Here is a 72,089-nt window from a genome sequence, read left to right as displayed (position 1 = left end):
GTATGCCCCTGAAACTTTATTACATGTATCAGTGAAGCTGTATTAAATAACAGTAAAAGCTTTGTACAAAGGTATGCTTTTGTTTCTGTGCATACAATAGTAATTAAAGGACTCAACAGTGATGGCAGTAGGCATCCCCATGCTCACAGCAATTTCCTTAGCAAAGAGGCAAACTACTGTCAAAAAGAGAACGGGAAAGTTCAGTTGAAAGAGACACACAGATACCATTGGGTCCAACTGCCTGACCACTCCTTTTGTCATGGGATCCTAAATATACACTGTGCGGGGACAGTGAGCTAGAGAAAGCATGCAGGTAACCAGAAGACTTGATTATCTCTAGCGAGCTGTGTATTCAGCACACAGCCATCCTGTCGCACACTTAGTCAGCAATTCTAATGCTTCCCAACTGTCGCTGTTTCTCACCAACCTCACATCTACTTTCTCAAACCATGTTGGTGGAAAACTTTGTCTGACAGCTCTTGCGGAAAAACTTCACAGGAAGTGAATGAAGTAGGCAGAATTATATCTTTCTCCAGACAAATCATTTTAAATCCTTTCCCTCCCACCTCTAGCTGGGTTCTCATGCTGATATGGTCTCTCAGTCATGTGCTGGTGTTCCTGCACACACAGAGCTGGCAGCAAGAAGCAGTCTGGCACATCACTGAGCACATCATCTGCCTGGCTTGCCCTGGGGACAAACTCAGCCTTGACACACGTGGGCGTTGCTTCCATTATAGCTGCTTTGCAGAGATGAGGGACAAAGAAGCTAAAGGAAGAGGTCTCTAGATCTTTCATCCTTCTGTAGTGTGGTTTTCCTGCTATGTGTTTTATTAACCTGGAAGGCTCATTCCTAATCAAAAGAGGTCATGCTAATTTGCCACTCACACCCAGTTTACTACAAAACATACCCAGCAAACAATTTACTCCCTCAGTTGTAATCACGGCTCAAATTATCACAGAGCCTTCATAGCTGTTCCTTCAGCTTTTTGCATACTCTTTGCTGGGCTGAGTTTGGCACAGCCAAAGAAAGACCCACACAGTAAGATGGAGGGCCACCACCATGATGTGCTACTCTGAACAGCCCCAACTCTGCTAACAGAGCAGAGCTTCAGTGCCTAAAATGTGCTTCCTAAACTGGAGTCTGACTATACCAGCTTTCCAAACACACAAAAAGTACCAAGGCACTGATGTCCTTATTAAAATTTAGATCCACTAATCTAAGCACCAGAAATCTACAACCCTAACAGGGCTGGACATAAGACTATTAAGTCATGTTGGATAATATTCACAGGACCACATACTTATTTCTTTTTTTTCCCCCCTCTCCTCCAAAAGAGAAACGTGCACTCTGATTCCTTCCATTTCAAGTTACCACAACAGTGAGGAAAGATATTGCTTGCTGAATGAAGGAGTGCCATAAAACACCCAGGACTGACAGCAGGAAAGTAACCCAAGCTCCAGAGAAGAGCAAAGGAAGGCTGACCAGGCCAGCACTGGGTTCTGCAGTAGGTACGGTGCTGCCTGATGTGCTCCCACAGCCACACCAGGAGCACTGTGCAAGTCTGGCTGGGGAAGGCAGGCTTTCAGGTGCAGTCTAGCGAGAATTAAACCAGTTTACTTTAAATATTTGCAGCAGGCAGATTTACATATAAATTGCCCGTGGCTGCTAATGTCATGACCTCTTACTCCAATCCCCATAAAGATTGCTGGCAGGTTATCGATACGTGCAATGGTTTCACAGCATCAGGTTTCTGCATCCACTGCCATCCTCCAGTAGAACCCAGTGATTGGCCTGTGCTCAGGTCAGGGGGCCAGGTCAAACTCATTTCTCTTTCTTCAGCCTACGTAAATTTCAGGTCAAGTTCTCACAGCTGATCAGAACAGGAACTAGTACAAGTTCCCACTATTTTTTAAACTGAAAGAGAGGAGATTTAGATCAGATGTTAGGAGGAAATTCTGTACTCAGATGGCAGTGAGGCCCTGGCACAGCTGCCCAGAGAAGCTGTGGTGCCCCATTCCCAGAAGCTCTCAAGGCTGGGTTGGATGGGGCCCTGGGCAGCCTGAGCTGGTGGGGGACAGCCCTGCCCATGGCTGGGGGTTGGGCCTGGGTGATCGTTAAGGTCCTTTCCAACCCAAGCTCTCTTGTGATTCTATGATCCCAAACAGCCAGTGGCTGACAGGTTCCAAGCAGCTGTCTGCAGGGCTTCCCACTGCCAAGTATCTAGTAAACAGAACGGTGACAGTAGCCCCAGTGATGACAGTGCAGTGACTCCCATGGGAAAACTGATTTAAATACCCTACACTCCTCCTTAAAATTGTTTATATTATAAACGTATCCCAAATGCACATAAAACGATCCAAGCCAAGGCCATGCTGCTGGGGAGGAGGAAAGACGAGGAGGCAGGGTGGGAAGACTGGAGATGCTTTGAATCAACAGCAAGCAAACAAAGCCTTTGGGAAGCCAGCCAGCAGGACTTTCAGATAATGCATCCTATAAACCTTACGGAGAAAAAAAAGTATTTATGCAAAAGAGTTACAAACTGTGAAACAGCAAATCTGCTTTAAATTTCGAAAAAGGTCTATTAGCTTGCAAATCTCTTGTCAGCTGTAGAAAAGATATCAGGAAAGGATAGGACTGAAAGTCAATTTCCTGGTAAATCCTACAGATAAAGATGGCACTGCAATACAATTGAAGAAATAACACGCACACCATTTCCCTCATTTTGTCATTTGGAGCTTATGACTTTTTTTTTTCCTGGAGCATATCAGCAATAGGGACAGTAAAAATCTGGACTGTGTTATGTTTATTTGAACAAAATTTAGACAGCAAGTTGTCTGCGCTTCAGCAAATTCACAGTTCTGTGGGAGTAAAAATAAACTGTTTAATTTTAGTTCCAAAATAAGAATGAAAGACAGTAAACTCCAACCACAGGAAACAAGAGCACTTACTGTTACTGCTCCTTTTGAAACATTGAGCTTGGCCTACGTTGGCTTATGCTCATAACTCAACAACAACCAGAAAGGTAGTGCTCTGTAATAGACAATTTTCCCCAAACTTCATTTTTTTTTTCTATTTTTCTTCCTGTATGCATTAATAAAATGTCACAGAAGAAGGGAAGTATTATCTTTGCTTTGCATATCATATGCCAAGTAGAGAATCGCATGTAAGAAGCGTCTGTATGCAAATTAGCTATTTTTAAAGAACACAGAAGATATAAATGCAAATTACACAGACATATTTCCATCAAGCATCCTAATGGAAAAGCGGTTCCAAGATTTAGATTAGCAGCACACACACCTCGTCCCTTTGTGCCTCACACAGGCTTTCCTGGAGCCTTCCTGGCACAGGGGTTCTGCACAGGGATTGCTCTTTTACTATGAGGTTATGGTCCATGGCAGCAGTGCCTACGTGGTCTGGTGCAATGAAACAATACAGCATCTGAACAAAAAGCTGTGTCAGGGTGAGAAGTAGGAAAAATAGGCTGCAATTCTTAGCAGAAAAGATGAGCAGCTGACCCACCATCAGCCTGGGATCCCAGCTGACCGTGTTCCACAAAAACCATGTGCAGCTGCAGTGGTTTACGCTCTGTTTGGTCCCCTCTTTGATGATGTGTGCTGCAGAATTATTTATACCTACATGCATGTTATCTGAAGGACAGGTTTACCCGCAGCCAGCAGCGGAGCATGAGGTGAGCTCTCCTGAGCATTCTCCACTAGCTCCAAACATCTTCCATGTCCATTTAAAGGCCTTGCTGGCCCATGCCTGGCTGGAACTTCCTATCCCCACTGGGGCTGGTCATGGAGCCAGCACAAACCCTGTTTACAAAGCGACTTGTCACACCTCCAGGTGGATGCATATGCCGCTGTGATGGAGTTACCCTAATCAAAAGGATGGACCTGCCTGCACAAAACCCAGGATTTTTCTTCTATAGTCTCCAGGAAATGGTCAACATGGACATGTTGGATTTTTGAAATATTAGTTTCCATGCTGCTAAACCAGCAAGGCATCCAACAACACACAAAGAGTGGGGATTGCCATTTGGACTGATAGTGCTTTGGTAAGCCATTCTCGTTGGTTGTAGAGCTGCACTTAGATGAACTTTAGCATTCTTGGCTCAGGGTGACAAAGTGTGAAGAATTGCTGCAGGATGAAAGCCCAAGAAAGGAAAGAATGAATCAGTCTTTCTGTGTGAAAGCACACACTCTAATTGCATATTTAAAAAGCATTCTAATTTTCACAGCTATTATGCTGATGAATGCAGCTTGAAGAGACTGTTGACTGCTTGTACATTTCTGCTTTCCAGCAGAAGAGTAAGAGTGTTACTGATGATAAATACAGCATTTTGCTTACTCTGCTGAAGCTAACATCAGTTCAAAGTTAATGTTTTTGAGAGGGACAGATAGGCAGGTAGGCCCCAGAATACTTTTTGCCTTCCGCAGTGGTAGTTTCACTCAAGTACATAGGAAAGATATTATTTTTTTCATTGATTGCACTCAGTTTCTTTTCTCAAGATCTTTTTCTCATAGTAAAATAGGCTAAGCCAAATTTGCAGGACTTCATGTTCACAGCTGATTAAGAACTATCTATCCTATTCTAGTAGTCAGCTCAGTAGATATCAGGACAAACAGTTTTGCATCCTGAAGAAGGGGAATCAACTAGGAGAAAGGAACAGATTTATGGCTCAGGCACTGGATTAAGATGCAAGAGAACTGAATTTAGTACCTAGCCATAGGCATTGCTTCTGCTTTGCAGCAGTTCCTTCACTATTGGTGCACTCCTGCTGCCTATCTATAGGAAGCTGCCCCAAAACATCTGAGTCACTGGGGCTCTGCAGAGAGAAATCCACCATATTTGAGAAGAAACGTAAGCATAACCAACTTCTGCAACTTCCACTTATTTGGGGGGTTACTATGTTACACTCAAGTGGACAGTTGTCTGTGGTGTAAGCTAGGTAGACAGTAGATTGGAGAAATATTTCTTGTTACCTACTTCTGAGGCAACAAAGTGTTTAAGCATCTTTCAAAATGCGGGATCCTAATCAGTGACAAATTCATACAAATGCAGGATTTGGGATCAAGATTTCCTAAAATGTAAGAGTGTTTGCATCTAAGATTGTATATTAAGCAGATGTAATCTGAAGCTGTTTTGTCACACAGCCTTAATCAGAGAGTGTCATATAAGGGCTAAGCACAACCAGATCACAAAAGAACAAAACATCCCCAGAATACTAACGAAAGCTTAGCTTTTCAATTCAGCCTCTGAATTTTCAGGAACCTGTGGTTTTGCTTTTAGGTTAAATTGAGGGCAGAATAAGCAGTAAAGCAGTGTCATGAGAAAACAGTAAATTCATTTCATTGCAATAAGAAATCTCATTTACATAAAATGAGAAATAATTAAATCAGAGCTGATCTGTGTGCCCTATGAGTTAAATTGAATTTGTGTTTCATGTCTCTGGTTGTTTTTAATCAGGACTGCCTCCTGGAAAGTGTTATTAGTCATTTTTGCAATAAAAAAAATATAAAAGTTAACGACCACTTCTTAAATGAGCAAGAGAAGGAAGTCTTGGAATAAACTGCTGAGCACCACAGATCAATAAAGACAACAGCAATTGCCAGCAGAGCTACCTAGAGCTTAGTCAATGGGGAATATAAAGCATTTGTAAAGAAAGCCTTCTGTGTAATTTTTTTTTTTCCCCAAAAACAACTGCGATAGCTATCTACTCTGACTCTTAACAACTCAAATCATATGATTTCACCACATAATTGATTTCTTTCTTAAGTACTTCCTTACTGTGTAAAGGAACAAGATCAAGCCCTTGGTAGAGTGCGTCTTTCAGGAACGATGCATTCCTGTTAAGGAGGTCCAGCCAGCCAACTTCTCTTCAATGACAATGCCACTGAAGATTGTGTTCCTTCCCCGTTTGCTTTTAATTTCAGTATTTGTTCATTGGATTACTCACTTTTTCCTGTTACATAAAAGCCCTCAGAAATTAGATGCATTGTTTGGAAGAACAAAGAACAACTTAGTTTTCTTAGAGAAGCCTAGTAGATTAAAAACCTTGCTCCCTCACTGTAAGGCACATATCCTGGATCTTTACATGTTTTACAGGTCTTTCTGAAATCCTCTGTATTAGCACCTTGACTACACAGTGCTTCCAGCTGTGACTTGGTCTCAGCTCTTTGCATGTGGGTCTCTTTCAAATTGCCTTAGCTTTAAGGCAACCTCTACACAGCGACAAAGTCCCTGACCCCCCCCCCCCAGCTACTTTTAGGAAGAGCTTTTCCATTTTTTTCTGAGCTGAGGAACTCTGCTTCTCCTTTCAGTATTCCCAACACCAACAAACTACACTTGGAGAAGCACCTTTTCCCTGTTTGACATGGAGACATTTTGTCAGCAAATGCTGAGGAAAAATACTCAGACTGTGAATTGGGTGTGATCTAGCCTTACCATCATCTGATCTACAGTCATTCATCTGGATTACGTTATTTTGTTTCAAAGCTATTATGAGACTGCAAGTTTGCAACTGACCAGACTAACAATTATAGCTCTGAATGCAGAGGATTTATCCTAAAAAGGATAAAATAAGTGAGCTCATGCTGTATTTCAGTGAACCTTGTCAGCTGTGAACACCACATTTGTTCTGATATTGTGCTGTGCTCCTTCTGACGTGTTTTTTGGAAATATCTACCTCAGCCTCCACACTGCAGACCTCTTCTGGCAGGTCAGGGCAAGAGCTGAGACTGGAAGAGCAGAGAGAAAACTGCACTACTCGCTGTGTGTTTGCTTGCCTAAGAAATTAGAGGATTTAAAGATTTACATATGATACTAAAGAAAGGTCAAGAGAGGCTTGTGACTTGCTCTCATCAGCAGAGAGAAGCAGCATCTTGCTCTCCTTGGAGATTCAGCTAATCTCCGTGAAGTCCTTGAAGTCCTAAGAGAAATACATAGCATACAGCTGCTAAGTACAACCAGAAGAAGCAATGCTGACAATTTGTCTTGATTCTACAAGAAATGTTTGAATGTCTCTCCTCAAAATTAAAAAAATAATAATTAAAAAATAATCATTTACACACTGGTAGAGTTCTTCTTTCAAATGCTCTTAACAAAATGGATTGTAGTTGCTGAACATGTGATCCCAGCTCCCACACTACCAGCTTTTCAGCACAGCTCAAACACATGTTTGGGACAAGGGAATGGAAAAACTGGTGGAATAATTACATCCACCTATTTAAGTATTTATACGGTTGCTATCACCACAGTACAATAAATGTCTTGTGAGGAGTAGCAAAAGCAAAATAAGTATTATGCGCGGTGCTGAAGCACTCTGAGTTGAGCAACTTGTTAAAACAACACAGGAAGTCTGAGCAGAGTGTGAAACAGCATAACCACACCCAGAACTAAAGCTCAACACTTGACCACAAGCGCAGTATTGCCTATCTTTAATGAGAGATCTCCGAATATTTACAAATGTTATTCAAAGTTAGTTGCATTTGTAATGTTATTGTACATTTTAATTTTAAGTCTGATTTTAAGTCTTAAGTTTTAAGACAGGAATTTTCAACTTGCTAAATAAATCTAGATAAACCTCCAGGGGTCTGCAAGTGACTACATGAAAGTAGCCTACCCAGCTCCACACGAAGTTTAGTGTCAGAAATAGGCTAGCACTCATGAGCTCACGGCTTCCAGTTTTATGATTAACTTGTCATCAAGAAAATATATCCAGATCTAAAGAACACCACTGGGAAAATGAACAATAGGTTCAGATGTGACCAAAGACTTTTTTTTTTTGTGACAAGAGCTTGGAGGAATTTCATTTTTTTTGCGTAGAGTTGTTTTTTGAAAACACAAGGTTAATAATTCTGCATGAACTTGAATTTTTGCTGAATTATTTACCAGAAAAATACATTCACATGCAAAAAGCAGATGTTTCAAGGAAAACATTTCCTTAATAAAAGATTCAGCAATTTCAAATTGAAATTGATTAATAAAAGGAAAGCTCCCTTCCTTTTTATTCACTACATGTATAAATATATATTTAAAGTTTGTGTATATATATAAAGCTCATGTACATGACATATGGCCTTTTCAAAATTTATTATTTGATGATTCTCCAGTCTCTGACTTCCTGACATTACCAAGAAACCATGAGACCCAAAAACCAGCTCAGCCTAGTTCCTGTGCTCATTTCACTGTTGTCACCTCCATCAGTAACAGTATTGGCAAATCTGGTAATCTGTTGTGGTTTAACCCAGCAGGCAGCGAAACACCACATTTGCTCTCTCCCCAGTAAGCGGGATGAAGGAGAAAACTAGAAACAAAATAGAAATTGCAGACTGAGATAAAACTATTTATTAAGACAGAAGAGGAAAACAGAAGCAAATATACAATGATATCAACACATATTTAGCTGCAATGCAATTACTCGCCAACCAGTGCTCAACTAACAATACAGCTGCCCACCAACCAACGCTGTGCTATCAAGGCAACATCCCACCCCCCACCAAACACCACCCTGCCGATCCTTGAGCAGCATCTGCCCTATGGCCAGCTCCCCACAGCTTATAGCTTTGAGTGATGGTATGTAGTATGGAATGACCCCCTCCCTGATTCAGGCCAGCTGTCCTGGCTCCACCTGCCTCCCTGCGAGAAACAATATAGATCATGGTTTTACAAGATATGAATTTTTGATGTTGACAGGCCAATTGCGTACCGTGTGCAAAATGGCAAAGTATCTAATGATTGATTTTTCTTCATTAGTTGTTCCCCAGATTTCATTTCTCATGAAGCTTACTGTATTTGGATAAGTGTATTTGTGACATCTATCTTTTTAATCAAATGTAGTTGATACTAAACACTGACTCAGAGGTAACTGTTCAAAGACAAGGAGAACTGGTAGACAACATTCTTCAGCCTCATTTCCTATGCTGTCATCTTTTGTAAAAGTTCACTCAAGAGAAAGGACAAGGAAATCTGTGGTTGAAAGGAGCAAATGGGAAAATGGACAGGGAAAGAAAATAGCGTGGTAAAAGACATGGATTGAAGGCTGTAACTTTCCCGTATTTCCTGGCAGGAGAGTTCCTCAAAAAAACGTTAGTTTACTGGACTAAGCTTAATGTAGTGGAAGATAACCTTTTCTGTTTATTGCAGGGAAGATGACTTTTCACAAAGCTGACACATGATGGATGAAGCACACTTGCAATTTCTCTACCTGATCTAATTCTGAGCCAATCACAGCCATGAGAGAAAAGCTTTCTTTGACTATCACTTGATTTGATGCTCTCCCTCACCTGAAACACCCCTTTCATATAGGAGATCTGCTTCTGCTTTGACTATGGGGAAACATGACAATTCCTGCTCCTTCTATGCATTACTCCATAGGTTTTGCATGTAGGATGACTCTAGCACTCTTCTTCTGTTCATCTTACACACTAGAGCTGCATAAGAGTGACTCAAAGGCTTTTCCCAGGAGCTAAAGTCATCAAGCACAGAGAGAAACCTCATATTCAGTCAATCTTCCACTTAGCTTTTTATGCATAATTATGAAGATCCACCCTAAAGATATAATGAATAGATGATGTTTGATGTCTCCCCTGCTCTTGCACATGCAAGAGCTGCCATGTGCTTCTTATTTCCTTTGGGTCACAAAACCTACGTAGCTCCCAGTTCAGGTCCCCTCAAGACCAGCTCTCACATATGGCAGAATCCATCATCTCACACGAGCTGTTATTGTTATCAGGATATTATTATCTTTCTAGGTCAAAGGCACATAACAGGCTCGCTGACAGCAGGTGATGATTGCACATGGGCTGCCAGGCCCCCAGGTGGGATGTGCAGTGCCAGCAGTTCTGGGAACATGCCGGGGGTTGAAACCAATTGAAAACTTATCCCTTTGGCATGAACCACTTACAGCATGCCCTGCTCCATTATAAAACATGGGAAAAGGGCTGTGGAGGGTCACCTTCATATATGGTAAAGCAACGGACAACTGAAATAGAGACAGAGCTTTTCTCCTTTTTGTTCCAAGTTGTGAATGCTTTGGGCATTTTGGCATTGTGGATTTTTTAGACTGTAATTTTCATTACTCGCTTAGGCAATGCATTTACTCCAGCCCTGTACTTCTCAAGGAGAAAATCCTAAGTCCAAAGAAAGTATTTTTAAAGGATCTTACTGCTTTATGCACCTATCCTATTTAGGATAGAGGTTATTTCAACATAATTGATTTAAAAGATGAAGTAATTAAATAAGCTTGATCACATGTTCCTGCAATGCAAATATTGTTTCTATAGGAGATGGGAATAACAATGTCTAAAACATTAACCTCTAACTCCTGAAGACAGTGCAACTTCTAAGCACAACCATGAATTCACATAGGCAGGAAACGTTTCTTCCCCGATTAGGGGACAATACTGTGCTTACTCCCATTCCTCAGCTACACAACCTGTGTGCACACAGAAGTCTTCATCCATGGATGTGCCAAGGAAGAGAGCTGTATTCAGACTGAAGTCTGCTTCACAGTGATGTCACTGTTTTATGCAAAAGAAAAAGAAAACGCGCTGCATGGTGACAGAACTCTGCCTGTCATCTGTCCTGGTTCACCTAGTTTGTTCAGTCAGCTGCAGCCAGAAAACACAGATGAGTAAGTTAATGCAGCAAAGAGGTGATGCATCAGCACTCCATTCAGCCATGCATCATTCACACATTTTAAAGGTGAACGGAGCAGAATAAACTTCTATTCTCCTTCTGCCACCTGATAAAGTAGAACAAACACTTAACACTTATTAATGGAAAGAAAACATAAACTGCTTTTGAAATCAACCCTACAAGATCTGACTGCTAAGCCAAAAATGCCTATCACATTGCACTCATCTGAACAAAAATGTGACTCATTTTTTCCCACTGCTTGTGCAGATAGCTCCTGCTTCCTCAAACCTTGTCATCCTGCTGGCAGGACCCAGGTACCGGCAATCTACCCAGCAGGACACCAGTGACACCTCACCACCAGGGGAAGAGTCTGCTACCTGTAACTTCTTTAAGGCTCTCAACCTTTAAGCTCCACGTAGGTCTTAGAAATTCTGGAAGTTGCTAGTTTGGCATATCCTCCACTGGATGAATAAAACTTCTCTGGATTATCCCATTTTAACTCTCTTCTCCAGTGCAGTTGCACTACCGGAGGGATCATCATCACTGCACACAGCTGGAGGAAACTTCCCATCAGTACCTTTGTGCTCATATCACATCTAAACGGTGCATGTGGCAGTGGAAGTGAGAGGCTGCTCATGAGTATGCCAAAATTTGTTCCATGCCTGGCATACTGTCTCCTGGAGTGCTAGTATAAAGCTAGAGCGCTTTCACAGGGATCAGTGATTTTGCAGTGTTGAATCTAAAGAGCAAAAGGGCAGAACCACTTTCATCCAGCATTTCATCAGCTGGGTTGCTCATCTCATAATGTATCATATTATTCCACTAGAAATATTTTCAAAAAGAAGCTGAAATGAAAGCAAGATTGGGCTCTGACAGATCACAGCTGTGCAGAATCTTCCAGTGTGGACTCAGCACCTACAACAGAATGTGAATGGAGCTTCAATACCTATGGGCTTTTCTGACCTCTCTGGACTTCATGTGCCCTCATAAAACAGAAATGTCACAATCTATTTATATTTTCAAAATGCTGTAGGAAAAATACCCTTGATTGGTCTCCTGGCTTATTTAGTTCAGTGTGCTCCTTTCAGAGAAAAGCGATCATCTCTCACAGCTAGAGCTGTGAGAATTAATTATTAGCCTTGCTTTCAAATGCGTGAAGAGCTTTGTATATGACATGCATAAGATGAGGTACCATCGTTTTAATATAGCATTAAGAGCATTTGGTGCTTATGTCTCAAAAGATCAGCTGCTTAAAGAACAGCCCCAAAGAGGTCCAAATTTGTGAAAGAAGCCGGGGCCAGGAGCTCCCATCCTTCCCTGTGTGCCACTGCATTCACAGCAAAAGTACACTCACAAGTTCCATACACGCTCCTATAAGACTGCTAAGGAAGAAAGGAGGCCAATATGAGAGGGAGAGAAGATGAGGCACCAGTTATTCCTGCAGAGCTAACCCTGCAGGTGGTTGGGGGGACAGGACAAGGACACACGGGCAGCATGGCACGCAGATGGGATCCGGCCATGCACCCACTGCAGCCTCCAGCCAGCACTAGAGGTAACACGCGCACATTTGAAATGCAACGTCGTGTTAAAGCTCCTTCATTAGAAGGTCAAATTAAATTATAGCTCTGGGAAGATCCCTGCTTTATAATTTATGAGGATGCTAAAGGGAACTGAGGAAACAGAGACAGATAAATAGTAGAGAACTTACACCCAATTATACACTTTTCTTTAAAGCACTTCTTGTTAAGAACGTGACTGTAGATTCATCACTTTCTCCTCTTTATTCTTTGCAGAAAACTTCAGTTGTACTACGGTCAAGACAGTAGTTTCTCTAGGATGGAGCCATAGCTGGAGTCCTTTTCTTCCCATGTCAAGGTTTTACTCATTCTTTCCCCACTCAAAACTCCAGCAACTTTTACAAGATCCTCCAGCAAAAGGTAGAACCCTCTCCCTCTCCCCCTATTCCACATATATTAGCATTGGCCCAGGTGGAAAGATAAGAAAAAAAAAAGAATCACTGCAAAGATAGTGAGGAAAACCATATTCCCTGCTGATATCAGGCCAAGAACAGCTAGTCTGACCCTACAGGGAGAAAAACAAAACAAATGTAAACAAACACCTCTAAAGCTCAGGCCAGTGCAGTATTAAAAGGATGGCATCAGAGAACACAAGAATAGATGATTGTTTTTCAAGTATGCTGTTAAAAACTAATCCCAGGCTGTGGCAGGACATGACATTTCAAAGGCACCTTCATCCCCTTTCTTACAGTTTCTACAACAGCTGCACTGAAATCATTCACACTGGCTAAGGATCACACCTAGAAAGTTAAAATAGCATTGCCCTAGCTTCTGCAGAAGTTCTGTGTAAAACCTCAGCCCAAGGCATCCAAGCTTGCTGTTCCTGTTACACATTCTCCACTCTGCACCAGAGCCTAATTGTCACTGCAGCCCAAGGGCAGGTCCCACTTCTCCTTTATGTGAGTGAGGGAACAAGTCAGCCTAACCAGTGAGGCAGCAAAAGCCACCTAACACTTTCCATCACCATTCTCCACTTGCTAGCAGTTTCACACCAGCACTGATAGCCTGCTATGTCATTTCCCTAAACTAGACTTTCGCCCCCGCATACAGTAAAAATGCTCTAAGGATAGCTCAGCATCATTTCCCTGAAGATCAAAGTACCAGCTTCAACCCTACTGTATCACGTGATATGTCAGAACTGTTAGGACCTAAAAGCTAGGTCCTAGAGAAATGAAGGAGTACGCACCCTTCGGACCACAAAGCCCAACAGTAGAGCTGCATTTACAGCTCTCTTTATCTACAGCATCAACAGTAGACCTATAGAGCAGAAGCAGTATAATATTGCAACTCTCCAGCACCCTGAAGAGGAATTCCTCTCAGCCACAACTGATCATTTGATTCTTGGCACAAAAAAAAAAAAACAACAAAAAACAAACTTATGGTTGCAGTCTTTAACATCTCACTGAAAATTCAATGTAGCTCATGCTGACAGAGAGCAGCAATATGAGACCAATTTGAAGACCTATCTAGAGAAACTTCTACCCATGTTGTATGTAAAAACTGCCCTTACAGAAAGCCAAGTTGCTAATAAATTCTACCCTTTTTCTCTTTTTTTTTTTTTAAACCACTATAGTAGTTAAAGGGACTATGAATTAAGTTATTTGTGTAAAGATCACTGGGAAGTATGGAAGACGCAATAGAGAACCTTCTGGACAATGAACTCATAAATCATATCTCCTACTGTAAGGTAAAAATATATATGAGGCATGAGTAGACCATGCAGCCAGCTTTTATTTTCACTCTGGTTGTGTTGCTATTGAAAGAGATTTGCTTTAACCAAGCCTGGATCCTTCAAATTCTCTGTAAGACACTCATTCAAATCTTTCTCATACATTTTTTTTTTTTATCAGGACCTCTGCTGCCAGTTCTGCAATAGTATAGATCCCCACATTGCTAAGAGAGCACTCACTGATGATTGGGTCTTGTCACTTTCACTCAGCCTGACTAATACCTTATTCTGCCAAGTAGTATGAGTAAAACCAAGAGGAATAGGGAAGCAGAAAAGAACTAATGATCAAAGGTATCAGAATTTGGTTCTAAAAAATACCCATATACACTGGAGACAAGTGGTTTGCCACATCTCCTATTGGACTAATTGATAGGCAAACATCTATACCACCACCCAACACAGGAGCGGCTTGACAGCAAATAAAGAACCATCTCAAAACTGCAGAGAATAGGAAATCAGGAAGTCCTCAAAAAACTCTCCTTTATGAGGAACAACAGTGAAAAAAGTAGCACTTCATTTTCATTAGGGTTCATGCCTATGTACATTCCAGATATAATCCTCAGCCTGACGTTCCAACCCGTATCATGCCTTTCCAGAGAGATCTATTGCATACAGGTGCCACTTCATCCCCAGCTGATCCCCAGTATCCAGGTGCCCTGAAATGCTGCACGTTCACAATGAATTTTGCTGATGCTGCTTTTATTCTTTCAGTTATCTATGGCACACTCTGATAGCTGGCACCTTCTACATGTACAGTATTTTTAGAAAGCACACTTTATACTTACACTTACATCTGTCATCAGGAGACCTATGGCCAACATCTTATTTATGCTACTGTACTCTGACACATTGTCAGGCCCACATTTCATCTGAAGTTTGATGTTACATTGAAGGTCACGTCTTCGGTAGCATTTTGACAAGCACTCTTCTAAAGCAGGTTCTGAACGTTGATCCCACTAAACTTCAAGTGCACTGTCTAGGGAAGGAGCTACCACCACCTTGACACTGCAGCAGCATCAGAAGGGCAAGTGAAGGAAAGAGCTCTCTATCAAATAGCCAGATGCAGTGGGAAGGGCTAGATGAGCATCCCCGTGAGGATCTAGAGCCGAGAGAGAGTTTGAAGCATTTATCAGGACTGATGGGACTTAAAGCCTTCTTTTGAATTAAAACCGCATTTTAAAAGCTCCGCAGGAAAAAAAATCCTTTGGGAAAGTCACACAAGATTTGTTAGTTTTAAGAAGTTAACATCCTCTTCTCTATAGAACGTGCAGTTGTCCACAGAAATCTTACAAGAGACATAGCCAGGAAGAGGAGAAACAGCCTCATCCATATTCTTCCCACAGTGAGATGCGTCTCTTTTCCTGCAGTCACCACAGTGAAACTGCTTTCTTACACCCTACCAAAACTAGGTAAACACAGAGCAGAGCAATCTTTGACCATTTCATAGAATATTCCCAGCTGGAAGGGACCCACCCATGAGGATCACTGAATCCAACTCCTGGCTCCACATGGCACCACCCAAAATCCAAACCCAGTGTCTGAGAGCACTGTCCAAATGCCCCTTGAACTCCAGAACTGGGGCCATGCCACTGCCAATCTCTAATTGTTTTAGGTCCAAGTTTGGTCCCTTTGCAATTCCCATTAAATGCAATGAGCAGCTGTGCTGGATCCCTCCAGCACCTGCACGTGGCAAACCAAGTCCCCTCTCCACACATGCCTTCAGCATTCAACTCTAATGGACAGGTTTTCCCCATTTTCTAGACAACAAAATGTTTAGGTGGTGGCAAACCAGGAAAAAAAGGGGAATATTAAAGCTGAGCATAAAAACTTCATTAGAAATTGTTACAACTGGTGCTCCTGCACCCTTAGACTTCACAGGTGGGAGGAAATCACATCACTGCTGCACCAGGTGGGACACCATGAATTACTGCCATTTTATGACGCCATATGACATCTTATGAGACAACACAGATGACATCATGCCCCTGAGAGGATCATATTTTCACTGATTTCTTTGCCTGCTTTGAAAGGCCAAACTACAAAAATATTTGCTTGGAAGAGATGTCATGGGAGAGAGGGTCAGAATGTCTGCCTGGATTAAAGCCTGGCTTTCCCTGCAGCTGGAAACCCTTCTTGAAGTGGAATTGCATCATGCCAGAAAATAAGCACAAGGGGACTGAAAGGGCAGGACATCAATTTACCAACTGGAATCTCATTAAGAATTTACAAGGTGGGCAGAAGTAATTGTCCTCATTTGCTGTATTGCATTTCACAGCTACATTACGTCTCAAAATACTTAGAAAACTGCACCAATGCTATGAATCCAAGTGCTCAAAGTTGCTTTGATGGGTGAATGAAGGCAACCTTGTCCATTATAACAGATTCTTTAACTATATGGTACCATACTGTTTTTTTTGTTTTTCCCTGGCCTGTGCTCTGTTCAACAAGGAGTTATTGAAGTATACCTTCTCCTCCCACACCCTGTGTTTCCTAGATCTCAGTGACCAAATGGTGCCACCGTTCATTCACAGCACCCCGCAGCTGGCCTTGGAAGCCAGATTTAGGGAGACGTGAGCACCCGAGAGGAGATACCTGCCTCAGAGCTGCAGAGGGCCACCAGCATGGTGCATAGCAGAGGATGCAGAGACCCAGGTCATCCCACCAGTCTCTGCAGCTGCTTTCTAGCAACAAAGGACAAAGGCTCAGCCCACTCCAGAGCCAGTGTACAAAGTGCTCAAGTCCCTCTTCCCTACTCATTCCTTGCTCATCTCAGTTCTTTTTCAAGTCTCAGCTTTGCCCTCATGTACTCTGTACCCCTCCCAGCCCCTCTGTTTCCTCCAAGCAACTTGCTCCAATGTTGTCATCCTTCTCCTGTTATGTCCCAGTCTCAGAATTTTTCCCCCCCCCCAAGGTTCTTGCTCCCAGGCTACCTCCACCAGTCTTTGCCCCTTTTGAATTTACACTCAGGCTATAAGCTTTGGCCTATAAAAGGAGAAATCAAGGATCATTGTTTCGTGTTGCCTTTTTGAAGGACCTTTCCTTAGATAATATGGCAGGCACGGACAGCTGCAGCTGTCCCTCAGCCAGCACTACACGAAATAGCCTACCCTTCACCCTCTAAGTCTCACATGGGGGATATCCAGTAAGCTGCCATCCCTCCAAGTCACCGCCAATAATAGGTGCAGCATATTCCATGTCCTGAGGCACTGCACACGAGGGTCTACCTTCAGCACAAGATCTGGGGCCATGCCCAGCTGTTCCTGGACCAGAGTGGTTCCTGTTTTAGAAGCATCAGTGAGCACTACTGTGGACTGCAGCAGCTGCAGCATTGTCTGTGGGAGCTGAGCTGGGCACCGGTGGGCATAATTAGCATCACTCAGAGCACAGTGCCCTTGCACAGCACAGCAAATGTGAGGGACATGCTGGGTGAATGCTTATCATTTGGGAAACCTACCCCTACACAGAATCTCAGTTTTCTATCTTGTTTATATGGCACATTTCACCCAAGAAGCACAGGAAATACTGCCTTTCCAACTCACTGCTTTTAAACATCTCCATTTCTGCAAAACAGCCGTGAAGGATTCTTTCTGGCCTGGACAAGTCCACACATCAGCTTTGAATCCATGGGCGCTATACAAAGGAAGCAGTTGAAGATTTATAAAAGCATTTAACTGCTTTTAATCTACACTGAGTGTCCAGGTCTTGGGTCTTCCGTCTTGCTGCACTCAGTTTCTGTATGCTTGTAGGAACAGAAGATCTCATTTCCTCCAAGCAGTCTCATCTGCAGGTGGGAACAGAAAAGCAAGAACCTCCACAATGAAACTGTTCACATTGTTTTTTTTCCTACTAGTTACTCTTTCCCCAAGATCAACTTCAACTGGAGGTTTGATTTACATAGCATACTCTCTAGGTAGGAGCAGGCAGTGATGTTACCTCCTCTATCTATATTTTGAAAGGAAAAAGTAAAAAAGTACAGAAGTACAATGTAAAAGTTCACTGTTGCAAGAGTGACCTATCTCCACCAATATATTTAATATTCAGCCTCAGCTGAGAGCCAACTGGCACAAAGGCACAGGTAACAGAAGTGTCCTTCCAGGTGCTTCCCTCCTTACCTACACTTTGTTACCAGAGCTTACAAACACTGCACCTGCCATTTCTAAAAAGTGGTAGAGGAAATCTTATAATAAACCCAGCTATTGCATTACAACCCATGTGGCATGCAGCAAAGAACTGCAGAAAGCCCCCAGTGACAGATTGCTGGGTTATAAATAGGTGCAGGGTTGACATAGCTGGAGTGACTTGTAGCTGTAGAGCAGCCCTCCAAATTAGTGACATTTATGATGTTTCTCACTGCAGCTGGCTTGCTGGCTGCCCAATAACTGGATCTGCACAGCTTCCCTCCAAGCACCAGTACCAGGCACGGCCGGCCCAGGAAACCTAATGGAACATCTGAGAGCAGAACTGCAGCAAGACAGGTGAGGAAAATGACTTTATAAATCTGCTAAAATAGGGGTTCTCTTCTGCCTGATGAGCTGCTTCTAGCAGCCTGGGGGCTTGGAGGCATGCAGTACAGCACGCTGTTGAACCTTCTTTGGGCACTCTCACCTCAACAAGCACACACCAAATGAACTAACATTCATTATTTAACTAAGTTAACACTCAGTTAAATAAAATTAAATCAAAAAAATAACTTTGAAAGAACAATTTAAAGCAGCTTGTATTTGCTGCGAAACAACGGCAAGCCAGCAGATGGCTGACAGATTAGCTGAAGAAAGGCAATCTGCACTTTTTCAAGCCTTATGTAATACAACTTCATAATCTGGCAGAGGTTTTTAAATACTTTCCCAGCTCCAAGAGCTAGGAATAGTGCTTTCCCTTCCCAGGATGCATCCTTTCAGGTGTCTCCAAAGCCAGTTCTCTGGCCGGGGTTGAGCACAAGGAGGTGTTGGCAGGGAACACATCAGGAGCAAAGACCTGAAGATGCCTATCTTTGTCCAAAGCAAGTAGAGTTGAATGCAAAGGGACAAATATGACTAAATCCTCTTGAAAATCCTACCAGAAATCTACAGCTAAGCTAAGGTCAAAGCGACTTCATCAAGGAGAGGAGCCACCAGAAGCAAGACTGATGGGCCTCATCTTTCTGGCAAAGCCACAGTATGAAATAGTTGAGACCCAGCACCAGCCCAGGAGCCCCACACAGGGCCTGCAGCTGAACCTGCACAGGCTCTTGTGCTCCCTGTGGCTGCAGGGACTCTCCAGCCAAAGCTTAGTCACCATTACGGTTTTGAATAATGTTACAGAAAATGTAAGCGTGTCACTACTGGGTCTGTAACATATGTAGAAGAATGATGTTTTGCAGCATTCACCAAAACAGGAAGAAACTGCATCCAGTTACTAGAAACAATAGGAGTTCATACTCCTATGGTAACGGAAAGTCTCAGATGGGATTTAGTCACATTACACTTAGTCCAAGCTTTATCTTTCTGGCTAAATCCATTTCTTTATAATCCTTGAACCCATAAAATCAATTGCTAAAAAACATGCCAAATATATTCTTTCTTTAAAGAAAGCCTTTCTTAGAGATTTAATTTTCACATAAGGTCATAGAATGTTTCGGATTAGAAGGGACCGTGGATCACCTACAGTCCAACCCCCTGCTATGGGCATGAACCCATAGGACTGCAGGCATCTCCCATACCACTATGGATGCAGACACTGCAAAATGAAGGTGAGAGTACTCAGTCTCTTTGGGACTATGTGCCTTACTGAACAAGGTAATGACATATTGTAGGAGCCTTTAGGCACCCTAGAAATTTCTATCATTTTAAGTCACTACAGATCACATCATCCACATGTGGCCTGACATCCCTCTTTTTTTTTTCCCCCCATTTTTAATTACCCAAATTCTTTCCTTTGTGTCCCTTCTATAGTGGGATGTGCCCTACTACACAGAACGCATCTTAAAAATAAAAAAAATATGTATTAGTTTCGCAAGTAGTCAAATACTAAAGAGGCTGCAAACCAGGTCAATCTAGCTTCTAGCAGATACATTGTGCTACTTAATGCAGCCTTTTCTCTTTTTCTTGCTTTTAACATCCCTTTAAAACATCAAAATCACTTCTCTGTACCCTCCTTGCCCATGGGCTCAAATACCCAACTCTCTCCTTTTCACTTACTGCTAGTATCCTATCCCCAGAAAATGTTTTTCCTATCCATGGACCCATTGCTTTCAGCTTCCTGCTCAGCTGTTGGCCAACTGGCCCAGGAGTTGGGCACACCATACATCACATTACATCAGCAAGCTGCTGAAGCCAATGCACAAACAGTCTTCAGAAGACCTTAAACACCCATTGGAGAGCTGACAAGCTTGCAGTATTAACTGCAGGTCTAAAAATACCTCCCCAGGAATTCCGAATACATGGCATAGCCATTAGGACTTTCGACTTCCAATGAAGCCAAAAGATGTTTTTAGCTTTAAAAAAGATCTTTAAGAAAGGTCTGATCTCATGAAAGTTTTCAAAGAAGTCTTCTGGCAGTTTTTGCTGCTACTGAAGGGCTTTAGATTAAGTTTCATACAGAAGACAAGAATAGAAATACAGAAAACAAAACCCAGCCCTTTTCACAGAAATCACTAGGTGCTGCAGATGTTACAGGAGTTGTCCCTCAGCAGTCAACTCCTCACTGAAATCCTGTGAGTACGACAAAACTGACAGTGATCTGGGATTGGGAAGCATGGAAGTATCACACAAAGTAATTTCTGGAAATGCTAGGACTGAGCAGAGGAAGCTTTGCATCCTGACCTCCCCACAGCCAGCAGCAATGCCTGCTAGCAGCCAAGTACATCCTGCTGTTGCTGGTCTTTTCTCCTTGTAGCTTGTGACAAAGAAGCTCTTGGTAGCATGAGGAGCTGAAGATACCTAGACTGCCGGGTATACACTGGGTTAGAAAAATCCCTTTTTTTCTAATTCTGCTACTCATCTCCTGTCTGAAGATGGTCATCCTGTGACTCTGCTTCTTTGTTGGTACCATTTCTCGTCTTTCCTGAAAATGTGAAGTACTGATAAAAGAATGCAATGAGAGCAAGTGGGCTGCTAACAGAAACTAATACCAGGAAGGGAGATGTAGTAAATATTTCTTTCGTTACTATTTGTTTCATTGTTTTTAAACAAATCTCACATATCTAGAAAGCAATGCAAAAAGGCTGAAGGAGAATTGTTATCTTAATCAGCTGCTGAAATATTTAGCTAGCAAAAGCAGTTTTTTTTTCAGCAGTGATTCTTTCTAGCATATCAGTGAAATCTTCAGCAGACAGGCCCCAGTGAATAGTCAGCATCAAATATACAAATTTATAATCATTAGGGTCTCGGGCAACGCAGGTTGGAAATTTTCTGTCAGCTCCTGCAACCAAATGTCATAATGTTCTGTATGGGGAAAACAGCTAAAAATAAAGAAATATCAAAGCTGAGAAGACTGCTTTACGCTCTTTGGACATTGTTTTGATGCATTTGAGTGCTCTGGAAGTAAGGTTTATAAATTATAGATGTTATTGGGAACTACATGTAAATACTGCAAGACAGAAGCAGGTTATTAGAGAGAATGTAGTGAATAAAGAAAGATGGAAAATTATTTCAGACAGCCTAGGGAAAACAGCAAAGACTGCTCTTGGCTACTACTGTTCATACAGAGAAGTTTTAATTGGAAGAAGTAGCTTTTTCTGTCAAGTACAGAACTATGTTGTCACTGACACCCCAGCAACAAACACAAATACATGAGTCAATACTACGAAAAATACAGGGAAAATTAATGAATTATCTCCCACATATCTCCAAACCATGCCAGTGAGCAAGGCAATGAGCTCCCCAAGCATCTGTCTCTAACACAGCTTTCTCATTAGGCATTATGGACAGAATTTCAGCACGAGGAACTTATTTTGGAGATGTCAACCTGCCAGAAGCGTAAGTTGGCCATAATTTTAAATCATCAACAGCAATCTCAACCATTTCCTGACTTGAAAACACCGTATCTTGACTTGATCTGGCAGATAGCAAGTAAACGCAAAGCTAGAACAGAAACCAAATGGTTACTTCAATGCATGAGAGCATGCTTTAGCTATTCATTTTGAACATGACAAATAGAGTCCAAATCACTAATCTATTTCCTGCCATGTCATACAGTTAAGAACATTTGACAGTAAGAGAAAACCATAAAAATGATAACTCGTATTTTTATGTTTAATAGCATTTTATTATATAACCTAGAAATGAAGATGCCACATTCCAAGAAAGCCTTCAGTGATTATAAAATCATTTGGCTTAAAGAGGAAAAGCAAGCAAACATATGATTGAAACAAGAAGCTCAAACTAAAATACTTTGCCAAGGGTGAAGTTAATAATCAGTAATATAAATGTAAACACAAAGTAAGAGAAGGTTGAAAAAACCGGAATTTAGCACAATAAAGAGGACTGGATATGAGCACTCTATTCTAGAAGAAAAGCAAGTGATACAGAACCAGAGTTAGCAGCAGTCCTGAAGGAATTGCAGGAGTATTCAACAGATATTTCAGTGCTACAGAAATAGGTAAAAACATGTATGTGTTGCATATGGAGATGAAATACTCTTATTTTTATAACAGAAGAGCGTTCAATGGAAGCTAATGCAGAGTCAAGTTTTAAAAGAGATGTCCAGAGGATTATTTAGATCCCTGAGGGTGAATCTTCTACTCCTTGAATGCTGGGGAAGTTCTAGGAGAGGACAAGAATGTCTGCGTTGTACTAAAGAAGTCAAAATTAGACCAAGACAAAAGAATGGCTGATGTGAAGCTTCATAACAGAGTTGACAGAGTGTTTTTCACTCTCCTGCAGTTCCTCAGATCACTAGCTGCACTCCTAAATAACAGATTGTTTCCAAACACACGATTTTAGTGGGACACTGTAAGAATCAGCCCTCACCTTCCATTATTTACTGCTTTTTTTTTTTTTTTTTTAAATCAGTGACCTCAAAGCACAAACAAGTACTCTGGATCAAGGGTTACAAACAAGACAGGGATTTGAAGACTAGGAAGTAATGAGGGCAGTCTTTAATGCATGAGGGTCTGAACTGCTGGTTAGCCGAGAGCAGGAAAGTAGCTCCTGCTCCAAGAGAACCATTTGGTTCTGTTCTCCTGAGTGGGGAATTCATTCAGGCCACGCTCCCCTGGAAACCAGCAATTTTTAGAAAACACTAATGTTTAGGGCAACTATTAAGCCACTGTGACGTACTATGGCCAATAAACTTGAAGTGCGCAGACAGGAGAATATCAGGAAGCGAAACGACTGCTCACTTTGCTTTGTTGCAGCTACACTTGTGCCCCATTCTGGTATCCACATGTCTAGAAAGCAGCTGAAAATTATAAAAGGATTGGTGAATAATGAAAAGAGTAGAAATGAGGGATGTAAGCAATTCAGTCTATTTAATTTATGGAAAAGAACATTAAAATGTTTTCATCACAGTTTAATCATCAGCTTTCACAACTGCCGTAACTAATCACTCAAATTCAGCAACCAAAAGCATATCAAGAACCAGCTGATGCAAGAGGAAGCTAGGAAAACTCACTCTAGAAATAAAAGACAAAGCAAGAGGAGAACAGCTAATCATGGAGATCACACATCCCATACCTTGTGACAGATCAGCCCTGGAAATCTTAGAGCAAAAATGAAAAGCAGCATCTGAAAGCTATGCTCCAGATCAGCGGTGCATTACCACTCCTCCTGGGGAGCTGCCATGAGAATTACAACACAAGAGCTGATCATGTATGAATTCTCCAAACAAATTCTGTTCGAAACTGCAATTTAAAATTGGAAGATAATATAGACTCCCAAGAATAGGTGCTTTTAATCTGTTTTGAGGTTTCTGTGCTATGGCATGCCTTCACAGCATCTCCTTATGGATACATCTTTGTGTGCCTGTTATGCTGATTGCTTAAGGAGTGGTCTCTTGAACCAAATATTGAATTCTAAAGTTGATTTCTGCTGGTTCCAACTCCTCTTTAGCAACAACATCTGAAAAGGCCAAGGCAAAAGAAAATGATGAACTGACACAGACCTTAGAAATGGACTTTTAACTGGTCTTTGATATGTTTTGAGAATACACAGAACAAGTTTTCAGAAGTACAGTAGGCTTCTTTTTCTGAAGAGGGCTGCATGTCTACAGCTACTCTCAAGTGAATTCATGGTCTACAGCTGGTCGTAAAATTAGGCCATGAACTGTGCTGGTCACAGTACTCGAGCTGTCACCTCTTGCTCTACAGAGGAGTTGGCCACGTAACACCATGCTATTAAGCTGTTCAGAGTTTGTCCCCAAATGTTCATAAAACACACTGCACAGCTCATGAATTATCAAGAAGTTACTGAAAACTCTTATCTCATTGACTCAGTCATTCAAATTTAAGCACGCAATGTTCAAATGGAAATAACTTGGAAACAATGCCCTCTTTGAAAGATGAAAGGCAAAGCAGGTCATGATAAATACAACAGTAAGATAAATTTTCACTGAAGCAGTTGTCTTATTCAAACACCAGACTAGCAAAACGAAGCCAGAGGTAAGTTCTGGCAGAGAGATGGAAAGGAAGACCACATTATTTTGTCAGAAACATGCACGAGATACAGAAAAATAAATTTGCAGCAGACCATATTACAGTATGACTTCTAGAGGGAAACTTGTGGTGCCCAATGTATTTATTGTTGTCTCTTATCTATGATATGCCCCAACGTGACGATGAAAAGAGTCATTTCATTTTGGAGCCTGAGGAAATGCTACAGATGCTTATCAAACTTCACGAATAACTGTTCCTGTTGTTAACTGCAGTTGTTCTAGAGAAGGGGTAAATAAAGTACCACATATGAGGGAAAGGACTCATCAGCAGTCCTCTACAATTGGAACAGCTCTGAGAAAGGGACACTGGAAAGAGAATACACTTTTTAATTCCAGTTGCACATTGCCTGGATTCAGTTAAGTCAGGAGCCAGAAAACACACAGAAGAAAACAGTTGCGTGAGTAGTTAAGTAAAGCCTGGGCACTGCCAGGGAAGACAAAGTTTCAGTTTAACTGTCATGGATTGAAGGCCTTCTCCCCAGCCCATGGTAGCCCTATGCCCCAGCCACAGCTGACACCTCTTCGGTTTTCTCAGAATTCCTCTGCTATGAAAATAAAATATGGAGGTTGCTATTTTATATCTGCTATATATCTTCTGATAGTTCAAGGGAACTAAATGCCATTTCAGCAAATGGCAAATACAATGGTCAGCAGAAAAAAAAAAGTAAAATAAAAAGCTTGTGTCTCTACATACAGCTTCACTTAATGCCTTTTGAAATCAATGTAAAGCCTTGCATTGATGGCAGCAAGCTTTCAGATTTGTACCACTGTAAATATAAATTCAAGCTTTCCAGTAGCAGAACTCATGTAATAAATCACATTTTTGATGTACAGTACAATCAGACTTTCTTTTGATCATCCATACCTATCTCCTTACGCAGGTTTAAAGTGCATTACAAAGGGCAGCAAGCATCATCAGCTTCAATTTACAAGCGAGAAAGGAGAGGCAGGAGAAGGCAGAATGATTCGCTAAGCTGCATAATACGTCAGCACAGAGATGAGAACATAGTGCACACTTCCTGATACCCAACAAGGGCCTTATCTAGTAAGTCACACTGATAGAGGATCTAGATTATCACAGAGATATCAAAACAATCCTCTCTATCTTCCCAAACAAAGCTTTCAGAAGGAATGAGCTCCAAAAGCTTTGAGCAGAATTTCCAGTTGATACGGAGGTTTAAAAAATAAAAGTGACTGACCAAGGAAATAAGTAAAAATGAAATGGCACAGAATCCCTGTGATGGCCCTGTGTGGCCTCTGCATCATCTGAGTCCAGGCTCAGGTCCATAGCAAAGTCTCATACACAAGCCTACCTTTAACTGAGAAAAGGTCTATGGGAGATAAAATTTGGAGATTCTCAGTTTCTTTCTCCTCCTCAACCTGGACTCCCCAACCAGACAACACCTTCCTTTACATCCCCATTATGCCCCTTTCTTGCTGTTTGGACCATGCCCATGCCTCATGGCATGATATCCCAGGAGGCAGTGGCCCAGTTGCAGCCAGTTGGCATTGAAGTTTCCAGAGGCAAACAAGAAGTCAGAGCAGGCAGGGGCTCTGCGCACAGCCTTCCCTGTTCCCCACAGTGGGGTCAGCCATCTTTGTTCAGCTCCCCTAGCAGTTAGAGCTGCCTTTTTGGGCTTACCTGCCTGTTGGCCTGCTCCTTGATCACAAAAATCCTGCCTTTGGGCTAGTCAACTATGGTGCCGTGCTGCACCCCATCTCATACGGTGCCCTGCATATCTTCACAGCAGGAAGAAAAATAAGGAATAAATCTATTAAAAAAAATCTAGCCTCACAGATGAGATTCTTCATATTTGTTTTGAAACACAATGCTATGTGCTGACCTTTTGGTGCATGGGTAGAGAAAGGAGGAAAGTCATCAGTTCACATTATGTCAAGCAATCACATAATTACTCAGTAAAAATAAAAAAAAAAAGAAAATCAGGTCACTACAAAGAGAGAACCTAATATTTAACACATCGTTTCCCCTGCTCTAAACCTCCAGCAGTTAGTCCTTTGCAAGTAGCTTGATTTCCCTAAATGTCAATAGACAGCGTGAAGATAGCAATATCAGATTGGCTGCCAGAAATCCTTGTTGTTTATGCTGAGAAAAGTCTGATTAATTAATCAGCCTTTTTTTTTTTTAAGCATAGAAGTGGGGGCAAAAGCAGAGATAAAGAGCCACTCCAGAAGACTCAGTAAGGAAGTGCTATTTTTACTATAAAAGAGTGGCTCACAGTGCAGCACTCAGTCAGAAGGACTTAAAAAGTGTTTTCTATTTCTGTTAGTGGAGCAGTCAGTTTGGGAAGCTGGAGCTCACTGCTTTTTGTGTATCAGCAACAAGCCTATTTATGTAAGCTGCCAAGTGTTAATACACACAAAATCACAGAGCGCACGGTTTGTAAACAGGCAGACAATGCCAGAGAGCCAGTAATACAAACATACACATTTCATCTCTGTGAGAGGAACGGGGAACACAGCGCGCTGAGCTACCTGAACTTTGCGTGCACAAGGCAGACCCGAAGCTGCCAGATCAATGTTCTGCGGGATGCACTTGTGCACATCAGTGTGACATTACATGGCAGCCTGGATTAGCCTCAAGTGCTCACTCTTACCTGTTTCTGCCGTGGCGTGCTACAGCTTGTGTCCTTCCAACCCCTCATCCAGCCCTAGCATCCCACCTGTGTCTATGTGAGACTGCCCTCATCTTGTGGCCATCACTATGGCCTTTTTAGCATCTCCTTTGCCATGGGAGGTACACAACAAAAAGGTAAGATTTTGCCCATGGGCGTGGGACATTCTACACCATGCAATGCATATATTTCCACACACCAATGAAAGAGAAGCCAAGCATTCTTGTGTGGCACAAGACACATACCACTGGCCACGCTACCATGACATCCCCTTGTCTCCAGAGATTAGCTAGGGTGCTGTTATGTTTAATCTTAAAATCCAGCTCTTCCTCTAGATGAATGGGAATCATCTAAGGAGAACACAAGCAACTGCTTTCCCCTGTCAGAAGAATGACTTGGCATGTGTTCTTTTTCTCCTCCCCCTCCCCTAAAGTCAGGAATTCTCAGTGGGGAAAACCTTTAGCACCCTACTGACATTGCTTCTTCTTAGGCCTTACTGTCCCATAGGATTATTGCTGGAAACTTCTCTAGCTGCTACCAGCATTCCCACCTGCATCCACGTGGGCTCTATCTCCAACACCACTGGGCAAGCCCAGAGCACAGAGCTCCCACTGTCCCAGGCAGGACATTCCCACTATCTAACGGATAAACAGTTTTTCCATTAAAAAAAATAAGGCATCTGTATTTATTTGCAGCAGCACTTTCATAGGGCTGCCTGGAGCAATATTAGGACTACATCTCTGTGGAATTTACTCATCATACATAAAATAGATACGTTCTTCTCCTGAGACTCTTTAACAGGGTTGGGGGCAAATAGGGCTGAGACTGCACTTCTTTATGGTGAGGTGGGACACGGAGCTCTGCCTACCAGAAAGGCTCAAGAACCACTACCATAACAGGCTGCAATTTAATGCCACATGCTAGGATTTAATGCTGTATCCCCTTCGTACATGTACTTGGAGTTGGTTTTATGTAAGTAAGCACAGAAAAACCTCACTCATTCTTACGTCACTAACCCACACACATTTGACTTCTCACTGGTAAGGCTTCATTAACTTCCTACAATACAACAGTGTTTACTAATATACACAAAGCCACGCACAGACCTCTGTAGGTACCTGGAGCCTTTAATCTTTGATAGCTACTATATATAACTGGATCCCTATGCACAGGCAGATCTAGGGGCACTGCATCTTTTTCCCCGCGATACATTTTAGTGATGACAATGAAATAAAAGCTCCTTAGTTGTCTGAGGGCATCACATCTCTTTTCCTGTATTGTTGAAGCTCAAATATTTTTTACAAATCAACATGTAGTGTTTTAACACATTTTGGGAGTGAAGTCTTTGCATCCTTGTGCATTCACTGCTCTTGGAAAGACAGCTCAGTCTCCTTTGCTTTTCCATCACTCCCTCCATCCACAAATACTCCAGATGCATCGAGTAACTCACTCACTGTTTTCTCACAGCTGCCTCCTGTCCACTGTGAGAACATACTTTTAAGAAAGAGAAATCTTTGTGGAGGTGAGGGAACCCAAATGCACAAAGTGCAGTACCCCTTGATCAGCAAGAGTCCCACATAACCCCCACGTCAGATCAACTGAGTTGTACGTGGGGACTTGGTAAGCTTCCACCTCGTGAGGCAATGGATGTGCTTTAATGACCCTAAAGAGTGTCTGCATAGGCAGAAAAAAAAAATAATTAGTTGCTAAACCTTTCCCAGGAACCACATTGCCCTCAGACTTAGTGATGTCATCTGCTGGTCGCTGGCTTTTGAGGGTCTTCCTACCAACAACTGATTCTGGGAAAGCTGGTTTTTTTTTTGTCATTCATAGGCACATCATTCTCAAAGCCACATGGTAACGTCCACTGAGTTCGAAGCTCCTGTACCTCAAGAATACTATCATGTTATTTAAAACTCCCAGTGACCACAGATGCCTCATTCCTCCTTTATTGGGTGCTACAAGACTCCAGTTCTCCCTTGCTATCAGTAGTCCTAGACAAACATTCCCACCGAACACACCAAAACAGAAATATCTACCAGCAGGTTTCCAAACATTATTGCCCCTGAAAAAATGTTACTGTTGGTGGTATCCTGAGGGCAAAAGCTCACAGTTACATCAGTGTGAACCAGAACAATTATCACAGTATTTAGTGCAGATGTTTTTGGGTACAGTGCAGACATCCTGGGCTCAAGCTCATTCACAAATGCTGAATAACTGCATCAACGCATCCTTTTATCTGGTAGAAATTCTCATTCCCAACTGCTTGCCCTCACTGTTGTCAATAAAACTGCTCCCTCTTGTGCAAGCCCAGCTCTAATCCACGGCCTCCTGACCAATTCCCTCTCTTCACAATCACCCATGGACAGACGTGAAGAAGGGACTTGGTTCTTACTATCCAGAAAGCTACTTTCAAAACAATTTAAGTTTGCTTCATTCAAGATATTTACTTTACCTTTCTCACCCAAATTTTGTGCCACTCAGTTCTGCCTGGAGGCAGTTACTGTGGTCTGGGTTTGTTTTAGGATTTATGAAAACACTTCTATAGATTTTGGCAGCAAATTTGTTTGTTATTTTTATATAACACTCAGTGCAAATGATCACTGAGGGTGTTATTGCCAAAGAATTTCCTCCAGGTTGGCAACAGCATTATATTAACTTAGAATAAATAAAAGGAAAGGTAGCTCAGTTTCCCTGCCTACGCACACAGACTAGGAACAACAATGCCTTTAAATGAAAGCTATGCAGACTGATCCTCCACTCATGAAATTGCTCACATATTAAAGAATGATTTGTTTTGTTTTAAACTGAGAACCGCAGGCTCCAACCTACGACCGCATTTTCCTGATGCTGAAATCCATTCACAAGCAAGTGATGCATTTCACAGCTGTCTCTCAGCTTTTGGAACCTACTTGTCAGAACTGGGTTTGAATAAGTGACCTGATGGTGATTAGGAAAAATTTATTCTCAGAAAGAAATGGTGGGGCATAGTGGGGATGAGATGGTGGTTGGACATAATGATCTTAGTGGTCTTTTCCAACTTTAATGATTCTGTGACAATGCAGATGGGCTTATCCCATCATCCTTCTGCTGAGCCATCTGAGCTCCAGAAGCCAGAGTCGACACTCAAAGCCAAATCAGTTTCTCAAGTAGAAACTTAAAGTCCATGCTTTCCGTTTGGAAGGGAAGAGAGCACAGGAACATGGATCTTCAGGGCTGGAAATTTTCAGGTCATAATCATAGAAGTAAGGAACGAGATGTATTTCTTTGCAACTTAGAAGGTAATTTAAGTTATTCATTCAAACTTCAAAACTCAGTGTTGCTATTGGGATCACAGTATAGCATTAATATAAAAAAACTTAATACAATTAAGGTTAAAAAGAAAGTGTATTAATAAAATAACTACATTTAATGATTATCCCCTTCTTTGGATTAAAAAATCCTTAAAGAATTACAGAATAAGCTTGAAATAAAATTAGTCAATCAGGCAGCAAGTATGCAGTTTGGATGACAGAAAGCAGGCTAGTGAATTGTTTGTGGAAGGTTATTGCTGTGGTATTCAACCTCAGGGTCAGCTAAGGAGAAGATGATGAAGGAGTAAAGCTGAGCAAGATAAACAGTATGAAGTACCAGCAGAGGGAAAAATAATGCTGTTGGTGGACTGAGGAGGGTCAGACTGTAAGCACGAGCCACGGTCTGCACCATCTGTGCAGAAAGGGATGGAGCAAGCAAGCGATAAATAAACTGGTGCTAAACATGACACAACTTAAAATCTAGATTTATAAGTAGACACTTTTAAATATGTACACAAATTTTGGCTTGAACTGCCAAAATTAGTAATTTTAAAAGCATGGGTACAGAGATACAGACTTATTCTGTAATCATTCCAACATTGTGGTTTCGATAACTAGACTGGAATTTGAACTCTTGCTGATTTATTTTCTGGGTTAAAGTGGGGCTGATAAGAAAGGAAAGAAGGACTTTTTTTTTTTCCTCTCAGAAATACTGCATTCTGGCTGGAACAGAGTAATCGAGTATTCAAAAGTTAGAAGGCAGGGAACAGAGGGAAACCTAAGGAAAAAGGGAAAAAAGATTTTTCCTTACAAATGATCTCCAGATTTCCTTTCCACATCAGTCCCAAGACAGTAAAAAGAAAAGAAAATAGGAACTCCAACACCTGGATGTTAGACGGGGAGCTATAAAAACATCACCCTTTCTCACTAACTAGCCTATGCCACGCTAAATAGTCAGATAAGACCTAAGGGGAGTTCTCTGATAAATCATACAAATACACCTTTCTTGAGGTTACTATTTAAAAGTGAGCAGAAAATCCAGGTCACAAAGGTTGTTCATCTTTCACTTTCTTAAAGGAATTACTCAAGCTGCTAATTGTAAGGAGAGCTTTGAGGAAATTAAGTTGCCAGCATTGTGATCATGGGTCCGGAAAACTGTTCATAGCAACTTTCAAGAACAAGAGATAAATTCCTGTAAAACAATTCAAAGTAGACAATCCTAGCTTCATCCATGCAAAACCAAAAGTAGGGGAGCACACTTCTGGCAAACAGGACATTACATTCTGAAATTTACATTTTTCCACTAATATTTCTCCTAAAGTTACTTTGGATTCTACTTTTTACCTCATCAGTAAAATTAAAAGTTCCTTGGCAGCTACTCTGAAAGCAACATGCATGCGCTCTTTAAAGAAAAAAAGCATATATATATCTGAATTCCCAAGATATTTAAATCCCTTTTTGGCGTATCATTTTTACTTCTCTGCAGGAAGAGTTTAATCATAGTTACAAACCATCTTGTTCTTGACCCAGCATAATTAAGGACAGAGGCACAGGGGCCATACAACTGAAAGAAAACCAGGATATTTTTCCCAAAGATGGATTAAATGCTCTAAGTTATGAGATACACATGTTACACACTTATCATTTGCCTGATATTCTGACACACCTTGATTCCCGACTAGTAGCTTGCAATAGGTAAAATACGCTTTCATCCAAGCTTGGAAAAAGCACGACACTTGAGGCACAAGGATTTTGGCACAGCCAAGAGGTGGGGGAACTGAGCTGAACAAGTCAGTCACAGTCACAATGAAGCCTTTGGCTTCCAAGCACACAAACTTTCATACTCCCTGCCTCTTGGATTACTCTTTGGTAATTCAGAGCGCAACACTGACTTCAGTTGCGTAACATTATTTCACAAACACATATATGTTCTTGCTCACATTAATAAGCATTCCTATCCTGTTACCATATGCAATGTCAAACACTCTTTAGATACTTTCAGGACAGATGCAGAAGCACATCAGCATTTGCATTTTAGGGCACAGCTCCTCTTCAAGGACCACAGCCTAAGTTCTTCCATCCACACTTCGTGCAAAGGAGCACTGAGCCCTGAAACATGAGTAATTCCCTCCCAACATTTTATAGGTGTATATAGATCATACTTTAGCACATAGAGGTCTGCTGCCACAGAAAGACAACCAGAAACAAGGAAACCTCTCTTAACAGTGTCACATGAGATCCCAGATCAGGGACAGCATCCCCCTGATGCAACCCCTCTGCTGGCTGGTGGCTCTGGGAAAGAAGCTGAAGGAGCTTGTGGCCCTCAGAGCAGGAACATGGCATTGCTACAGACATAAAACTGCCCTTGGAAGCACGGTATGTTCTTGGTGTTAGCTTGGAGCTGATGGGTTCGAGGGGGGCCGAGCTGAGTTGTACCCTCAGATGCAGTCCAAAGATATGCCAAGAGTCAGTATCAAAGTGTGAGTCAGTATTTTTGAAGCTCTCGTGACTACAAGTAGAATTTCATCTTCACACTAAGACCCAGCCCAGGGACACACATCCATTTAATCTCTCTTTGCAGACACGTAGTCTTCGCAGATGTTAACAATAGTTTTGCTCTACCTGACAGGTGCAGTGACAGCAGCCTTGCAAGTGATGTCAGCCATAAGCATGGACACAACAAGAGTACAGGCTTCCTTTAACTATCACCCATGCTGCAGAACCAGCTGCCCAAAGACAAGCTCTACCAACAGAGCATAGGAGCCTCCTTCTTTCTCCCACCAAAGTCAGGCTGGGCCAGAACCTTCTCTGAGCTGGCTCCAACCACTTAGAAGTCTGTGAAACAAGACAATTATGCAAAGCTCCTCCCTCCACTCAGATTTACAGTTTGCAATAGTTGCTATCTGAGAGTATGACATTCTCCAGGAGATACTGTCACTACCCACTGGAAGAAACACCTTCCTTTCAAAAACTGCCAGCACATCAAAAATGGTTGACTTGCAAAACTGAAGAGTTTTGACAAGAGTCAAAGCTTTTCTTTCCAACAGCAACTTTATTTCATTTTAGATACATATTCAGAACATCAAGTCCTTTCTTGGAATGAAGAACTGAAAGGTTTCATTGCTGAAAAGGTCAAAGAGAAGTAATCTGACCTTATCAAAAGGGCTTTTCAGTTATTTCCTAAACAAAACTTTATTAGAATTATGTATTTCAGCAATTCCCTTGCTGCTAATGAAATGAATCATTTTCCTAAAAAAAAGTAATGATTATCATTTTCCTACAGAAAGTGGAAAAAAATCAAAACATCATCCCAGAATTTTCCATCAGATCAAGTTAGAAGAGAATTATCTACAAACAGAAGGGAAACAGAGTCAATCAACCTCAGCTGAACACAAAGGGGTGCTTAGCCTTGACACCCACCTGGCATGGAAAATTTTAGTCCAGAATAGCTGAAGTTCAGCAAAGTTATGAGGAACTGAAACCTGAGCTTTCTCATAATGAGTGCACTGACAATGCAACAAGACTGATGAAGTCAGCAGGATAATGATGAAGTACCCATGGCTCCTCCTTGAGGCAACAGAACCAAACCTTCATGGCAAAAGGGTTGCATGGAAGTCTAGAAAGTTTCCAGGTGGGCAAAGCTGCCGATGGGTTGGAAGTCCAGTACTGGGATGCCTACTGGACCCAACTGTCTGACCAGCAGTAACAGCTAACTCTGGCTCTCACTGGCAAGCTGAAAGCTCCAGGAGGAGCTCAAACCACTGGACATGCACAAAACATCTCCAGATCTCTCTGTATGTATCATATCAGCACTAGGGCTCAGGAGACTTCATTATTTTTTCCCCCAGCTCTACCAGCAGAATAACAAGAGGCAGCCGTATTTCAGAACACTGATTTTTTTTTTCCCTCCCAGGTGGACACCCGCATGTCACCTTATTTCAGGCCTCTCCACTGCCCAGAGACAGGGACTGCAGTGGAATTTTAGCTATGTAGAAACTCCCTATCCAGGTCACTCTGAAACAGGCCAATGATATCAAAGCCCTGGGTGAAAAAAGATTTTTGTTTTGCTGTACCCAGCTCACAGCATCCTTTTCTTTCCCTGGCTCGCAGCTCACCCCAAGAAGCCCAGCTATCAATTCCTGACATCTCACCACACAGCAGAGGCCCCGCATCATATCGAAGCCCAAGGGAGTTATTTCTTCACTTCTGCATCCAGTTTTCCCTATGCATTTCTTCCACTGCTTCAGCACCTCTCCACCCTCCGATCATTAAGTTTGTCATCTTAACAATGAAAAAGGAAGCAAAGAGGAATACCATCTCCAACTGAAATAGAAAAGAGAATTTTAATAGGTAGAAAACTTATTCTATGGTTGCAGGCTGTGCACCTGTAGTGCTCCTAAAAGGATCTTTCAGCCAAATACGTAGAATAGGAGAGGCTAAAGAAGCTAACTGTCTATAGAGTATCTCTTTGGAATCTCACAGTAATCCAGAACTCCTTTTGCCCAGTTTCCCCATACTGCAATCTGTCAGAGCAAGGGTTGTGTATGTCATGATTCCTCCACTTCCTCATGTACAGTGCACAGTCATCTTAGCAAAAGCAAGGCAAAGGTAGCAGAAGCTCATTTACTTAATTCCCCAGCAGCTTATCAAGACAAATCCAGCCCAGTCATCCTGGGAATGCAGCTGAGAGGGACATAAGAGCCTGGCTTGCTAGAAACAGCTCTTCCCAAGGTGTTGGGTGGGAAAGGCCTGGCTCTGCAGAAGCCCATGCTGAGCCAGGCTGGTGCATATCAAGTGGTTGCAGCTGGCCCATCCCCACCCAGCTGCACATAATAGACGATGCTGCTGTCTTCCTCAGCATTCAAAGCCAGTAGGATGTAAGCAATTAAAATGAAAAAAATAGACAAAAAATATTCCTAGCCTTCAGCAGGCATTAGCCTGCCCCAGAAACCAATCTGCCTGCACAATACAGAGTAATTTAGACTGAATTACCATTTAGCAGCCAAAACATCAGCACCACTGCACCTGTACTGGCCCCATCTCTGCAGTCCCTGTCCTTGCATAGCTTCCTTCCATCACATAGCATCCACCATCAGCTGACCCAGCCCTGCTCCTGCCACAAGCATCTGGTTCAGTTTTCAGAAGTTTACATGGTCTCCTGAGAGAAAATTTCTGCAAACACAGATTTAACTGGAGTCATTGAGGACAGCAAGAAAACAGGTTTTGCTCATTAGCAGTGCTAGCTGTAGCCTCCAGAAACACTTTGTGCAGGTGCCCAAGAAGAAAGCTAAAAAGAGAAAAGAACAACACAGCACAGAGTCTTTGCACAGCAAGGCCCTGCCAGCACCTGTCGGGCTTGTACCCCAGTCATCTCCTAGAGCACACAGCACTGCAAGTCCTGGGCCATCCCTGCTGTCCAAGGCAGCCCAGCCAAACAGAGTCCCTGCCAGGCTGTGCTGGATCTCATCTTGTCCAAATACGTCAAAAACAGGAGCCCAGGGTGGGATGTAGGTTTGCTGAGATCAGGGCTATTCTGGTGCAGACGAGCTATGTGCTGCTGATAGGGAGGATTAATGAGCCAGGCTGCTCATCCGTTGCAATTAGAAACAACACTACAGCTATTCTGGTGCCATTTCTCTGCTGAGAACTTGGGCTGCTTATCAGCACCTTCCCTTTACGTATCTCCATGTAATCACAGCTACATTAAACACAGGATGGCAAACTGGCAGCAACGCTGTTGGCACACATTGCACTGTGCCTAGAGCTAAAATGCAAAGGGCCATTTGCAGGTGCTCATGCAGTAGTAAAAGGGGTTTAGAGAAAGGCACTAATAAGACCTCTGTGTCACTTAACTGGAGCAAAAATTGCTCGGTGCATACAGTAGAAACAAGCACGTTGGGGACCAAGTTTGCCTTGACTTCAAGGAGGAGGAGCTCAGCTAGTGAAATTTCGGCCAACTGCAACATTTTTCAGCAATCAGTGGAAGTTTTAAGAAACAGATTATTGGCATTAGTAAAGCACGAGAAGCCCTGGGTCCTTGGCTCTCTGTTTCTCATTCTGCTCCGTGACCAAACACATCTCTGACCAACAAAACAAGAGGAACATCACCTCTGTAAAAGTTGGTTACTCACCTTCTGCTTCCACAGGGTTTTTTATACACATAGGCACATCTTAAGGTCAGAGAAGAAATCCTGAAGAATCCTAATGCCATGCATTGCAACCATACCATGCTTTATACAGAACTGTAATCATTTCATCTGCCTAGACTGAAAAATCTATATATTTGTGACTGCGCACCAACAGGCATAAAAAATGCAAAGGAACAACCAAGCTCTTATTGCAGGCTTTCTGAGACGCACAACACAGGCAGGAACTCAGCTGAGTCAGATGGCAGCAGCCCATCCACTGCCTGCAAATTCCCACTGACAATACCAGGGACACCACCCCAGAGCAGCTAGAGAACAGCACAGGTAGAACGTTCCTTAGCACCTTCCTAACTCCCACTGAAAGCCAATCGCTACAAGATACTATCAGGAGCTGCAAAATATTTGGTCTCAGGTGTCAGAGTATTAGGAGACAGGGCCAAGCAAACTGAGGCACATGCATAGCACTATTCCTGAGCTGCATGCATTCACAAGAGCTCTCAGATGGTTGCTACCAGGGCCAAAGCTCTATACAGGACTGCTAGATAAACCTTTGAAAACAAACACCTCTAGGCAATTCCTCGATCAAGCTGCCAGTACCTCACCATTTTTCATTCCAGCATCCTCTTCCATCACCCCAATGAACTTTACAAGTGATCAGAACATGTTCTCAGGGCAGCTTCTACTATAACTCTGCTAGAAGCTGTACACCTAAACATGCCTTAGAACAAGACCTTACAAACCCAGTGGCTCTCTACTCAAGAGCCCTTGCATCACAGACAACCTCTGTCCATCCTTATAGCAGCTGACCACAGCACTCTGCGATCTTCTCCAAATGCTCTACTGTGTGCCAAAAGCGCAACCTGACACGAAAACCTCAAGTGCCAGACAGCTCCTTCACCTCTCCATGACAAATAAATCTTCACGATAAACCCATGCTCTCTTACATCACATCTTATATATAGACAATCAAAGGAGCTAAGGTACAGCAAGAAATGTAAAGTCAAGCACATGAGTCAAATTACATTTAACCTCTCGCTTAGTACTTTCAGCTGGTAGAAATAGTTTATATTTCAGTGTTTTAATTTTACTCCCTAATTCATATCAATTCCCTTAAATATTTCTTGCTGTACCAAACACTCCCTATCACAGATACAGCCGCAGTTATCGCTAGGAACCAACCTTCAAGTCGTCTTCCCTTGTCCTCGAGATGAAGCCAATCCTAAGGCAGGAGCTCACTGCAATAATCCAATATCACTGCCTGGGAACACAACAAACAGGAGAGAAACTCCTGATGACAGGCCTAAGCCTGACTGAGTCTAACAAAACTCAACACAAGCTCAGACTTCCTGAGACCAGGGACTGTACTTCTGTAGACTCCAACATGCTGTCTTCACAAAGGCACAAAAAGACCAGCCACTGACTCACCAGCAGGTTTTCTGCATCTCACACTGATTAGGTTCAGCTGCAGCTCATTACACACCTGCCAGGCTTCCCCACCCTAGAGAACATGAGCTAGAGAGACCTGCACGCTGCTCAGCAAGTGCTTGCAATGTGTAATTGCTCCACCTCACAACATCCCTTACCTAATACGCGGGTAGCTCCAAGCAGGGGTTGCTGCAGGCCTTAGTCTCTGGCCTTTCAGGGAGAGATGCTGCCTGAACAATCCTCAAATCAAACCAGGAGACCTTCAGCCTGCCTGAAGACATGCAGGGCCCCTTAAGAGGAAGGCAGTCCCTCAGCAGGTGTGGTGCTCAGCTGAGCAAGCTGACCAACATTACCCCCCACCGGCAGGAGGTCCCAGGGGGCTGGGAGCACCATGACTCCTCCCACTGCCAGCAGAATGCCCAGGCGTGCTCTGTGCAATCCATGGCTTTCCTATCAGCTCCTGATGTCAGGCTGTGCTCCCGCTGTTGTAAACCTGGTGTTGGTCAACACCTCTGTACCTACAGGAGGGCAAACGCACCACAGGAAAATAGACACCTGCTAATGAGCCAGCCATTAGCCACTCCTAATCTCTGATTGCCTCCTTAACTCTGCCAAGAGATGATTTCTTTCTGTCCTCCCCACTGAACCTCCTTTCCCCAGGAGAAGCCTGCTGGGAGCACGCAGCCCTGCTGCCACCAGTCAGGCCTTGAGGCCTAGGTGCTCCCAGCCTGCTGGGCACTTTCCTATCCACCTCACAGCTCCTGTCTTGGCCCTGTTAGCTCCTAGGAGTGCTTTTGAACCTTCCCACAAGCACTGGCTAGCAGACCTTGTGAGGATACAAGACACTGCCTCCACAACTGTCCCAGTGTGAAGCACTCATAGGCTACATCTGCCAAGTGGGTGGGACAGGAACCTCGGACTTGTCTTCTCCCCGAAGGAAATGGAAGGCAGGATCAAGGCACCAGCAAACAGTAACAAAGGGGAAGACTCGTCTTGAATTTAGTCTTCCTTTGTTCCCCTCAGGCTTAGGACTGCCATATCCTAGGTTGCGTACTCCACTTACTCAGTGGAACTCCAGCATTATCATGCAGATCCTACTGTCAGTAGCACAGGCTGCTTAGTTCTCAGCTAGCCCCACTGCTCTTTCCAAAAGGCCTCCCTTCCTCTGACTCACCAAGCTGCATGCAGCAAAGAGCTTTTCTAACCTCCTCTCTGCCTGCTAACAACTTGACCCAGGTGCAGCCATCTGCAGTTCATGCAGAACAGCTGAAAAAGGCTGAGCCCAATGGCAAAGGAAGGAGATTGTCTTTAGGGAGGGATGTCTTTCCCACTGCAGCATGCTCTCCTCAACTCGCAGCAGCTGGAGCTCAGGAGGGTTTGCTGCCTGGGTAATGCCCCCCACCAAGGGCCTCTCAGTGAAGGGATCAACCATAGGAAAGAAAAAAAAAAAAATCAGTTCCAGTAGAAAAATAATTTAATAAAGGGATACGTTTCAAGAAAATATCGGTATAGTAACAACATTTTAAGTAAAATGTCCACAAAAATATACATGTCTAATGTGATTATACATAAGTTTTCTGACAGGTCCTGTTTTAATCTTGGTTCAGTCTACATTGGTTTTCACCTAGGAAAAACCTTCACAGCTACCAGTCTTCCTGGGATATATCAGCTTGCACAACAGAATCATACAAGAAATGTTTTTTAGCTAATTTTTTAGGCTCAAACAAATTTTGAGTTATTAACAGTCTAGAGAAGATCAGTTTATACCATACCATTAATTAAAAAAAGCAAAAGAAGTCAGCCACCTAAAGGACATTGCTGGGCAGAAGCCTTGCAATACACACCACACTTAACAGTGACACAACTGGAAAAAGGAAAGGATGAAAGAAAAGTGGGCAAAGAGAAGGAAAAATTCCAGCAGGACCAGGGATCATGGAACTGCTAAAGGAGCAGGCTATAGAGAAGTGAAGAAAAAAACTGGAGGACCCATCTCTCTCTACAAACTAGTTTTGAAACACAGAAGGCAAGCTAATTGCAGGAAGATAAAAAGGAATTATTGGAAAATGTTTATTTATTTATTTATTTTTTAAATGACTGTTGAGCTGTAGGTCTGTCCCAAAAAGCCTGCCCCAATCATGCTAATTCATCTGAACAGTTCCAAGTTTGATGTATTTCCAGGAGAGAAAGACACGGCTACAGAAAGCAGAGGATGCAAGAGTACAGCAAGAAATGAAGAAAACACGTTCCACCAGCAGAGGACGGGAACAGGACACTGAAGAAGAGATATCAAACAAAAATATCAGCTTTGTCAATGGGCACTGTACACTGCAAAAGAAAAAGCAAACAAAAACAAACCCCTAAAAAAAAAAAATCAAGCACAACCAAAAGCCCATCCGACAGAAAGCAAATGGAAAACTGCTAAAGAAATAGAAGGACACACATTTTCCAAAGGATGTTTTGCTTTTATAATCAAATTTCTTTTACATAGACAACTGAAACACACCGATATTTTGTGCGAAAAATATTTTTTAAATAAACTTTGCTCATTCTCGATTTTTGTACATTCTGATATACATATGTAACAAGGTTTATGGCACTGTAACTAGGATCAAAATCATATAAAGGAACAAAATAATTGCTTTAATTTATCCCTTCTGAACCAAGCCAGCTGCCATTGCACTACTAGACTTTAAAAATTATCTTATTATTAGTGGGCAGCCAACTCTAATTGGATTGAACACTCAAAACAAATCCCAAATTATTATTGCACAAGAAGCCAGTGAAGGCATATGGCATAGAATGATCAAAGTCCCTTTCTGTTAAAACCTTACACCCCAAAATAGAAAAATAGAACTGGAACATGAAACACGCCAAATAAACTTTTTTTTCTTCTTTAGTTTGAGTCAGGAGTGTGAAAAGTGCCTGCAGACTTTTTAAGCTGCTCTGATCTCCTTTGCGTCAGAGAGCAATTTGCTAGGTGATCTGTAGCAACGCCTTTGCAGAACGAAGGCCCTCATGCTTCAGCAAGTTTCTTCTGCTTTGTTTTGGCTGTTTGTGTTTTGTCTTCAACTTAGGTTTCTTCAGTCTATGAACCTGCACAGACTACTTTAGCCATAAACTCTATGAGTAGCTGGAGAGAAGGAGGAAAAAAACAACCAACAAACTAACAAAAAAAGCCCAATATTTCTTCTTGTCTTTTGGATTTTAGAACGTACTCCTTTTGCTCCAAAGCTTCTCTGCTCTACCAGTGCCTGGGAAGGAAATCACAACCCCATCCCAAGCATGGCCAAGTTCTTGGATCTCTTTTAAAAACCTTTCCTTACAAAAAAAGGTTTTTATTCACAAAATGTTTGCTGCAACCCCCTCCCCACCCAAAAGCTAAAAAACAAACAAACAAAAACCCCACAGCCCACCCCTCACTGCCCTAAATCAGGTGAAGAGCAGGCTAACCCCTTCATTGACCACCTCTTTGCAGTTTCACCATCACACAACAGTTTCTACGCCGATCAGCTTTGGTGTGAGGATTCGTGGTGTGACTCCATTGTTTAGGTCTTCCTCAAACTCCAGTAACTGCCCCATAAAGTTAAGGTTAGGGGAAATGATTGGTCGTTTGCCTTTTACAAATTTATAGGCATCCGTCATGGTCATGCGTGTGTGCTTCATCAAGTACGCAATAACTATGGTGGCAGATCGGGACACGCCGGCCTGGCAGTGAATGAGGAGACCTTTTCCACACTGATGAGCTTCCTCTGAAAACAAGAACGACAGAAGAAAGTAAGACATTTGCTATTTAGTAAATTAGCAAAGCTCAGTGCAATTAGAAGTAACTTGATGTGAAAAGTTCCTCTATTTGGCTAGAGGCACAGCAGCATCTCCTCTTTCTCTCTAGTCCTTTAGGGAGTCAAAAGCTACTTCACGTGAAACACACAGGCCAGTCTGTGCAGCAAGCTGTGTGTTTGAACTTGACCCCTGCCTCCCAGCCCAATTTTAATCACCTTCTGTTGTGTGAAAAGGCTATTGTCATCTTTGTCCCTCAACAACTGGAGCACCTCATCCTGCCGAATGCTACCTTTTCCAAACATCTCACTAGGATCAGAGGAAAGAACGAGAGGAAGGAGGAAAAGGACAGCACACATCTGCAGTCAGATGTATACATGCTCTCCACCAAAACACATCATTTGCACAGAGAGATGCAACACTGGGAGTGAAAAAAGCTCCTGGAAGCACAGGACCCAGGAAAGAGGAGGAAGTCACTGCCATGCCATCTTTGTTTCCCATGGCTTACTTTTAAAATGGAAGATAAAGCTTTAAAGATGTGACACTTCAATGTATTACTTTTTTTTTTTTTAAATTAATCTGGAGGGGAACATGAATTTAGTTTACAGGTTTTGGAGTGAATCCAAACCCACCAAGAATAAAGTGCACCTTATTCCACAAGTTCCACCTGTATTATGAGAACTTAAATGAAGCCGAATTCTATGTTTCTATCAGTCAGTATTTAAGAAACTCAAAACTCTAAACATATTTTAACACACTTTTAGTTTCACTTCCTATGGTCTTAACTAAACCTACGTTCATTTTGTAATTTATATAAACAGATATATGCCAATGACCTACTGTTTACTATTTCCCTATTTTCTCAAATGCAATTAAAAAAGCTTACCCTGAGGGAAGGAAAACTTCGACTAGTTTCTTCCCCAGCTGGCTAAATTTGCTATGGAGAAAAACCTCAATGGATAAGTATTTGTTTATTAAAAACAAAGCTAGCCCCTCAAGCTATAATTATTGAAGAGGAAAGTAAAATGGGTTTCAAAACACTTTCTAAACATTTTCAGAGCAAGGCTGCTTTCTCTGTCCTTAGTAAGGTCATCAAACCAATTAAAAAATACAGTGTGTGACTTAAAAACTCTAACCCTGCAGTTCTCAGGGATGCTGGATGCAGTCATCTCCCTCCTACCCCCAGAAGACCTCAGTGCAGCTCTGCAGGTTGTCTTTTTTGGTTATTTGTTTTGTTTTTTTCCCCCAATGAAAGTTTAGCCTATCGTATCACCCTGTCTTGCTGAACTCTAAGTTTAACATTTTACTGATTTCCTGACCCAGCTTTTCTTCCCAAAGGTAGAAGGCAAGGATTTCCCCTCTCCTGGCCTCAGAAAGGGCTCTAGCTCTCCACTTCCCACTAAAGGTGCCCTCACCTTCCCATGCATGCAGTGATCAGTAGACCTGACAGCCCTGCTGGTGGAGCAGGGGTTGGGTTAGGCACCACTGGGAGGGAAAAAAATAAAAAAATAAAAAAAAAATGGGTTGTAAACAGAGATCCCTTGGTACTCTACATGGTAGAGGACAACAAGAACTCCTGGTGGAAGCCCTTAATGGTTAGATTTGAGTTCTAATGCTGCTTGCCATCAAAACTGCACTATAAGCAGTGTTCTGCTTATTCACCTTCACTGAAATAACGTGACTAAAGAGCGTATGCATCAGCATGATGATCCCCTGCTATCCAGAACACAAGAGCTGCCTGCTTCCGAGCAGTGAGACCCAGCTCCAAGGCAGATGGGAATCAGAACATGCTCAGCTTGGGCTTCCCACCCTAGGCACCAGCTCCACAACCAGGGCTGGATCCTTGGTGAGCACCCCACAGAGCCAGCACAAGCAGGCTCAACTTCCAGAGGAGCTGTGCACCCATGCTCTCACCCAGCAGCCATGAACACTGTCTGTTTTTGAAGAGCAGGCATCAAGGAAGACAGCTCTGAGTCCACTTCAGCAAGTCCATGGGGTCAGCTAAGGACCTAAGCTGCGACGTGGCAAAGCATACTTTCATCATCTTAGCCTCCGCTTCAAGCCTTAGCTATTGATAATAAAGATTAGCCCAGCTTCATCAGGAAAAAAGAAAATATTCATGACTATGGTTCCTTCCCAGCACCAGGATGTTTCAGGAGATGTCTAAGCACATGAAATTCTGCTGGATAAACACCAGCAGACATCGACTGTGCTGCAAAAGGCTGAGCTCCGTCTGTGCACTGCAGGAAGCTGTGCCCAGAAATGCATAGAGAAGGGCAAGGAAAGGTCCTCACAAGCTTTCAGTATTACTTAATGTCCTCAAAGACTAGGCCCACTGAAGAAGGCTGTTTGAGCTTAGTATAGATGGCCAGAGCTGAACGCACCCCCCCCATTCTGGATGAGGTATACACTGTGTGAATCACAGCGAGGTTCAAACCCACACAGGTAACTTCATTTCCTCAGCTACCTTCCCAGTTTCAGATGGAGCTGCATTTTCACAGTGAACTGTCTCTCAGCCTACAGGAGTTTGAAGCTTATTAATACTAGTTTTCACCACTATCCTCTCACCCACACATACACTGAAGTTACAAATCTAATGATAAAATAAGTGGAGTGTGAAAGTTTGTCAGTTTTCTCATAAAATTGAATTAGGGAAGACTCAGCTGTCATTAAAAATAGTTACTACAAAAATTTGGCTAGAAGCCACTGTGAAGACTAGGAATTGCAAAGGAATCACGAAGAGGGAATGACAACAATCTCAGCTGGGAGAAGCAGGGGTAGAAAAGACCTAAATTTGGAGGGTTAGAGGTAGGCATTGCTATCAATGGATAAAATTGTACCCCTGGGCTATTTAGTCAGATGTGCCAGAGATGAGAATCAGCAGAAACATGAGGTGCTCAGTATTTCTGACAATCCAAACAAAAGTAAATGTGACCTTACACAGCCTTCAGGGTAGTTAGTGAAGCATAAAATTCACTCCAGATTCTTGTAATAGGTAATGGGAGGCTGGGGGGAGTGGGGAGAAAGTAGTTCTAGTCAAGGATAATTACCAATGAACTCAAAAGCCTCTTCAAAATACTGCCTGAGATTCTGCTTGTTGCTGTCAGTGGCCGGGAGCCGCTTGTAGTTGAACATGCCTTTCTCGTAATGGTACAGGGGCAGGTGGGTGGTCACGTTGATTACATAGCCTATGTTCATCCTCTGCATTTTCTCCAAGTCCTGAGCGTCATGCTCGTTTCCGAGGAAGAGGAAGGGCAGGATGGGGGTGAGCTCGGCATTCTCGATGTCCGGCGTGGTGGGGATGGACTGAGGTAGCGCGGGGGGCACTGCGGACGCACCGCCGCCTCCCCCCTCCGGGCACTCTTGCAGCTGGAGGGAGTTATCGCAGAGGTTTTCATGGTTCTGCTTGAAACCGCTGAGTCCTCCTGAGGAGAGAGGCCAAGCAGATATTTTGGTTAGAGACCTCTACAGGGAATCCGCAGTGCTCGGGACAAGGGACAGAGTGGCTCTCGCAGCCTTTGCTCCTGAGAACAGCACATGCCCGTGCAGTTGGACAAAGCAACGCCACGCCTTGAAGCGTAACAGCAACCAAGGTGCCTGCCTAACATGTGGCAAGCAGCTCTCCTTTTTCTGCCCCAGTTGCCTGAAAATATCTAGCAAGTTATTTTTAGGACATTAATATGGATTGGGAAATGGGTTTGAGGGGGAAGGGAGAAGTCACTTTTTTGGCTCGTCTTCCCCCTAGCTCTACTTCAAGTCACACTGCTGGCTTTTTCAAGCAGCAATTTCCCTCTTTTTTTCTTTCCCCCACCCCCCTCCAGGAGGGTGGCTCTGCAGAACTAGGAAGAAAAGCAGAGCTGCTTTCTACACCTCATTCGGCAATTACATCAGCCCCGGGCTCCCCACCTGCCCAGTTTCCATAGCGATTACACAAAGCACACAATGACATCAGCTGGCATGACATCAGCTCTTTGAGCGCAAACAATACAAGAAGAACCACTTTGTTTCAGGCCTTTGGTACGATGGCGTTCTTGGAAGCCGATGATGTAATGTTAACAGGTGGCTCGCCTCCGCGCCTGGGAAGAAAGGGGCAGGAGAAGAAGGGCAGCCATACCCCCCTGCCGCCCACAGACATGTGGGTTTCTGTTCAACCAGGGTGCGCGGGGCCACGCATTGTGCCGAGACCAGCCAAACACTTAGGTTCAACTGCACGTTGTTAAATGAAAGCAAAAAAATTCCAGGAAGGGGAATTTTTAAATTACTAGAAAGATTTACTCCAGCCAACACAAATGCTGAATGTCACCATCCTGCTGGGTTTTCCCCCCCCCGCTTTCTTCTAAAAGGTTATTTGCCTTTTCCATGCTCTTTCACAATGATCTAGCAAAAGGAAGACTTCAAAGCCATGCTGTCACACAGGCTTTGGTTCAGCTAGAGCGGAAGACTTCAATGCCCAAGTCTTAAGTGTTGCAGCTCCAGCACCTTGGTGCCAGTGCTCATCCAGGGCCCATCTTGGTGCCTGACAGCACCAGTGCCCCTCACCAGGCCACAGCAAACTTTGAGAAGGGAGATACTCAGCTACAACCCATGCACGCTGTCTGTATGCCTGCGACTGGCCAACAGGAGGAAAACAAGCACAGTTTGACCTCACTTCTATGACAGAGGGGAATTTTAAATCCCAGACCCTCCTCTGGAGACTTGCAATGCCCAGCCAGCCCTGGGTCCTTCTGCTGAAGGCAGGCAGCCACGCCTTGCCTTCTACTCTTTGCACAAAGGAGGGTTATTGCTTACTTTCCTGTATTCTCCACTCCTCAAGCAATTCCCCAACTCAGTCCCCTCCTCTGCACAAGGGCAGGTGAGTTCCCATCCTTCAGGCAGCACCAGACCACTGGCCACACACCAGAAGATGGGACAAGGAAGCACAAACCAAACCCTGACAGGGCTGAGTGTCTCCACATCTGGGCACTTCTGGATGGACATCAGGCTGTAGCATGCTACAGAGGTCCTCAGGCCTGTCTGATCCCACCTTCCTCCTGTCCTTCACATACTGCTAGTAACTCACTTTCCCAGATATCCTTGAATCGCTCTCAAAATGCATCGGGCCTCAAAAGCATGCTTATCTTCAGCTGTATCTGCAGTTTACAGGACAAAGCATAAACAGATCGGCCTTAAAGATCTCTGTTCACAAAGCTGTTGTAACAGGGCAAAGGGCAGAAGAAAGGGCAAGGACAAAAATCTGAGCTCATCTGCCAACTACACCACCCAGCTTTGATGGGGGCTGAAAAGTCTTTGCAGGCTGCTCAAAAAACAGACAACCATGGTCACCATGATGATGCCATCTGACATCCCACCCAAACCAACAGCCTAGGCTAAAGGCTGAACCCTGACCACATTCCAGTCATCCTAATCCTGCTCCAACACTACTCTGCTTTTGCACAGGCAAGCAGTACCTTCAACTTAAATAATTGTTCAAACACCACCCAGGACACATGGGGATCTGCAAGAACCACTCCAAAGAATAAGCTGCTCCAGTGGCCCTGGGGTCAGTTCCCACTTTCCACCTCTGCCACAGCCTTCTGGGAGTCGCAGCCACAGGAGGACTCCACTGCTTCAGCACTCTTCAGACGTGCACCCCTTATGATATCACCCTTCAGAAGCCACCCTAAACACACAGCAGAGCTGGAGAACCTACAGCAAGCTCCTTCCCAGCACATCAGTCGGAGAGGATCACTAACCTGAACTGCCTCAGACACTCTACCAACGGAGCAATGGACAAGAATGAGTGACCAAAAAGGATGCAACAAGATGTCATCAAAGAGGAAAACAGAAATGTTACAATGGGCTGTGGCATGAAGCATGGGTGAGAAGCCTCTCACCAGTACAATAGTAAGCTGAGTTTTAAAAGCAGATTTTCAGCTGCTAACTGCAATACAGAAAGCCTTCACTACATATCAGCAGCTGCAGCAGACAAGAAACACATCCACTGGGAAGGACCAGCAGGGCACATGGTACTGCTGAGCTCCAGCCATGGGGCTCACATGCAGCGGTGTGCCCTCCTCCAGGACAACATTCAGATTCTCAGGCGCAACACACTGACTAAACAAAATGCTAGCAGACAGATCAGCTACCACCGAATTACAGAATGCTGTGCTTGTAACTTGTCTTCTCCATCTCTGAAGATATCACATAGCTTTAATAACCAGAGTGTGCTAAAAAGCCTGAACCACCCAGTCAGTTTGACACAGCCCTCGCACAGATACAGAGAACATCCCACACGCTGCTCCAGAACAGCTGCTGAGCAGGTTGTCAGGGTGTGTGACCCTACCCACACCCAAACAAAGCAACAGGCATGCAAGGATGCCCAGCACACTCGGAAATCCACAGTATTTCTTCCATAAGGAAGGAATGAAGGAAGCAGGACCTCTGCAGCAGACAGCCTGCCCTGCTATCTAGTAGAACGCATCAGCAGCCAGTGCCTATGCTCACCACTGATGTGAAGGGCCAGAGATGTCTGCAGTTATCACTGCATGAGCCATGTGAAATATTCCACTGCCCTGTCCTGCCAGAACAGTTAGTGAATGACCACAGGCTAGGGATTGTCTGAGACATCAAAACTTTTAGGAAGCTTCAAATCAGCACTGTATACACTCCAACTATTCATACTTGTTTGCTCAGGCCTTTTGCAACCACCTGCCCACAGACATTTCGCATGGTGCCTCCCAAACCCCTGCCATGCAGCAGCTGCAGGCAGATTCCCAGCTCTGAGGCTGCCCTGTGCTCTTGAGGCCAGGTGAGCAGCTGGACAGGAGCCACGGCAGCTCCGAGCAAATCAAGCAGGGTAAGCGGCATGGAAATCATGCCAAATAGTATCTGTCACGTGCCATCACGAAAGGGTAGAAAGGTTGAAAGCAGACACAAAATGTACAGTAGAAACAAGGTGACCAGTTTTGCAAGGGACCGTGACCTCACAATAGGAACAGCCATCTTTACAGAAAGCAAAACTAACACACCTTATCTGCACACATTCTGCGCAAGGGATTTATAAAGGAAGAAAACTGGAAAAAAAATATGCGAAGAGTAAAATAACACCCACCCTCCTTCTCTGTGCTTTGCAATACCTCATCAGTGGTCCTGTCAGGAGCCGGGGGCTGGACTCAATCATCGTGGGTGCCTACCAACTCAGGATATCCTATCATTCTCTATAAGTGAGGGTGTAGTTTGTGATGTTTCAGCAGAGTTGACATATTTCCTACCTCGAAAGAGGCTCTAACCCTACAGTAAAGAGAGTAAGTTACCTTGCTCCCTCTCCCACAGTAGGGAGAGCTTAGGCAAAGTCAAGCAGCACAAAACACACCGACAACGGAGCAATACCTGTTGCAGTTACAGCAGGAACATCTTTTATACATGACAAATTGCAGATGCAGGATCCACATTTAGACAAAACACGTGATCCCTGCAGACAAACAGACCTTTTATACAGCTTTGAAAGCTATTCAGATGGATTTTTGGATCCGCTCATTTTCAATTACAACACCACAAAGCCACCTAAAAAAAAAAAAAAGCACCAAACCAAAACTCACATGCAACAGAAGCAGAAATCCCATAGGGCTGTGAATTATCAGAAAAAGATATATTAGAGAGTGTCCAAAGGAGACCTACAAAGATGGAGAAGGGCCTGGAGGACAAGGTGTGTGAGGAGCTCTAAGGCCCCTGGGGTTGCTCAGCCCAGAGCAGAGGAGCTGAGGGGAGGCCTCATGGTGGCTGCAGCTCCTCACAGGGAGCGGAGGGCAGCGCTGAGCTCTGCTCTCTGGGGATAGCAACAGGACCTACACAAGAAACCAAGCCCTATGGCTAAATGTGGCCGTGTTTAAGGTCAAAATGTTACAGCTTTAAGCAGCTAACGTCTGTGGCACGAGCGCAGCACTGCCATGGAAGACGTTCAGGCAATTGGTGCATATCCGTTTAAGATGACGCTTTGAATTTGTGCAAGTACAGCCTGTTCCTTTAAACCTGTGACCTCATTTATTTACATTACTGCAGAAAGCATTGCCAGAAGCAACAGCTGATGACAGTCTCATGTATTTTTCCACTAAGACAACAATTAAACTGCTTCTGCGTTATTAATGAACAGATGACTTTGTGTCATGTCGACTCAAAGTGCAGGATGCCTCAAGGTTAAGCAAACGTGACTTGGGCCCATACAAACAGAGGTGTGCTGTGGGTTGGGGGTGCCCAGGCCTGTGCCACCACAGGTGGGCAGCAGGGTCCAGTCCCGGCCCACCCCCCTACTCCCACTGCATGTGCAGGGTGTGCTGAGGCACCCGCTAGCAAGCATGAGCTCATCTGGGTCGCGCTGTTATGTATCCTCTCTGCATGCTTGGGTGCGCTTTCAGCAGCAAATCTATCACAGCTCGCTTCCTTCCCCAAGGGAAAAGCAGCTTTACAGGTCGAAGCAGAGCTCTGCCAGTCATGGCCAAAGCCACTCTCAGGATACGGACAACCGCTGGGAACATGTCTTCAGAATACCAACCCACAGCCTGCAGAAATGTATGGCCTTGTATCTGGGCTACAACCCAGCCAGAGCTCCACCAGTCTTACCTCCACCAGATGACAGAGAAAGGGACTTCCCTTATGCTCTCCATACTTCTGCAGAACTCCCTCAGCCTCCCTGTGCTTTTGCCTCAAGCAGGGGTAGGCCTACATGGTGAGCAATGCTCAGGACACCACCGAGAACAGCACTTCCCACACCTCTTGGAGCAATGGGACTAACTCAAGCATGGCAGGAGTGCTCCTGTTATCTAAGACAGACGCCCTTCCCCTCAGCACAGCCAGGCTCACGCTTACTGCTGTGAAGAGCTCTAGGGTTGTGCTGCGGTGGAAGATATTGTATTTGGCGCACATAGCAGAAAGCAGAGATGAGAAGGGCAATTCTCCTTTCCCAAAACTAGTGGGGACCTATCAGGCCTCCTAGACAACATTAGAACTAGCTCTTCTGACTTCAAGAAAACTATGGGGTTTTTGTTCATTTTCATTAAAAAAAAAAAAAAATTTGAATGGAGACTGAAGTAAGGGGTCAAGCCCACTTGACCCCTCACTTCAGTCAGGGTACAAGGTGAATACAACGATGCTAAGACTGCTTCTGTACATTTCTGCTGTAAAAGAATGGGGAAAAAAAAAAAACATAACTGCAACCGTTCTCAGCTCTTAAGAACAGAAACTTCATTCACCATGCTTTCACAATGTAAGCACCCTCAGTGGCCTCAAGAATCAACACTGATTTTGGAGAACTAGGGCTGAGAGAACACAAAGATACAAATAACTAAAGATTTTTGTACTCATGTGGCTACCAGCATGTGAGATAGGTGTCCCTTTCCAGTCCTTCAAGAAGGCTTCTCACCTGTCTGCAGGAGGTTCAAACCACCCATTGCAGGGCTTCTGCCGCTATCACCCACACAGCATTTGGCATCAGCCCTGCCGCAAAAGATTAAGCTTTAAACAAACAACAAAAAAAGTGAAAGTAAACATAGTTCACAAAGAACAGCTTCCACTTTGATACACTCAATCTAATCTAGTCTCTCCCTCTAATCAAGCTGCCAACAGCACTTCAAAACAAAGCAAAACAAAACAAACAAAAAAAAAGCAAGCCCAGAGAACTTGCAAGGTCAGTTTTTTTCCATGTGGGAACTATCCTGAGATGCTGGTTCATTGATGAGTTCTGGCCCACAGGAGTTACAAGCACATCCCTGACCCAACTGGTTTGAGACCCCTTTAAAAGTCGAAAGTCTGATCAGATAGAAGAGAAGTACACTTTCCCCCAGCATCAAGGCACATGCGCACGCATTTGCATATTATTTCTAATTTCAACTTGCTGCAGCTCACACCCACTGCACATCCTCTCCTGCTGGCCTCTTGCAGCCCATGCTCTTATGTGCTTTTCTCTTGTACTTCAGGAACAGAGCAGCTCGCTGCCCTGAAGGACACATTCCAGGTGTGCAGGAGAAAGGTTACCAAGGGCACTGCTCTTTGCCAAAGGACACAGGCTCTGCCCAGCTCCACTGATTTCCTTCCATCGTGTCAACCACTCACTCTCGACCACATTTCCATCCACAGTACCTTCCACACCTGAACATATGACTTGCTTCTTCACATCACTAGCTCTCATCCCATTGCTTCTTCTCTTCTGAGGAAGCACAGCATCTTCCATACTAGTTCTAATTAGAAACAAGCAATAATTTTCTTTATTTTTTTTTTTTAAACTGCTGCTGAGGAATGTTTCTTGGGATTTCAGCTTGAGGGATGTTTTTGTTTTGTTTGTCTTAAACATAGTTTTGCCTCAAACGGAAGTTGGACACCCAAGCCACCCAAGAAAGCAGCATGCCTCCCTTGCCAGCTCTTCTAAGAGATGCCACAAGCGCTTCTGGACAACTCGCCAGTCCTTCCTAAAGTCACCACATCTGAACTCAAGACAGTAGTTCCAGCTTTGCAACTGGAAGTCCCCTATATGTTGAGTGAGCACAGTTTGTCCATTTAGGAGAAAATTTTTAAAAGAGCGTTCACAGGAGAGAGGGACACATCACAAGACAGCATCCTTCAAAGCACTCTGAGAGTGATCAGAAAGTTAAGAGAGGAGGAGCTCAAACTATGTAAAAATGTAACTTGGAACAAGAAATTAAGTCCCACATCCCAAACACATTACTGTGACGATTTTGCAGTGACAGATGAGGTTTGGACTTGCCCTCCCTGGAGGGCAAACATTTATAGCAGAAACTCAAAATTAGACACTTTACAACTTCTCATAGCAAAAGTATGCTCTCTCATGGGGATTTAAGCTAACATGAAGTCCAATTAAATAATCACTGGAAATGTCAGCATAAACCCTGAAGGAATACATACTTCTACTGTGAAATGCTCCCACTGGAAATCATATTAACAAAAAGGTCATCAAGAAATGCTAAAGCTATGTATAAAGGAGGCAGGGGAAGTGAGGGGGGAGGGAACAGAAACTATTTTCATGCTATAAAGATACCACAAATGGTTTTATATTGACAAAGAGCTACAAGTCTGCTTTCACAGAGGCAGAACGGATGGGACCTCCTGGCTCTGGGATGCATGAGGACCGAGACAGCACAGCAGGCTCAGTGCATCCGAAGAGGGAGAAGGCCCTCAGCACAGTTTCAGACGTCTGTAATCCTGGATGTGTGGGAGTGGATGTTTCTGTTTAATTAGCAAGTTTTAGAGAAGGCTGACATTTTCATGGTTCAGACATCTGTTTATTCACTTTACCCTTTTAAGGGCAACCTCTTCAGGACAGCTTCACTCCAGCAACCGAGCAAGCCGATCTGTTTCTCCTGAGAACGAATGCAGGCTCCTTTCTAGCCCAACCCACTGCCCCTCTGCACCACAAACACCAGCATCACGCTGCAATAATGTGAAAGGAAAGCAGGGTGCTGCTACAACAGACCAGTGAATGCCACTCATTCCTGCTGGATCTAAAACCTCTTAAAAAAAAAAAGAACTTCTTTCCTTTTGGCTACAAATTATATCTGGCACTCATTTGAGACTTTCCAGCAATCTACTTCAAAGCATAAGAAGTTTTCTCCATATCCAGTAAAGAAAGCTGCCTTGAAATATCCTAGTGCCACGCTGCCCTAAAGTAAAAACAGCCAACTACCAGAAGCAGTGAGATGCAAGGCAGTCCCCACACTGCCACAAACGCCAGGGCCAGTCCAACTGGCACCTGAGCCCCAACATGCTACAGGGCCAACCACCTGGCAGCTCACTCCATTATGGCCATCAGAGGACCCAGCACTGCATGCCAGTCCTAATGGGCAAGGAGGCATGGCTAGAACCTACACTCCAGCACCAAGGAAAGAAGAAAACATACAGTTAGAGAAGGCAGAATTAAACAGTGATCAGACAAGGAATGTCTTCAGCTCGATCAAAATCAAACTAGGTCTTGTGCCTACACAAATAAACAACAATACTTCCCAGGAAGCATAAGTAGTGTGTTATTCCTTGAGAGAGATGTAATACTGCCTTACAGGGCGAAGAGGAAAATACCTACAAAAATATGATGGTTTGCCTCGAGGTTAATCATATTAAGTGTTTTTATACCTAAAATACGGCAGTCAGTTCTATTTGGCTTATTCTTTGCTTCAACAGACAAAACTCCCATTATCTTATGATGGCCAAGAGGAATTAGAGTCCATCACCAGCACAATACAGATCAAATGCTTTAACACATTACTGGTCACCTGCTTACTTAAGCCTCAGTATCTCACTCTGACATCATAAACTAGCAACAATCAATTCAACAAACAAGATAACACACATGCTTCTGCCATCTATCTTCCAAATCTCTTGAAACCACTGCAAAAATACATACGGTAAAAAACATATATGTTTTTAATAAATATAGTAATTTGTGTGGGGACAAGCAGCAACAGCAACAGGAGGCTCATTCCTCTGGGAGAAGTGGGACCAGGTGACACCTACAGGGTCCTGGTGGCTCCTTGCAGCCTTGCTGGCTCAGGTATGCATGGGAGTAGTGATGTGCTTTTAGGGACACCACTAAAAACAAGTGCAAGGAGAGGACAAACTCATGCTCCTTCCAAACCTTCAGCTGCTCACAGTGGCTCCTTCTAGCAAGGAGATAATCTGCTCACCGAAGCAAAGAGAGAAATAAAACTGAAGCTTGAGTTTTTAAGTCAACAAAAACACTAACAGGCAAATCAGAACCTACAGTGTATTACTTTAGCAAGGATGCACTGTTAAGGGAGCAGGTTAATTCTTCCTCCCACTTTCTGCACAAGACAGATGCGTTGTTCCAGAGCACTGCTGTGACTGTGGATGGATCTGGGTCCACCACACTTAATTGCTGATCTAAGAGATGAGCTCAGCGTTACAAATGGTGCAGGGAACAGAAAAGGAAAAACCAAACAGATTAAAATGATTCGTCCGAGGTCTCACAGCAAGCCTACTGTATATGCTTAGTCACAGAGCGAGAGAATGACCACAGTGTGGCCTGGGCCAGAGCTCCCCTTGCCCTGAAACTGCCCTGGTATCTAGTCACAGTTATCCCTAGCCCGAATACCCCTTTCCTGCACCACACAGGAAAGGAATTTGCTTATTTTCCTCTCTCCTTTGAGCACTTAAAATGCTGCTATCTACTGTAGGGAACCTTCTTTAGCAGGGGGTTGGGCTAGATGATCTCCAGAGGTCCCTTCCAACCCCTACAGTTCTGTGAATCTATGCTGCACAAGTCCAGAGCCAGGCTGACACAACGTGCTGGAGGATCGCGTGCTCCTGGGGAACCAGCAACTTTCACAGCAGTGGGAGGATACACTGAAACCATCTCCAGTGGGCTGCGACGCTTCCAGGCACGAGGTTGCCTTCATCACAGATATTAATTGAAGCAGTTTCCTGTACTGAAAAGTCACAAGGCATTAAAAATCCCCACAGATTCACTGCTGAAGCTGCTGGGGCATAAAGCATCATTCGAACACGCAGCACAGACCACGACAGCCCTGGGACGTTCCAGCTGCAAAAATAACCCTGCTGAAACATTTCGAAAGCAGGGGCAGTGCTCCTCCAGGTATGCTTGTCCTAACAGCCTCCCTCTCTGCCTCCACGTAGGGGACGCAGGGGCACTGTCAGGACTGCTGGCTAGTTTTCCATCCCAGCCAAGTCCCGAAGGCACTGGTGCGCACAAGAGCTCTACCACTCCAACTACTGCCAACACATTCATCAGACTAAGACCACAGCTCGCACGGAAAAGCCCTGAAGGCCCTGCCAGCTGAAGTAAGCAGGTACAGGGCTCGAGAGGGTACCTCTCCCCAGCTTGCTCCCATCAGATTCAGTTGAGTAAACACCAAGCTGAATAGACACCAAGCTCCAGGCAGCAGCCAGTTGTCACATTCAGGTCAGGCTTATGTTCTCTGCAGCCAGTGCTCCCCCAAGCCCACCAGCAACTTGCCAACTAGGCCAAGGCACCACACACGGTCTTATCTTTTGCGCAGAGTGACAAAGCATTAGGTCTTCTTTTAGGTAAATTAACATTGCTCTTTTTCCTTGAAGAGCATGACTTCTATAGCCCTGCAAGCCTACGCTGAATATTTAAGAAAAATTTCTTTCCCAGCTGGTTAATAAATGTGGAAGATAGATGAGTGTTAAGACTATGGGCACGCTGCTCCCATTCATGTGATTTTGTCACTTTAGAGTTTCTTGTGTAAATAGGAAATTGTAATATGGTTTTCCATAGAGTAAAGAAAGCATCACTGCCTAAAGGCAAGTGACTGATCCCCCACTTCAAAGATGTTGTAAATCAAAGAATCTTTCTAAAAACTTTCAGGATCCTAAGCATAGTAAAAAAAACCAAACATCAGCTGCTGCTTTAAAAGAAAGAAACAAACAAGAAGGCACATATATATCCTAAAAAAATAGGACCCTATCTGTATTAGTTGACAACCGGACGCCTCTCAAACCTCAAATACTACTACTGACAAACGTACTCGAGCTCCTGCATCCAGACTCTGAAAACTGAAGGTGAAATCTCTGTCTACGAAGAGGCAGCAGAAGTTCTTCCCCCAGTGACCGATGAGGCCAGACTTCCTCTGCAGCACAGAGGGAACACATTTGAAACACGCTGGATGCTTCACACACATTACTTAACACTTAAAAATACACATTTCTCTATTTCAGCCATGACCTAATAATTATTCAGTGGAGATCTCCAGTGGAAATAAGTGCCAGGCACATATTTTGTTGGACAGCTGGATTTTTTGACCACTGTATCAAGTTCTACTCTTGAATATGCTTCTCCAGTGTAATTCAATTAGGGCTTAAACTAACACTGGTACTGCTGGATTACATAATAATAATAAATCATGTGTTTACAACAGATTACGACAACATCAGGTATTCCAAAGGCAGTTGATCACAGTATTTTGAGTTAGCACGAGACAACGTAAACCAGGCGCTTATTCCTTGTATAGGTCTCTCGGTCCCTTTGTAGTCGTTTCAACTTCTGATAGGTGACTTCAGTGCTGGTAAGAGATCTGAAGCTATTCTTAGACCACAGCAGCGAGCACAAAGTGGTTTGCTGGCAGGTTCTGTGCTCCTTGCTATAACAAGACCCAGCCACTTAATTTATTTCCCTGTAAGACAAGCAATGAGAAGACTGCAACCCAGAGTTTAAAAAAGCTCCTCAAATCAGGAACAAGAAGAGAGAAGTAACTACATGTTATCACCACCATTCAGTTCCTCCCCAACTCCCTTGTAGTGCTCCAGCCACCACTTCATAGCACACAGGAAAACTGGAATTATTAGCAAATTTGCACCTCACACCTTTGTTCTGGACTGGTTTTCCCCCAGTCAAACAGAGGGGTTTTTAAAAAACTGAGCCCTGGGCTTCAATGGGTTCATGAGGCTCCCACAGCTGGGGCTCCGAGGCAGAGGAAGGCGAGTAAGCCACCAGAGACTGGCTAGGGAGACAAAGGCAACTCCTGTCGTTTCAACAGACTGTTAAAATGTTTTGGCACAGACACTATACTTCTTCATTTTTGATTCATTTGTAGATTTAATTTAACTTGAAAGGAGACACTCAACTCCAAACCTGAACACTTCATTCTGTGTAAAGTAATACTTTTCATTTGAATGCAAAAGCATTCCCCGCTTCCTATTTTTATGTCCCAGGAGCAAACTAAAGCATGCAAAAAGCCCAAAACTGCAAGCCACTTTCGCTATGAGCTAATGCACCCACGGATGGCAAATTCTTCCAGTAAGGCAGAAATACACTGCTGCTTTCCCATGACAGTCCCACCACACTGTGCTCCTGGGTTTTGGGTAGGAAAGCGCGCACAAGCTCATCAAAAGCAACCTGGGCTGCTGAGCCAACCTGGAAACAAATGCAGCTTTGCCATCATCAAGCAGAAAGGGTGTCTGATGGTCTCCCACCACGGTTTGTACCCCCTCTCCTCCCAGAAGTGGACAGAAAAGACACATCCACACAAAGAGAAGCCTTTAGGTTTCAGTAGGAATGGAACACCGTGGTCTAACAAGAACAGCTGTGAGCACACAGGAAAAAACAGAGATTCTTCATATTTTGTATGCAACTGAGCCGCAGGTTCAGCCCTTGATCGCTTAGGCTGCTGAAGCCCATGTAACAGCAATGTGAAGAACACGACACCTTTTTGATAAAAAATGAAATAGTTATGTCAGTCTCCTAAATGCTGCTGTGCCTTCTGAACAAAGAATGGAGCAAATCTTAGCTTCTGAAGAGCTTAATTGAAAATGACACTCCATATTAAAGGAAGTAGCAAGGAGACACAAAGGGAGGCACACAGCTCTTAAAATCCCTGTAAAGCCCAGCGCTCCCTTGTCAGCATCAGTTTATGTCAGTCTGTTACATTAAAAATAAATCAGACAACCTCTTTTTAACTTGAGCCTAGTCAGGCACCCCGTTCATACGTTTATCTATAGTTCCGTGCGGCCTTTGGAAACAGTGCTTAAAAAGACTGGGGCACCTAACCCTAAATACACCAAGGGCCATGCTGCTGCCCGGCGAGCAGTAAGCCGGGGCCGTAACCCAACCCTGGGTTCGCCGATCGGGTTCCCCCCACAACGTGACACCGCACTGCGCTGAGAGCAGCACGGGCTGACAGGCAGCACCAAAGATGGAGAACGTGGCACCGGATCAGGGGGACATAAACTTGGCCGGCTAGGCTAGCAACCAGTGTTTGCAAACACAACACAGGCATCAGATGGGTTGGCCATAAATTAGGAGTGGATTACAGCAAGCAAGAAAAACCACTCGAAAAAGGGGGGGAAAAAGAAAAAAAAAAGAAAAAGAAGCGGCAGAGAGCTATCTCTGGTTTCATTCTGGTGTCTGCAGCCACAGGCCTGCACGCACACATGGTGTAAGCACTTGGCCTACTGGGGCATGATGGAAAAAATGCTATCTGACAGGGGAAAATGAACAACTGCACATCCAGCATTGTTCCTTGTGCTCAGAAAATGAGGCAGAACCTTCCTAAGTGCTGCTTCACTACACGGTGAACTCGCAGAATCATGGAATGGCTTGGGTTGGAAGGGACCTCCACATTAGAGCTCCCTTTGAGCCCCACTTAGAGAAGAGAGGGAGGTGAGGTGATGGCAGGAGCACTCATTTCCGCAAGCGAGGTCTGCCCTGGCCCAGCCAATTCCTACACCCAAAAAGCAAGGGATTTGGGCTTCCTTTGTCTAGTAGCATGGTCTCAGATCTGTTGGCAGAAGCAGTTCAGGGAGGGGATTTCTCCTAAGCAGGTCTTCGAAACAGATGCTCACATTTCTCAGTAGCTGAAAACCAAAAATAGCCCAAGTAATCCCACAAGCACCCAGCCAAGCCCTGTGCAGCACCCCGGAAACAGCAGCCAACCTCAGAGAGGGCTGCCCACAGGGCCCAGCAGCCCCACAGCCTCCTGCTCAAGGTACAGCTTGAGGTGGCAGGAGCTTCAGTGATACAAACACGGAAGACACACACTTTCAGCATCTCTCTTTTCCAGGGGCAGGAAGACCACATGGTACAAACCATAAATCTAACTGTAAGGACTCTGCAACAGAACGATTGCCATCAGAGAGAGAGAACCTGAGGGGTAACGTAACCCTACAGAGCACCTCCTCCCCTTTTGTGAAGATACATCACAATGGGACATGCACTAGAAGCATACTGTGACAACTTTGGCACTTGCTCCAAGTCAACCCAGTGTAACTACACGCTTGCTGGGAGCTAGAAGAATTTTAAGTTTCCACAGGATACGCTTAAAGAGGAGTATCTCACTGGACTGTGGCTCCTAGAAGGCCATGAAGGTAAACAGGGAAAATGGGCTAAACTATTAGCCCAACTCATACTTCCACCACACCACACAGGGTAGTTTTTCCTGTACAAGTTACTATTTTCAAGTGAATTAAGTACAGACAAATCCTCCTGCAGTTTTACAGTACCATACCCAATCTCTATCAACCATGCCTCTAAACAGCATAAATGCCCAGGGGCACAGAGATTTATAGAGGGCAGCATAGTTATAAATAGGAGCTACAAAATAAAGGGAAGAAAGGGAAGTGTCCTTGGATGCTAACTTAGGGACTCCTAGAACATTAAGGGATAGGGCAAAAAAATACATGGAAAAAAAGAACCTTTAAAGGAAGAAAAAATAAACATATAGAAGTGTGCATCCATGCACACATATAAACGCTACCCCTTCAGGCTACTTTCTAGAGGAACATCTCCCTCTGTCCATTCCTCCGACCCTGTTTCACCACAACAAGATTGGACTGCTCCTTGAGTTCTGTCAGCTGGTCAGTGATGCAACGCCTCCTTTATCTCTCTTCTTCCCTTCGTTCGCTCTCCCTCTGCCCATCTCCAGCACCCAGGAGCTGAGTTTAACACAGACTAAAATAAGGCTGCTAAGTAAAGGTCAGTCTGGCAAGCTAAAAGAGAAGTATACTCTCCTGGACCTTTGCCCCTCAGGCTATAAATACCTCGAGAAAACACTGGGGGAAATTCTTTGTCTACACAGCCAGCCACCAGGAAGCACGCTTCCTCCTTCGTTCAACTCCCACCCTGCCACTACTCAAGGACAACCATCAGAGGAAGGCAAGCACCTCACCATTGCCAAGTGGCCCGTTTCACCACCTGCCCATGAAAGATGTGCTTTGCCAGCTGTGTCTCGAGGCACAGGGACACTCCTAGAGGTGCACAGCCACGCTGGAAGCTCAACCATCAGCAAGGTTTGTGGCGGAACACTTGCACAGTACATGGGGGGCAAAGAGAAGGATTACCTTTTAGGACTAGGGGTTCCTTGCCTTCTCGCTTGAGGGACTCCAGCACTATGTGGAGGGGCTGGGAAGGCATTACTCTGCTTGGCTCATTGGTATTCTCATCATAAACTATGATTTCTTTGGAAAAGATCCTCTTGAAGGAGTCCTTGCCTTCCCGGCAAGAGATCAAGTCCAAGACAGTGATCTTGCCCTGCTGAAGCCTCCTCCGGCTGATCTTGTCAGCGCAATTGATGTGGACAGCCCCTTGGATGTGGCTCTTATTATACTCCATGAACGGCCTACAGTCAATGATGACAGGTCCTTGGTTTTGTGTGTGGCTCTTGCTGCATTTCGTCATCTTCCTGGCCAGGTCGTTGGGGTAGATGATCTTGATGCTCGCTAGCTGCTTGCCGCCACCCGACACCGGGCTGCCCACCCCGCCCAGGGGGCTCAGGCCGCCAGCGCTCTCATTGCTGTTGACCATTTGGTTGGCGGGGCAGGAGGGGGAGGCTGCTGCGCTGCTGGTGCTGGCGTGGGCTTGGGCCTGAGCGTCCTTGTCGTACGTTGCCACAGTGCAGCAACTGGCACTGCTGCATCCACAACTCAGGGAGCGGGCAGAGCCGTTGGATGAGGGCATATACGTGAGATTCGCAGTCTTGAGGGACACGACGGCTGCGCTGAGCAGACCGGGGCGGCTCCCGCCGGCAGAGGAGGCAGGTTCCAGATAGCTAGAGTCTAAACAGAGGTTGAGATCCTGAGGTCTCACGGGCCTCGAGAGTGCCACCACTACCCTGTCGTCTAAGGGAGACGGAGGCATGAGGAGGCTGAGAGCTAGCAAATTAGGAAGAACTCAAGATCCCCCTGCAAAAGAAGAAAGGGAGGGGAGAGTGGCGGGGGGAGAAAGGCGATGAAAACAGATCACCACATCACATAAACCTACAGATCGCTTCCCCGACACCCATCACCCACGGGTCACACCCCACGCTGACAGCTCCCAGCCCGCTCGCCGAAGAATCTTTCCCAACCCCGCAGCAACACCCCGGTCCGGCTACGTTCATATACGCAAACGGCAGGCAGGGCAGCACGCCGGGAAGAGGCACCGGTCGGCACGCAGATGGTGCGGGGCAGCTCGGACACCTCCGGCGGGAGCCGGGCAGCACCGCGCTCCCCTGCCCCGCGCAGCGAGCCAAGGGCCGGCCGCGGCTGCAGCCCGCCGTGTCGGCGGCGACGTGCAACTTTTCCAGCAAGCCGGAATGAAATCGGCTTTCGATTCAACGCGCAGAGACAGCTGCAAACTTGAACACCGAGCGAAACAAGAACAAAATCTCGCCGAAAGCAGGAAACGCCGGCTTCTGAACAGCTTGGCGGAGCGCAAGCGCTCCCGCCGCCCGCGGGGCTTCCCCCGCCCTGCGCAGGTCGCCCCGCACGGAGCCGGGCAGCGGGAGGGCCGGGGGCAATCCTAGGAAAAAAAAAAAAAAAAAAAAGGAAGAGAGGAAAATCCCTCATGTTTTCGCTGTTTAGAAAGAGGATAACCAAGAGCGGAGCCTCTCCGCCGGACACGCTTAAAAACAACAACAGGAGGGCAAACAGCCCATCTCCCTAAAGAAAGGGGAGAAAACATACAATAACCGCAGCGAACCGAAGCGGCGCAGAACCAAAGTTTCATTCCCCAGCCCGGCATCTCCGCCCCCCGTGCCCCGGCTGCCCCGCGCCGCTATCCGCCCGCCCGCCCGCACTCACCGGCGCGGCGCGCTCCGGTGCGTCCCGCTTCCTGGCGGCCCCGCACCACTGTTTCTCGCGCTCGCCGCCCCGCGCGCCACCCGCACCATCCTCGTTACTTTCTCTTTTGCTACCGCGTAAATGTACGGCTCTGCGGGGGCGGGGCGGGAGGCGACGGGCGGCCCCGGCGGCCAATCGGCGAGCGGCGGGGAGGGGGAGGGGGCGGGGCGGGTGATGTCATTGGCAGCCAATCGGAAGGGCGCGGCGCCGGCTCGCGCCCCGCGGCGGCAGCCGCTCCTCGAGGACGTGCGGCGCGCGCCCCTCTCGCGCCCCTCCGCTGTCAGAGCAGCGGAGCGACGCGGGAGTTGCGCATCCCGAAGTTCGGGCCGGGCAGCACCGTGTCCCCGCAAGAAGTGGTGTGATGACGTAGGGCGGCGTTGAGCCTAGGAGGCTCCCGCTGAACGCATCTCCCAGTGGTCCCGTTCTAACCACAGTGAGCCTGCATGAGATGCTTTTAGCGGAAAAGCAAAGGGAAGCCACGTGCGACTTTGTGTTTTTGTAGGAAGGCTGACTGTGAGTGATAGACCCAGCAATTCCCGCAGACAGGTGCCCCATTCACCCCGCCTTGCAGCGGGGAGCTGCTGTTGGATGCCCAAGGTGAGCTGCATGGCGCTGGGTAAGGTGACTACAGCCTGGTTCACACCATTAAACAAAGGCATCACAGAGCAACATTTCGATTCCTCTTTGGGACATTTACCCAGTGCTTCAGAACAAATGTGTTTCCACACACTGGCAGGACAGGCCACCTCACAGGAGCTGGAAGGGATCTCTGGAGATCATCTGGTCCAACCGCCTGCCACAGCAGCTCCCCACAGCAGGTTGCACAGGTAGGCATCCAGACGGGTCATGAGTATCTCCAGAGGAGACTCCACAGCCTCTCTGGGCAGCCTGTTCCCGTGCTCCGTCACCCTCACAGCAAAGAAGTTTTTTCCCCATATTCAAATGGAACTTTGTATGTTCCAGTTTGTGCCCATTGCCCCTTGTTCTGTCACTGAGCACCACCAAAAAGAGTCTGGCCCCATCCGCTTGACTCCCTCCCATTAGATATTTATAAACAGTGATGAGATCCCCTCTCAGTCTCCTCCAGTCTGAACAGCCCCAGGTCTCTCAGCCTTTCCTCGTTCAGGAGATACTCGGCCCCTCATCATCTCTGTGGCCCTCCGCTGGACTCTCTCTAGAAGATCCCTGCCTTTCTTGAACTGAGGAGCCCAGAACTGACACAGCACTCCAGATGTGGCCGCACCAGGACCTTTACGAGCCATGCTCAGCTCAAGCATGGCCATACTTCCATTTCCTCAGGGCTGGGTGAGACTCCTCACTCTGCCCATCCTTGGTGCAGCCAAAGGGAGGGCCGCACGGTGGGGAATGCAGCTGGGAAGCCAGAAGCCTGGAGAGGCCCCAGTGGGAGTCACTTCCACAGCTGTGCTTCGTAGTTTGGGGTGATAAAGGCTTGTCCTCCTGTCTTGAAAAAGAGACCAGGAAGGTGAATTACTCAAATCAGCTCTATTGGAAGGTAACCGCATGGATAACAGCAGCCCTGATTGAGGAGGCCACAGTTATTGGCAGCCAGCTGGGCGAGATCCACTCTGCCCTATGCCTGGAGAGCCTATTGATCTCCTAAGAGCAAACCCTGCTTTCACACAGTGTCCTTCCCAGAAGCAAATATCCAACTGTGCTGGCCTTGGATCTGCAGAGGGACGTGCACGAGGGGGCACACTGAGGATGGTGGCACGGGACAGAGCTTTGCAGAGCCCCCAGGCTCCAAGTAAGCAATGCTGTAGATGCAGAGTGGGCAAATCCAAACCCTCACTGGCAAAGCACCGTCCCTGTGGGGAAGCCATAGCTTTGTTCCTTTGCCCAAAAGCCAGCAGCAGCTGGCCTCAGGGCTGCGTACACCATGGTTCATGCATAGTCTCCCAGTCCTGCAGGGACCAAGGCTGTAAAATGAAGCACATCCACCAGCCCTGCTGCACTCCCGCACTCGCTGGTGTTGCAGGGGAAACTAATAGAACAGTCATAAAGTCACTCTGAATGTTTGTCCTAAGAGAACATCCTAACTCATTTGTTGATGGTGGAGGCTTTGTATGGTAAGCTGCTGTTTGTCTACTAGCTTTCAGGGCCAGTTTCCACCACACCTTGTTTCCATCTGCATTAGATGGAGCTGTCAGCATCTCACCTCTGACAAAAAGAGCATCAGTATTCCTTGGCAGCAGGCAGGGGAGGCTCTGCACGCAGCAAGCACTTTAACAATCTCACGGATGCATAGGCCTGTGGGCCTGGAGATGTTTGCTCAGCCAGACCTGGTGGCTGAGCCCAGCCTCCTCTGGTGCAAGCAGCCATTAGACATGAATCCTCGTCCCGTTCACCTGCCTCCTGCATGGCCATGCTGGTGAGATAGGAACAGCCCGTGAGCTGCACGGGTCCTCCCTGCCCCACAGATTGTCAAGTTATGCTCACTTTCAAGCAACTCCTCTCCTCCCACCGAGGCTTCAGGCAGCATCCCTTCCATAGGATAAACCGCCTCTTCCTCAGCTTGCTTACAGCAACCCTAAAATTGGAAGTGAGAACTTAGCAGGAAGAAAGAGCTAGGATCTTATTGAGATCAACTCTATTTCTGTCACATTGATTGAGACAGGCAGTTGGCCTTGTTCTGCTCCCGCCTACCACAGTGCGAGCCCTGGCTTGCTTTACCCCGATGCAGCACCACTTGGTCTCAGCACCTCACCCAGGGCTCCCACCCTGCATCTGACCATAAGCAAGCCACCAGTGGTCACCCTTGCACAGCCAAAATCGGGCAACGGGGAAAGTAGAATTCACATTAATGGGTTCCAAATTTTGATGGCATTAGTCAACAAGCAAAGTGCTCTGGGTCATAGGACAAGCTTGTTTGCCATCCTCCTCTGCTCCCCCGAGGCTGTGAGCAATAATTAGGTTCACCATCTTCCTTATGTTGATATGACAAACCAGTTTAACTAGAGCTCTTCCCTTGCCAGTCTGTTGTACCAAAGGCAGATGAGCCCCACACTGGCTTGTTCAGCTTTCATCTAAAAGATTTCACCTTTGAATGGGATGACGGCTTAGCGAAGAGCATCTCCTGCCTTCATAGAGCCACTCCCCCACCTGACCTCACCTGACCTCCCTCTGCTCTCACAGCTGCCAGTTGGTCCCACAATGTCTATCCCTTCGATTTTCCCCATCTTCACTGGTGCTGGTGATGCACCCTTGCTGGTCCTTGCAGGTGACACAAGGTGACATTAGGTGGGGGACAGCAGCCCACAGGTTGCTCATCCCAAGCTCTTTTGCTGAGAGCTCATTGCTGCTTCCAGCTTCCTGAGCTGCACTGGCATTGCTGAGCCTCTACAAATGGTGTTGCTTGAAGAGGAACAGCCATGTCCCCGCTGTGGTTCAAGTGTCCCCTAGCCCCTTGGAAGGTGAACGTATGAATGCCACCAGGAGTTCGAGGAAGGACACTGAGATTTAACACGCTAAGAGAAAGCTAAAGATCAGTTAGGCTCTCACTGGGTGAGCCTGCTGCAGTGGCTTGCAACCAAACTTTAAGCGTGCAGGGAAGTTCCCATGCTCTTATCAAATACACCAGTGCAAGACATTCAGATAACAAAGCCACGGGGTGAGCTAAAAGGGAAAATAGTACTTCGATTTTCTCAAGAAGAGGATCTTTCTCATGCAAGGCCCACCAGCTAATCAGTATAGCCAATGCTTGCTTAAATCTTTTAAGGCAAATCCTGCTCCCTTGACTTGTGAGATTGACGTCCTAAGGGACTTCAGCTGCTCTTGGTACAAGGAAAACAACCAGATGCAATCTAGGGAGATGAGGAAGCTGGCTCCTCCATGCCCGCTTCTGAGTACAGCAAACAGTACTTGGCCAGAAGCACAGATTTCATACAAAATGCCCATGCTTGAATTAGACTAACTGTTGCTAATAGGAAATCTCAGTCCTTGACTTTTATAGCAAGTCACAAAAAAAAAAAAAAAGTTCATTTATGGTTAATATTAATGTCCTAGACAATTCTTACAACTTCTCTTTTCCCACACTGATGATTCCATGTTGATGGATTGTGAAACCACAGCGGAGGGACTCACAAAACAGATGTCAGCAGCAGAGATTACAAACTATGGCTTGTTTCCCCAGCCCACTGAGGATTATCGCCACACCTACTATCTACTCAGACACCTCCTTGAGAGATTGATTCATGGGTTGGACCAACAATCATTTTTCTCCCTGCTACCCGCTGAAAGCAATTCGGCATGCAGCCAACAGTTGACCAGTTCTATTTCTCACTCCAGTCCAATTCCTGTAGTCCTCCTGACCTCTAATGAGTGAGTTTACAAGAAATACTATTCTCATTAGGCAGCCACATGACTGCTGCTTAGCTGGCTATAAAATCCCTACCAGCAAGCAGTGGCCCTGGCTCCAGATCCTACAAGCACTTTGCTATAGCAGGTGCATTGTATTGGAGAGAGATCCCCTGGTGAGACATTCGTGCTGTAGGTTTGGGTTACATGGCTTGGCTCTGCCTATGGTCATCTCAAGCAGTGCAGCTGTAGCTTCACTCTAGTGTCTGCGGGTGGTTTGGGTTAATCCAGCCCGTTTCTCTGTTCAGCAGCAAGCTGCAGATACTGGGAACAGGATGGACAAGCTCTAATTGCAGCCCCCTTCTCACTCTCAAAGCAGCACCTGAATGGACATGCATGTGGTGTTCAGGGAGGTGTAGGACAGGCTGTCAGTACTGTGTTATTCCTGTGCAAAGCCATGTTGCTCTGTCACTTCAATGTGGCAGCCTCTGCTTTCCCAACTGGTCTCTGATGCATGAGCCACCTTCTCAACTCTGGCTGGAAAGAGCCACTGAAGATGAAGACGGTGGTAGTGCCCATCCTCAGCAGCTAAATCAGTGTTGCCCGTGCCACCCACAACGACAAAACTGCACCAGCAGTGGCCCTACAGACTCCAGTGATCGTCTGAGCAAGATCCAAAGGGCAGTGTGGTAGATTAGGGAGCCCAGAGGATTCAGTAACAGGCAGTTTAGCACATAAAAGGGTCGGGAGCAGAGCCAGAAGGAAAAACCCAAGGCGAATGCCTCCAGCCCCAGCATCAAGCCAGTAAGAGCGTATCAAGATACATCAGAATTTCAGTTCTACCCAAATCCTGCAGCAGAATCAAAATGCTCGGGCTGACAGAATAAATAGCACCTGGGTGTCCTCACCCCTGTTTCTTAATTCTGCTCATCTTCCTAAAGCCCTGCTAAATTTCACTTCTATAAACATGCTTCAAGAATACTGCTTCCCCTCTCTCTCTTCCAATATAAGGCCATTAATTACAGACATCTAATAATAACGATACGGTAAACTTGCAGGACTGTGTATGTTATATATGAGGTGGTGACTCAGCCTTAAAACATGGTAGAAGCCAGTGTAAGTAGCTGTAACCTATCTGGAGAGAAGGGTTTCTATAGAGAACTCAAGTAAAACAATCATCTCCACGCCAGGACGTGGTGCTGTGCAAATGTTCCTGCCCTGTGCCCGTCACTCATGCTCACATCAGGAAAGTCAAGCAAATTTCATCAAAAACTGAAAGGATTTTTTTCTAGTCCAGCAAGTATGTTTACTATTAGTCTGATTAAAGTAGTTTTCAATCATGACTAATCTGATCTAGCCAACGAGAAAGCAAATAACCGCTCTTTTTCCATCAGACAGCAGAGTAAGCACTGTCACTCCCTGCTGCACGTGGCTCCGCTCTGGTTTCTGTCAGGGGACTTCCATTCAGGCCCTGGGCCCCCTTCCTTCCCAGGCAGCCATGCCATCCAGATGAGGCACCCAGCCGGCCGCCCCAGTGAGCAGCACTGAGTCACCCGCAGGCCCCCTGACAGCCTTATCGGAGGGGATCGGCCAGGAGATGCCAAAGTCAACAGAGCGAGTCCTTACTCACTTCTTTAATCCAAGGAGTGTAAAAATAAAAGTGATGATGTCGTCATTGTGAGGGAGAGATTCTTTCTTGACGAGCGGTAATTAAGTCACGGTCACAAAGATCTTTTGGAGCCATAAGGAGGCTCTGGGCTCCAGCTCTCAGGTGGGGTGACAGACATGGGCCTGTAGCATCCTGGGTCCAGTCATGGGCCTGTATCATCTTCCTGGTCCCTTCTGGCCCCCTCCCTCATCACAGAGAGGATTAAACCCCTCATCTCATGGAAGAAATCCTGGTTCCTTTTCACATCTCGGCTTCGGTTCTTGGCCAGGGGAAATCCACTCAGTACGCAGCTGTCAGGCATGCGCGTGTTTTGGAAACACCACAGAAAATCACTAAGGAGGAACGAATTTTTCAAGAGATGTTTCCAGCAGCACTGCAGTAGACATATACATAGACAATAGCAGCTACTGGAACTCTGCATGCCTGTACAGGCACAACACATGTTCAGGAAGATTTATCTTCTCTATTTCTTTACTTCCTCAGTGCAGAATGACCACTTCAGGAAGGAGCACTCTAGAGGGACTTTCCCCATGACATTACCAAAGATGTACTTCCCTGCCCACATGGGCAGCCTTGCATCACGGCCAGCATCCAGCGGCACTGCTCAGGGGCTGCTGCAGTGTGGGAGTTGGGAACTGGACTTTTATTACCCACTTCAGGGCACAGATCAGAGAATATACAGGTTCCAAAAATAAAAATATAAAGGGTTTTAAACTATGGTTTGTATTACATTAAAAAAGAAAGCAACAAAGTTTCTTTCTGGCATCACTGCCAAACGTGGGCTAGCAAACGTCACAATTCAGACAAGCTTCACATCCAATATCATTCTCACTGGCGTGTGGGGAGAAGCTCCGGGCAATACTGTGTGCTCTGCCATACAGCGGCCTTCCCATTTTGAGGACACAGAAAGCTCTGGGTACACACCTCAATAATTTCCCACTGTGCTCCATACCTCTAACAAGCACACGTAGTTTGTGCTTGCAGCTAACAGGTGTGGGCAAATCTATTTACAATAAATTTTGCCATGAATGGGGAACCTATGTGAGAAAAAGTGTACTCCAAGTGTGTTCAGAATTACTGAGATGAGTAACTCCATGTCAGTTTTTAGCTCCTAACTAATTTTAATGGCTGAACCATAAGCACTCAAACAGAGTAACAGAAATACTCACAAGCCCTTATCTGCAGCAGCTCTGCCAGCTGCTGCTACAATGCTGTTGCTCACTTCTAACATCTTCTTTTCTCAGAAGAGCCTTTGCCTGTCACCTAGTTATCTGCAGGATGAGCAGAACAGGGATCAAGAAATGTGCAGCAAAATTCTTTCAGATCCACAGAGGCTCCAGTAATGAATCACTAAAGCTTGCTCTGCCAAAGGAACACATTTCTATCCCAAGCACAGCCCGAGCACTGCTTCTCTCTGCCCTCAATGGCATATCAAAATGAGGAGAGGAGTCCGGCAAGGAGCAAGAACCTCAGCCTTGCCCATTTGCAGCTCCCTCCAGCCCTTGGATCCCAGCTATGCACCATGGTGGAGCTGGGACAGTATAGTGTACCCCTGGGCAGGGTGGGACATGGGCTCAGCCCTGACCCCAGGGAAGGAACAAGCATGGGGACTTTGGGTCCCAGCTGCCCCATGGCACCACACTGCTTGCAGCAAGCAAATCACTCCTGAGAATCATGAGGAGATCAGCACAGGGCTGGTCCTGAGACCTTGTGGACCTAAAGGTTTAACAAAATCAACACCCCTTTAGCTTTTTCATTTAGATATCACATATTTGTCTGACTACTCTGTGTGAGATTAGCGCTAATTGTAAATGCCACAGGAATGAGCAATGTCCTCTGTGTTAAACACAGAGCGCACACAATCAATTAGCGCTTGATGCAAAAATAAGGAATTGCTTCATCAGGTGAAGGATGTATGCAACTGGTGTGATGGACCGATAAACAACAGGTCTCTTCATCTGCTCCAAGTAAAGCACACTCATCCCCCACAGCACTTCTCAAAAGACTGCATTGTATTATAAAATTTCACATCCTTTCAAAATAGATTAAGTAAAAGCTTAGGAAGACAGTTGTATGATCTTCTGGATACTTCATTCATGACTAACATTCTTCTGGCAAACTCTGCCTAAATAAAACTTCAGCTCAGGCTCGGGAGAGCAATGGGGGCTCCCAAGCATTTGGTCATCTGGACTGGAACAACTTCCTGCAGCATGGAACGGTCGGCACTGCGAGCTGCTGCTCAGACCGTGAGACTCGCAACTTCAGCAACATATTCCAGGGAAACTCCACCAGAGCCTGGGGATTTTAGTTTGACCTCCAAACTTTGGTGTGAGGATTTTAAACGAGACAGCTTCAGTGAAGGAGCAGAGAGAGGAAGGGAAAAGGAGGTTGTTTTAACGTGATTGCTTGTTCAGCCCATTACAAAGGAAAGGATTTGCAAAATTTGAACCTAGCTCAGTGCAGGATTTGGGAACATGCATGGGTAAGCAGTTGGGAGGCATTGTTTTGATATTTCTTCTTGATATTGCTGTCTTCATTGCTACATTTGCTGAGGTCAGTGCATAAAATGGAGCCTGCAAGCAAAAAGGTGATAAATGCAACTTTTCTCCTTGAAAGTGTCATGCCTTCAGATTTTCCAGCCACAAAGCCTACTGAGGTTTGACCAACTATGCATACTAAATAGTTTCAATTTACATAGCGTGCATATGTATATTTACACACACAACATGCTTTCTGTGATTCCCTCCATGTTACACAAACAAATTGCTGTTGTGGGTAATTCCAGTGACCCACTTAATCTGAATTTTTCGCTGAATCTGCCTGTTTACTTTCAAGAGTTGATATCCGTGAACATCTCAATGGAGAACCAAGGAACAACACATTATCCAAACACTGCTAAATGCTCCCAGAGGTGAGAATTGTTAGTGCTTTCAGTGCCTCCTAAGACTAGTTATGAGCAATCTCATTAGCCCTATAAGTGTTTCATTCAGTCTTTTATTCCTGCTTGCTTCTTGACCTCAGGGCTCTCTCTGAAAGGTGTTTCCTCGTGTTAATTATGTTATGTGTAAAACAGAGCATTAGTGCTCCTACATGTGCTGCCTCCTGAGTTTTCTGGGATACTCCCTCTTGCCGAGAGGCACCATCAGAACTTGGTGATGTAACTTCTCCAATTCATTTGTTAGTTACCTGAGAAGAAAGGGCAATGATAACCTCACTCAGTTTCAGGGAACTGCTCCTAATCTTCCGTTTTGATCTTTCTCATTTTATGGGAGCCTTCCTGCACATCAGTGACTTTATTCCTCTGCTGATGAAAAAATGCCTGGGAGAAGAGTCACGTTCTGATTTCCAGTGATGAGCTCACTCACCTTCAACAAGGGACAACATTGTACAACTTGTAGTCATTCGCTATAGTGACGGCCAGAGCTAACCAGTCATGGTCAAATATTTGTAGTACAAGGAACACTTTAAAGGAAGAGCATTTGTTATCAAACTACAGAAATAAGAGGTGATTCATGAGCTTTACACACACAGAAATCCAAACACAGGTGGTAATTATGCTGGAAAGGTGGTGCAGCACACACAAAAAAATTAGAATCATAGAATCTTTTGAGTTGGAAGAAACTCTTACAGGCCATCCAGTCCAACTCCTCTGCAATGAACAGGGACACCTACAGCTCAATCAGG

At 44.9% G+C, this 72,089-nt stretch overlaps 1 protein-coding gene and 1 long non-coding RNA gene across 2 annotated transcripts; both read right to left on the bottom strand.

The window, feature by feature from the left end:
• On the bottom strand, positions 16,898-39,407 carry LOC110397199. The gene is made up of 3 exons (XR_002437612.1): positions 38,233-39,407; positions 37,829-37,907; positions 16,898-17,729 (listed from the first exon to the last, which is right to left on the bottom strand). It is a non-coding gene; the product is annotated as an uncharacterized LOC110397199 (long non-coding RNA).
• On the bottom strand, positions 39,531-62,524 carry DUSP10 (dual specificity phosphatase 10). Its single transcript, XM_021391403.1, has 4 exons — positions 62,384-62,524; positions 60,665-61,504; positions 44,902-45,276; positions 39,531-41,823 (listed from the first exon to the last, which is right to left on the bottom strand). Exons 2-4 carry the CDS (start codon positions 61,458-61,460, stop codon positions 41,558-41,560), a joined length of 1,437 nt encoding a protein of 478 aa, XP_021247078.1. The 5' UTR covers positions 61,461-61,504; positions 62,384-62,524; the 3' UTR covers positions 39,531-41,557.

Source organism: Numida meleagris, chromosome 3 (genome assembly GCF_002078875.1).
Source record: "Numida meleagris isolate 19003 breed g44 Domestic line chromosome 3, NumMel1.0, whole genome shotgun sequence".
Classification (NCBI taxonomy): domain Eukaryota; kingdom Metazoa; phylum Chordata; class Aves; order Galliformes; family Numididae; genus Numida; species Numida meleagris.
The sequence above is the reverse complement of the archived record's forward strand: the minus strand, read 5'-3'. Positions and strand labels throughout refer to the sequence as shown.

Excerpts from the sequence above, each read along its gene's own strand:
- DUSP10 (XM_021391403.1), bottom strand. The coding sequence starts at position 61,460 with ATGCCTCCGTCTCCCTTAGACGACAGGGTAGTGGTGGCACTCTCGAGG. Across the intron at positions 45,277-60,664 it reads GGAACCCCTAGTCCTAAAAG|GAGGACTCAGCGGTTTCAAG; the intron begins GTAATCCTTCTC and ends CTCTCTCCTCAG. Across the intron at positions 41,824-44,901 it reads AGAGGCTTTTGAGTTCATTG|AGGAAGCTCATCAGTGTGGA; the intron begins GTAATTATCCTT and ends TCTTGTTTTCAG.